The 54,447-nt window shown below is 41.9% G+C and overlaps 4 protein-coding genes across 4 annotated transcripts in view; 2 read left to right on the top strand and 2 right to left on the bottom strand.

The window, feature by feature from the left end:
* Window positions 1–6,291, bottom strand: part of nol4la (nucleolar protein 4-like a) — a 33,075-nt gene extending 26,784 nt beyond the window's left edge. Inside the window, exon 1 of the mRNA XM_085782809.1 lies at window positions 5,900–6,291. Within this exon, the coding sequence (XP_085638935.1) occupies window positions 5,900–6,250 (351 nt within the window). The 5' untranslated portion in view covers window positions 6,251–6,291. The remainder of the gene's footprint in view (window positions 1–5,899) is intronic.
* A 21,254-nt stretch (window positions 6,292–27,545) lies between these two features.
* On the top strand, window positions 27,546–42,368 carry dnmt3ba (DNA (cytosine-5-)-methyltransferase 3 beta, duplicate a). The gene is made up of 25 exons (XM_085782805.1): window positions 27,546–27,679; window positions 27,950–28,095; window positions 28,522–28,687; window positions 28,811–30,570; window positions 30,671–30,770; window positions 31,335–31,394; window positions 31,600–31,655; window positions 32,005–32,151; window positions 32,957–33,022; window positions 33,137–33,286; window positions 33,376–33,483; window positions 33,941–34,070; window positions 35,143–35,259; window positions 35,348–35,392; window positions 35,662–35,741; window positions 35,889–36,001; window positions 36,091–36,274; window positions 37,308–37,392; window positions 37,509–37,654; window positions 38,523–38,613; window positions 38,739–38,887; window positions 39,004–39,089; window positions 39,187–39,256; window positions 40,227–40,345; window positions 42,195–42,368. The coding sequence occupies exons 1-25, from the start codon at window positions 27,556–27,558 to the stop codon at window positions 42,346–42,348; spliced, it is 4,452 nt and encodes a 1,483-aa protein (XP_085638931.1). The 5' UTR covers window positions 27,546–27,555; the 3' UTR covers window positions 42,349–42,368.
* A 4,626-nt stretch (window positions 42,369–46,994) lies between these two features.
* Window positions 46,995–49,331, bottom strand: LOC146985070 (uncharacterized). The gene is made up of 2 exons (XM_085783149.1): window positions 49,105–49,331; window positions 46,995–47,592 (listed from the first exon to the last, which is right to left on the bottom strand). The coding sequence occupies exons 1-2, from the start codon at window positions 49,242–49,244 to the stop codon at window positions 47,289–47,291; spliced, it is 444 nt and encodes a 147-aa protein (XP_085639275.1). The 5' UTR covers window positions 49,245–49,331; the 3' UTR covers window positions 46,995–47,288.
* A 1,241-nt stretch (window positions 49,332–50,572) lies between these two features.
* On the top strand, window positions 50,573–54,157 carry LOC146985069 (WD repeat-containing protein on Y chromosome-like). The gene has a single exon (XM_085783233.1). It carries the CDS (start codon window positions 50,573–50,575, stop codon window positions 54,155–54,157), a length of 3,585 nt encoding a protein of 1,194 aa, XP_085639359.1.
* The last annotated feature ends 290 nt before the right edge of the window (window positions 54,158–54,447 follow it).

Genomic DNA, 54,447 nt, shown 5'->3' with positions numbered 1-54,447 from the left:
CTGGAACGCTACAAAGTCGTAAGTTGTGACTTGAAGCTGTAATTTACGGTTTCAAAAGCCTGCCTGGAACGCAGCATTAGCCAAAACGACCGGATCGCTTACTTCTGCTTTAATGTCTTATTTTATCTCATTTCCAAACAATTAATCAATTAATTGATTAGTCGATCATAAAGATGAGACATTATCATTTCTGATAATGATTTCAAGCATTTTAAGTTTTTATTTTCTGGCATCTATTTTGTCTCTTGATGAAAAACCTGGAGCTTCTTCTTCTTCACTATTTTAATTGGCAGATCAATCGACCGTTATTATCGATAATCAGTCAGTTGCTGCGGCAACCGATCATTTTCATCTTTGGGACACCGGTGTGTGTGTGTGATGAGGAGAGGACGTCCCGAGGAAGGCCTGCTGTGTTTCATAACATCGTTAAAGCTTCTTTCTGTGGCTTCGACCTCCAGATGATCAATAAATCAATCAATAAGCCAATTATTGTTATATGTTTTAATTCTTTTGTTGTTAAATGTCGGAGAAATTAGGAAAAAATCTCATTATAACCTCCCCAGGGCCCAAAGTGGCATCTTTTAATATCCTATTTGATCTAATTTGCAAACAATTAATCAATTAATTGATTAGTCGATCATAAAGATAAATTCTGATAATGATTTCAAACATTTTAAGTTTTTATTTGCCTCCCCAGCTGAGAGCTGCTGCCTCAATCTTATCATTTAAAAAACATTCTGGCATTGTAACTGTTTTTATTGCTTGTTGTCGAGTTGCGTCTGTCAATGTGTCATTTGAATGCACCTATTGCACCTTGTGAATGTCGTCTGTGAAAGGTGCTATATAAATAAACTTCCTTCTTCTTCTTCTTCTTCTTCTATTTTAATTGGCAGATCAATTGACTGATATTATCGATAATCAGTCAGTTGCTGCGGCAACCGATCATTTTCATCTTTGGGACACCGGTGTGTGTGTGTGTGCAGGATTATTAGACGAGCTGATGTCGACTGGATTCATAATTTGTGACAGCGCACGCAAACGTCATGTGAAGTCTCTCTGAACGGTGACGTGTGTGTGTGTGTGTGTGTGTGTGTGTGTGTGTGTGTGTGTGTGTGTGTGTGTGTGTGTGTGTGAGCATGTGTGTGTGTGTGTCCATGTGTGTGTGTGTGTGTGAGCATGTGTCCACCAAAACCCCGAAGAACGGAGATATTTACAGATTTCAGTTGGCATGGCAACTAAAAGCAACAGCTCGCAACAGTATTTCAAAATTTTCAGTACAATGCTGGTGTGAGCCGCCGAGAGGAGACACACACACACACACCACACACACACACTGAGACACACCACACACACACACGGGGCGTTTAAGCGTCTCTCTTGTGAAAGTGGCTGCTCTGCTCTCTGACTCCCTTCATGTCGGGGAAAAAAAAAAAAGAAAGAAAGCGTGTGCTTGTGTAGAAGCTGTAGTGAACGTTTCTGTGGCGCATCTCTGTGTCTGTTTCTGGTCCTATACTCACCCCCCCTCCTCTTCCTCCCCTCTTCCTCCCCCCTCCTCTTCCTCCTCCTCTGTAGCGTCCTCTAATCAGGACATAATGAGAGCTAAACGAGGTTGCATCTCCACACTGAGACCGGGCTGCTGCGTTTCTCTGAGACAACAGAGACGGACATGGAGAAAAAACACAAACACAGAGAGAAAATTCACCCTGTGTCCGGCTTGAAAAGAAAAGAAGCGTCGACTACTGACTGTGCCCTGTCTGTGTGTGTCTGTGTGTGTGTGTGTGTGTGTGTCTGTGTGTGCGTTTCTTTCTGTGTGTTTCTTTCTGTCCCGCCACTGAAGCCGCCACACTCTGACTGAAGCCGCCTTGTATGCTTCACTGACACACAGAAGAGACCTTCTCTGTCTGCACATCAGCCTCCATCCCCGTCCCCGTCCCCGTCCCCATCCCTGTCCCTACAACTACTACCCCCACCCCAACCCCCCTCCTCCTCTCTCCTCCCCCTCCTCCTCCTCCTCCTCCTCCTCCCTCTCCTCCCCCTGCTGCTGCTGCCCCCATACAGAAACTTGGCACACCCTGGGAGCAGCTGCAGCGGGGGCTTCCAACGCTGAAGCTCCAGAGACAGAGACACGCCCCCCGGCCCTGCAGCCGCACGAGGAGGCAGTGAGTGACCATTGTGCATGTATGTGTGTGTGTGTGTGTGTGTGTGTGTGTGTGCATGTGTGTGTGACAGTCACTCTCCTCTCAGCAGCCCAGGACGGTCTAGCTACTATATTTATATCTATAAAGCTGAATCAAACACATGCACATGCAGAGGTTGATTTGTGGCGTCTGGTCTGACTCATCATCACGAGCAGCAGCAGCAGCTTCTGTTGGCTGATGTTTTGTTTGTTGTTTAAATTTCCCAAGTGGAGCTGAGTCAAGGGGAGCCCCCCCCCCCCCCCTCTCTCCCCCCTACCCCCTCTCTCCCATACTACCACTACATTACCTCCCCACCTGCCTTATGGTATTAGCTACACAAACTGTTTCCTCACACAGTTTCAACTTTTTCCCTTTCCTGCAGCCACAGAGAGTTGTTGTTATTGTTGTTGTTGTTGTTTTGGGCCTCGTAGAAGCTCATCAGCTCATCTCCACTACCTCGTATCGATTAAAAAAAACGCTCAGTTGGCAGTTTAATATGTCCACGTATACAGTATCAGTCTGAACTAATACACTAGTCCAGGCAGTCTAGCTCATTTTGGACCCAAACGTAGAACTAATTGTAATAGAATTCTGTTTAACTCAATCGCAAGCCTCCTAAAATGACCATAAAGTTGAATCAACACCTCGCTGAAACAGTTCTGAACATCACGAGCTTCATGAACGAAAGGATTTATTATCAGTGGGGGTGTCCAGAACAACATACTAAAAGTCCTAAGAAATCCTAGTTGGGGAAATATGTTTAATTCTCATCAATCAAGATTGATTTACTGTATAAAATCTATGGTGCCAATAAGGCCAGACAACAATACACCCCAATGGGGCTATTTTTTTTTTCCTTTACTCCTATCACAATGAAACTTGACACAATAAAAGTATCTATGAAAAGCCATACACTAATGGAATATGCCCAAAATACACCCAATTTTTTCTTTTCCTTTACTATTCGGGTGTATTTTGGGCATATTCCATTAGTGTATGCCTCATTTGCATATTCAGATTCATTTTCAAAGAAACTTGTAATACAAAAAATGTTAAATTTCATAGATACTTTCATTATCAAAAATGTCATCAAAAAATAGCCCCATTGGGGTTTATTGTTAAATCAATCTTGGATTGATGAAAATTAAACATATTTCCCCATAGACTTTTAGTATGTTGTTCTGGACACCTCATAGAAATGATGTATGGTGAAAAAAATTCTTGTAAAACACTATTTTGCCTGGACAACCCCCCCCCCCCCCCACTGATAATAAATCCTTTCGTTCATGAAGCTCCTGATGCTCAGAACTGTTTCAGCGAGGTGTTGATTCAACTTTATGGTCATTTTAGGAGGCTTGCGATTGAGTTACACAGACAGGTGCTTCAGTGAGAGGAGGAGAGGAGGAGGAGGCTGAGGAGCTGACACACACACACACACACACACACACGCACACACATACACACAACCCCCACCCCTCCACCTCCCCCTCCCCACTCCCTGTATAATGCAATAGAAGCTCAACAGTCAGCAGCACAAACTCCATCCTCCAAAGTGTCAAATCCAATAAAAACTGAACAGTATAAACCGCCACTGCATCAGTTTTTATAGCTGTTCTTAATAAACTGGATCTGTATCAACAATAAATGACACAACAACAACCTAATCATCATCATCATCATCATCAACGTGTCCCATCAGGCTCCATCTGCACCTGCGGGGAGCGGGACACCTGTCCTCTTGTCCACAGAGACGGGAAACACAATCTGAGTGGAGATTAGGGGACTTTGGTGAAGGCATCTGGTCTGACTGAGTCTTAAAACTGCAGCTTTTCTCACACAGGTAAAACACCTGTGGAGGAGCTGAAATCATAATAATCACAATAATCATAATAATAATAAAGGATTCAGCCTCTAATCGGTGCTAATATCTCCTTTCAGTTTGTTGACAGAAATAAAAACCCTGTCTGTCTGTGTCTCTCTGAGGTCCAGAGAGGCTCCGTCCCAGCAGGGCGGTGGGGTGAGGGGTGAGGGGTGAGGGGAGATTATTCCCTGAAGGCGCTTATTTAAAATGGTGGTTGTCTCCCTCTGTGGCACAGCAGAACCCCCCCACTCCAAAAAAAAAAAAAAAAAAAAGAGAGAGAGAGAGAGAGAAAAAAAGGGCAGGCTGACAGTTCATCGTGTTGGCTATGTGTTTATCCTCCGTTGCAAAAGAGGAAGAGAGAAAGAAAGAAGGGGAATGTGGTTTAACCCATAATGCACCTGCAGCGTCGGTCCTCCTGACACGCGCTCAGTCTGAGCATCATCCTCATCATCATCATCATCATCATCATCATCATCATCATCATCGCCACCGACATGGAGAAGTGAAGTGTGTGAGCGCTACACAACTCACTCTGACTGACTGGGCGTGTGTCGTTATCAGTCCCGGACAGACCCTTTTGTTTCCGCCACAGCCCCGTCACGTGCTCTCCAATTAACTGCACAGCTGGCTCCGCAGCTACGTCTATCAAACATGGTTTTATTTTATTTTATTTTATATTATATTATTTCTTTTTTTTCTCTTTTTTTTTAATGAATTGAATCAGTATAATTGGTTTCTTTCTTTGCTGAGCCGATGGATGGAGCCGTGTGAATCCGTGTATCCAGCTACAGCTACACAATAAAATGCAGCAGCAGCGGAGACAGACCATCCTGGACTTACACAGGTGTTGCCAGAGCAACGAGTGCCTGCGATCCGCATCCTGCCCAGGACAATGAGACTGAAGAAGAAGAAGAAAAAGAAGAGGAAGAGTGGGGCAAACACTCACACTCACGCGGGCTGATACAGTGGTGTGTGTTTATGAAAAGAGGAAAGAGGGGAGGAAGGGGCAGATATTGGACCACAGAGGAGCCCAGTGTCTGCTCCTCTCTCAAAGGGGGGTTGGGTTTGGGGGTGGGGGGGGGGATCAAATGCTACCGATACACGGCCCTTTTTTCTTTTTCTTTTTTTTTGTGCTCGGTTTGCACGGGACAGTGAGGGCGCGTGCATGCCCTTTTGATAAACCGCTGACAAACAATCAAACGTGGATCTGAATCTGACAGCCTCTAAGTTGGCCTTAATAGCCCGCAGAGGGAGGATGGGGAGGGGGCATCACACACACACACACACACACACACACACACACCGGACTACCCTGACATACCCGACCCACGAAACATGCCGTTGCATCCTCCACACGCGCGCGCACACACCACACACACACACACAGACACGGAGAGAGAGAAAGAGAGAGAGAGCATCGCCACACCGGTTCTTCAAACAACACGTTAATGTCAATAATCAATAGTCAATAATAATGTGGTGTTTGTATTATTGCAGCTGACAGGAGGAGATGATGGCCATGCATGATAGCCACCGATATCTTTTTTTTTTTTTTTTACAATTGCGATTGCCAGGAGGCACCGGCGGCGTTGCTATGGCAGCAGCAAGGGATGAGAGTGTATGGGGCTGCTCTGGCTGGGATGTGGACAAAGTGAATCTTTATCGAGGGCGAGCCGGGACGATATAAAACACTATGAGTTGTCATTTTCTATTCATGTGACAGGTGCGTGTATAATACAGAAATAATGACAACTTATAGGCTATTACAGGCGGCAACGGGACATCTCGTCACATGCACACGCACACACATTTACACACGCACATACACAGACAGACACACACAGACACACACACACTTTACCGTTGACTTGACCGGGACATATAGGACGGGTTTCCCCGCCGGGGCTCCTTTCTTGTTGTGCTCTCCCAGGACGTTGGTTCCGACCTGAAATCCCTTCGACTTCACCCAGAATTTGAATTTGGCGTTGATGTGGCTGTTGTCGACGTACACGCCGCCGTCCGACTCGTCGTTCTGCAACAGTGTCTGCATGATTTTGTTGTATTTTCGCCGGGTGACGGTCTTTGTTTTACCGGAGTCTCCGTAAGTCCGGAGACACCAGTCCTGAAATTCACTGAACATCTCCGCCTCCAACACGACCGGACTACGGCTCCTTTTGGGCGCATCCACGGCGCACGCCTTTTTCGTTGCCATATCGCTCCCCCTCTCCTTCTCCTTCTCCCTCTCTCTCTCTCTCTATCTCTCTCCCTCCGTTTAAACAGCCCAGGCTAATAAAGACCACACTTGAACGGGCTGGGTTTCTTCTTCCTCTTCCTCTTCTTCTCCTCCTCCTCCGCTCCTGTCCCGCGTCCTGCTGGAGGGGCTTTAGTGTTGGTTCGGGGTTTCCTTCCTTCCTTCCTCCAGTAAAAGTGGTCCGGACAGCAGCAGCAGCAACAGCAGCAGCAGCAGCAGCACACCTGTTTGCAGAGGAGCTATAGTGCTGTCCCGAACCGCAGCGGTGAAAAATGTCACTTCCTCACATCATCCGCCGAGGAGCAGAGAGAGCAGAGAGAGGAGAGGAGAGGAGGGGGGCTGTCCTATGCTGAGCGGGTCTCTCCCACCTGTGCGTAAAAACCCACTGAAGGGGTATATGCATGGGCTAGGGCTATGAGAGAGAGGAGAGGAGGAAGGGGAAAAAAAGAAAGAAAGAAAAAAGCCAAACCACCACCACCGTCCTCTACAACAAAGAAAAAAGAGACAAAAGCGTGGAAACAAACGTCGCTCTCAGTTCCTATCGACCTACTTTCAAACAGACAACACTATTTTCGGATGCGGGTTTGCACAACAACCCCTTAAAGAAAAAAAAAAAGCGCAAAGATGCACACACAATGAGCTCCTGTAGCCTATGGCCCCCCCTCTGCCCACCACCACAAACACACATCCGATCAACATGCGCCACCTGGGATCTCCTCCTCTCTCGCTCCGTCCTCACACCTGTTTGAATGGGATTTGCTCTAGTGTTGTGTGTTGTTGGCTCCTTCTATCCCGTAGCAATCCGCATTTCATTTCACTGGTTCACTGGCTTCATTTTGCAGCAAAAAAAGCAAAAGTGGACGGACAGAGACGTAGAAGGTGAAAGGGTGGAGGCACGACATGCTGGGAAACACTCAGAAGATCATTTAAATGCAAAATGCAAAAATAATTCTCTATATAAGACAATTTTTTTAAAAATAATACCTGCATATACATCTTTATTTTGTTGTTTTTGTTTTGTTTTGCCCCTTTATAGTGTGATTTAAACTTAAATCTATAATATAAGGAAGTTTAAATTCTCGATAATTTAAATATATGTGAGAGAAATCACAGAACAATGTGACTTCCACATGTAAAATGGGGCACAAAGGAGCCACATTATTGGACTTGATCAACACAAATGGGTCTTTTATTCTGAAGTCAGTGCACAGATGTTTGAGGAAGAAGAAGCAACAAACAACAAACTGCACAAATTTCTGGATCTGTATTTGCCTCCAGTGTGTAGTTTTCTTTTTTGTGTGTGTGTCTGTGTGTGTGTGTCTATGTGTGTGTGTGTGTGTGTGTGTGTGTGTGTGTGTGTGTGTGTGTGTGTGTGTGTGTATGTGTGTGTGTGTGTGTGTGTGACTCCTCCTGGCCTGTGCATTGTACTGTAGGCCCATGCTGGCGGTGGCTGCTGTTGCCATGACAGCAGCGCAGCAGTGTCTCCGGCCGTGCAGAGGGTGAGTGGGATGCCCCGTCCTCATCTTTTCCATCCTGACTCAGACAGCGGTAAATGCTGGACACAAAAGCCCCCCCCACCCCGCCTCTGCCCCCCACCCCTCACCCTCTCCAACTAAATGACAAACAGCCAAACAGTCTGTCAACAGATTGTCAGATAAAGAAAAACTGAATGCACATGTGTTTGTGTGTTTTTTTGTGTGTCTTTGTGTCAGTGTGTGTGTGGTGAATGGCCAAGGCCCTTTTTTTTTCTTTCTCTCTCTCTCTCTCTTTCTCTCTTTACGAGCTATTTCATTTAATTTCATCATTTGCTCTTGTGTTGTGTCTCCGGACCGGCCTGCATGCAGGATGAGCTGCAGGGCTGCCCAGTCTGTCCCTCTGGGGAGGAAACATCTCCATGCGCTCTTATTTTGAAAAGGTTTTTGGTTTATTTACTAGCATGCTTTCAGATGTATGCAACAGCAGCGTTGGGGAGTAAATTCAACACTTTGTATATTAGGTTTGGATGATTTTAAGGTGAGAGAGGAGAGAAACAAGTTAGAAAGTTTTATAGGGCCTTGACTTTGTGCTTTTTTATTCAGATTGTTAAAGGGATAGTTCAACATTTTTGGCAAACTAGCCCATTGCCATAATCCCTATAGTCATAGCAGTAGGTTTGTTACCTTTAATTGTCGGTGCAAGCTATTTTTAGAACGGCGGAGCAGAGCCGCGAGCTGCTCAGAGCTACCGCTACGGAGGCTCATGGGATTTCTTGGTTTCCCCTCATCAAACTCATCAAATACACAATCCAACAACTCCAAAACGCTCTGGTGGACAAGTTGTGACCTGCACATTCACCACGCTATGAGATAATAACAGAACGTTACCAGACAGTGTTGTTTTAGCGGTAAATGTAGAGTCTGCTTGCCGAAAAACTGCCCCCGATGGGAACGCGCATCAGTGGTTTTGCATGAATTTACCTCTAAAACAACTCTGTCTGGTAACGTTCTGTTATTATCTCATAGCGTGGTGAATGTGCAGGTCACAACTTGTCCACCAGATCGTTTTGGAGTTGTTGGATTGTGTATTTGATGAGTTTGATGAGGGGAAACCAAGAAATCCCATGAGCCTCTGTAGCGCAGCTCTGAGCAGCTCGCAGCTCTGCTCCGCCGTTCTAAAAACAGCTTGCATTGACAATTAAAGGTCAAATCTACTGCTAAGACTATAGGGATTATGGCAATGGGCCAATTTGCCAAAATGTTGAACTATCTCTTTAATAATCATCACTTATACCTTCCATTATCAAAACTAAAGAACATTTACATGAACTGCAGTCGATGTTCAGGGGGAGCGAGATGGAGAGAGAGTTTCAACAAAAAAAAAAAACCTGCAGCAGGACCTGGTTTAATAAATCAGCTGCATTAAGCACATTAGAATATGTTGAGTTAAAGAGGTTCAACCACAGGAGACGAGATGAATCCCACTTTGCCAAACTTCTCCGACTAGTTAGATATTAACTAGATGAAGGTGATTTAACATTTTAACACTGTCTTGGCTGTAAAAGAAAAAAGAAAAAACCCATAATCTAATTTCTTTTTATTATTATTAACAATTTTTTATAAGTTCTTTTGAATTCTTCTCTGTTTTTTTTAACACTAACTAAATAATAGATTTTTGTGTTATAATGTTTTTTTTACAACATCATCAAAGGTCAGATTCTGATAATAACTCAGTTTTGACTCATTAGTTTCTACATTATTTATTTATTTTTTATGTCTTTAACACCAGTGAGTGCAGGGAGGACTGAAGCCTCTGTATATGGGACGCCTGCTCACCCCAGTGAACTATTCGACCTATGTTATGACTTTGTATTGTGATTTAATGGTCCTTTATGGGGCTTCAAGTAACTAACACTTATTTACGATATTGATTAACACAACTCCATTAATCATCGGGTCTATAAAGTGTCACAGATCTGCGTCTGTCCAACCACTGATCTGGAAAAACCACCACACATGTTCAGTTTTCTATCAAGGCCAGAAAAAAATGCATCAAATTTTGACATTTTAAAAGTAAGAACAGCAGGAATGTGGCATTTATGCTTTTTAAAAACTAAAAATAAAGTACAGGGACAATTAGTGAATTATCAAACTAGTTGCACAAGAGACTTCACGAGAAAAAAAGGGAAAATTCGAGAAAGGAAAGAAAAGCTCATCCAGTTTTCTATGTACATTTTTGCTCTTATTGACGTATCTCAGGATATTTCCAAGAGGTCGCGACCCCCAGGTTGGACTCCACTGAGCTACAACACTCACACTCTCTGCGGCTGTTTTTCTATTTAATGACACATCTACTACTGTAAACTTCTGCTGCAGGACTTTAACTGAGAAATCTGATGAGTATACATCCTCCAGAGCCGGACCAATAATGCATAAGCGAACGAAGCACCTGCGAGACAGAGTTGTTTTAGAGGTAAATTCATGCAAAACCGCTGATGCGTGTTCCCGTCGGGGGCAGTTTTTCATTAAGCAGTCTCTGTATTTACCTCTGAGACAACTCTGTCTGGTAACGTTCTGTTATTATCTCATAGCGTGGTGAATGTGCAGGTCACAACTTGTCCACCAGAGCGTTTTGGAGTTGTTGGATTATGTATTTGATGAGTTTGATGAGGGAAACCAAGAAATCCCATTAGCCTTCTATAGCGTAGCTCTGAGCAGCTAGCGGCTCTGCTCCGCCGTTCTAAAAACAGCTTGCACCGACAATTAAAGGTAACGAACCTACTGCTATGACTATAGGGATTATGGCAATGGGCCATTTTGCCAAAATGTTGAACTATCCCTTTGTGTAAATCAACCTAGGCTGCACTTTTAGCTGAATTTGGTTCCATTTCTGATTCAAAACCATAGATGGGTAGGATGATGATTTGTGATGACAGATTAGAAAAATTATATAAGTTTGTAGTAGGTGTGTAAATGATCAATAATCAGTATTACTGGCAGTAATAGAGGGCCCAAAAATAAAATCGTGCTCATTGGGCAAATCCTCCACCACTGTACAAGACGACACACTGGAGGCTCACACTGAACCACACCGGCCCCTCTCCTCCTCCCCCTCCTCCTCCTCCTCTGAGCTGAGCAGAGATCATTTCTCAGCGGCACCACCACCACCATCCGAGCGGTTCAGCTGTCGGACCTGTAGGCAGGGTCACGCCTCCTCAATCCTAATGAGGCAAAACTGCTGTAATTATGCTCCCAGTCCCCCACTGAGCAGCACTTCCTTTCTTTCTCCAGTGTGAGGTGGACAACTCCTCTCCTCTGCCCTGGAGCCTGAAGCCTCACACTGAAATACCCCCACGTTCAAAAATAAAAACCTGCCTCAATTATAAACACAGGGCTGATGACAGCACATTCACAATACCTGCGGAGCAACTCTCCTCCCATCGTCATGAACATAGATGTACGTACATATATATATTCAAATCATGGTTCCCTCCACTCCACTCCATATGAACTGTTGTGTAATATCTCTCCAGGCTGTGGAGGGGGGACTTCCTATAAAGTCTGAGTGAGTCTGGTTGTCAAGTGGGAGAATTAATTTCAGGTGCCCCTGGTTCTGGAAGTTAAGGTCCCATTAATATTTCCCACAGACAGTGTGTGTGTGTGTGTGTGTGTGTGTGTGTGTGTTATAGGCTACGTGAGCAGCTGAGGCTCCTCTGACTGCAGCTTTGGATTAAAAACCATCAGGAGAAAAGATGAACATCTGTACTGGAGGATTTCTGGGCTATTGGGGGTGAAAAACAAAACAAAACAAAACAATAGAGCTCTGGCTCCAAGGAAGTGATCAGCATCATGCAACAACATCTCCAAATTGATGAAAAGCACCAATGGCAGCTACCTCAAAATTAAACCCAATAGAAACAATAACATTAGATATTCAGTTTGTTTTATAGGAACAGATAAATTTAGGTTGTTCATCCTGTGAAAATGAAGGATAAGAACTGGTTTAAAGGGATACTTCAACATTTTGGCAAAATGGCCCATTGCCATAATCCCTATAGTTTTAGCAGTAGGTTTGTTACCTTTAATTGACCCTTTGTTGGCCTTCTGATTGGTCTGCTGTTCCACCAATCAGAGCGCTTCTCCCCATGTCACGTGTTGCGCAGCATTCTAAGGTTGGACAACTCTGGCATGAAACCCTATGAAACCAGATAGGTAGACAGCAAGTTTTTCGGCAAAAACTACTTTTTAATTTTTCAATATGGTTAAAATGTGCCTGGGGTTCCTGCAATAGCAACTCACTATATCTGGAACGTATTGGAGTCATTTTTATCCCATTCCCCAAACACAAGACATCAATAAACATACTTAGCCTATGTAGGCTACTCCCACTGTATACATATTACTTTAACCTTCTGTTATGTATTTAGTTGAGCTTAATAATAGGGTTTGGGGGTGGTCCACTAGGGGGAGCTGTAGGCATAGGTCAGGGGTTAACTGCAAAGTTTTGTTAGTTGTTGTTGTTGTGCAGAAGTGAGCCTGTTTTTCCCTGGCTGTATTACTGAAGTGCTATTGAAGCTCATTCATCCTCCAGTCCACTCTCTGGTCGTGTTCATAGACAGAGAAGATCTAATACCTTCAAAGTTATCTAGCAAACGTAACATTACCGCTGCTAATGTCTTTTTAACTTTGTGAAGTTTTACGAGGAGAAACGGGAGATCGGCGGAGATTAGCTTGTAGCTAACGTTAGCTAGCGCCGTTAGCTACTAGCTAGTGAGTGACCAAAACAATGGTTTTTCCCCATTTTCCGGAAAAGTCGGGTAATGCCCGTTCAATCGCTCTTTAGCCACGTCTGTCCTCTATCATGGACACTATTTTTCTGATGTATAAGTTAATTCAAAATTTCCTTACAAGCAATTTAAATCTGCCTAATTTTCAATGGTTTCCAATGGGAGTTAACCCTTCTGTGACCATTGTTTGTCCAACCTAGCAACAGTAACCGTGGGGGGCGGGGCCTTGACAAAGGGTCAATTGTGGGTGCAAGCTGTTTTTAGAACGGCAGAGCAGAGCTGCAAGCTGCTCAGAGCTACGCTACGGAGGCTAATGGGATTTCTTGGTTTCCCTCATCAAATACACAATCCAACAACTCCAAAACGCTCTGGTGGACAAGTTGTGACCTGTAAATTCACCACACTGTGAGATAATAACAGAGCGTTAGCAGACAGAGTTGTTTTAGAGGTAAATACAGAGACTGCTTGCTGAAAAACTGCTCCAGACGAGAACGTGCATCAGTGGTTTTGCATGAATTTCCCTCTAAAACAACTCTGTCTGATAACGTTCTGTTATTATCTCATAGCGTGGTGAATGTGCAGGTCACAACTTGTCCACCAGAGCGTTTTGGAGTTGTTGGATTGTGTATTTGATGAGTTTGATGAGGGAAACCTAGAAATCCCATGAGCCTCCGTAGCGTAGCTTGCACCGACAATTAAAGGTAACAAACTACTGCTATGACTATGGGGATTATGGCAATGGGCCAATTTGCCAAAATGTTGAACTATCCCTTTAACCATCTTTGAATAATATTCGTAGTGTTGGAATAACAGCAGCTGAGGCTTGTGGGTATTGTTCTGTATGGTATTGAGTGTCACCATGACAACATGGCTTTCCAGAGAGGAAGTTGGAAACAATTGAAAGTGTGTTTATGACATAAAGTGAATCTATATGTGGTCATTAACATTGATAAAACGGCTACATGTTATTTAACACTGATGATGTTGCTGTGAAAAAGGGAAAGTTGATGGCAGATTGATGACAGAGACCCTGCTGGGCACCCTGGGACACAGACCTGGACAAACACCCGTCAGGTGAAGTCTCATCAGATACAGAACCGAGCGGTAGAAACGTGTGACTCAGAGTTTGATTCATACACACGATATTTAATCTGTGGACGTCTGAGCCTCTGCTGCTTCAAGTACAGTTAATGTCCCTTTAAATTAACCTGCTCATTCACCAGTGTCATATATCCAACTATTCTCAGTGTGTGCGCTAACTATTAAAAGTAGTGCTGGTTATGCATGATTAACTGTATAGGAGATATATATAGGAGATGTTGTTTTGTTACTGGGAAACAACTCGGAGTCTGTAGTTCAACCACTGAGGATATTTTTACCAACTGCCAAACATTCATATTTTTCCAATAATACTTAAATATTTTTGTTTTTGTGTTATACATCACTATAAATTAACACATATATTACCACTCACATGAAAAAGTGAGCTTAATTTGACTTTCTCTAAACTTTTGAATGCACATGTCCAACTGTTCAGTGTTTCATTATTTATTATTTACCAACCACTGTTGTTAGCTTTGGTTTCAATACATTGTTGGACATGAAGAAACCATACCATTACATACTTTTACTTAAATTATATAATGTCACTGTAGCATGAACTTCTTTCTTTTTTTTTTTTTTTTTTACATTTTCCATCAATTTCACCCAAAAGTTGAATATCCCTAACTTTTTGTGAGTAGTTGTGTTAGTGTAAAATCAGTGTTTTAATGCTGTATGTTGTTATGGGAAAGCCGATGTTTACAACTTTATAATAGTTTAATAATAAGAACATAATACATCATAAATACATGCCTGCAAATCATCTATTATCTCATTAACCACCCAGAGGTTACTGTATATAAGCCCAAACATCTGTATTTTAAACTCTGTGGTTGATGTTACATCAGTTATTTGGTTTTGAATGTTTATTATTATGTTTTATTAAATTCCTAAAGCAGATGTATAAATAAAGTGTAAATCAGTTTAATTTAATGCAGTTTATTGTTGTTTGTGTTGACACTTGAAGTTATATTTGGACTAATTTACAGAAAAAAATCTGCCATACATCCATATTCTATCCACTCCACTCCTCCTTGAAAACACAGACCTATAAACATCTTGTGTAAATAACATCTGGATTAGATATCCCATGAGTCAATGCACTGTAGTTTTCCCTATGTGTTTTATTACGTATCAATCTATGAAGTGGGTGAAGCCATATAGCTAGAGTCAATTAAATGAGTCAGAGTAGAAATATTTGCGTATTAGTAGCCTATAAAATGAAATGAGAGGAGTCGCCTACATCAATATATTTACAGTATGTACTTAACACTCACACTCGTACAGGCTCCTCCGGTCTCCTCGGGCTGTTTTCACTGCCAACACAGTGGATGTTTACAGACCTTGTTGTGGAGATGAATCCTGTCTTAGTTGTTGTGTAAACTAACAAAAATCTACCTGAGCTGGGGGGGCAACAGTCCAAAACAGAGGGGATGGGGGGGCAAACACAGACAGTGACACAGAGCTGTGAGTGTTAGACTGAATAAGCTGCATGAGAGGCAGACACACACTGAGGGGGAGTGATGGTGAATCAGCTTCAGTCACGGTGACAAGTTTATACCCTGCTCGTCTGGTGCTGGCGATCTCACAGGGCGATAGAGGCAGAGGATACACTACAGGCCTACACACACACACACACACACACACACGCACAGAGGCATGATGATGAACTACTACCTCCCGATGGCGGAGCTGAAAACTGCACCTCCCTCCTTTGTGTCACCCATCCTGGGCCAGACCCGTCCTGAACCAGGATACCACCAATCAGCTGCAGGATACGGTTGTGGCGCGTTGTAATATTTACATTTTTAAACCTAAAAATAAGATAATATGTGTTTATAAAGGGGCATTACATCCATTTTACATAAGAACATGTTCTGGTATCAAGTAACCACTGAGACTCAGATTGCTGGCTTATAAATATAAAATACAATTAGATTTTTTTATTATGTCCTTTTTGTTGTTGTTGTTTTTGTTGTTTAGTATAACATCCACTCAACCCCAAGGTCTGTGTTCTCACACTGCCCTTCAGGCTAAATATACACAACTCGACAGCTCTTCTCTGTAGAAAACAGCCAACAGTTTAGTGTGAGTACATGTTTTCTTGAAGGGGACATTGATTTTTTTTTTTAAATATCATTTTGTAATGTTTTCTATTCACATCCATCTGCCAACTCTCATACAGATTAGTGCTGCTGTACTTGAAGTGCTTTAAATGGATCCACTTTTTCAGCTCCATCTCCATCTCCCATTATTATCAATACTCGGGTATTCATTCATACTTTGGGGATTGAACCATCCACCCCAGCCAAAATTTAGGAGATTTAATATTGATTTGATCTTAAAAATTGAATTGTTTTATTTTTTATTTTTTAGTGCCTTACTAAGATTAGTCTACTTAACCAACCACAGTTCCTAAGGTAACGAGTCCATTTGAAAAAGTTGGTGTTTTGCAGAAGTTTCTAATGAGTTTTGCTGAACAAATGTGACATTTAAAACATAAGGTGCACTGATAATGACATGTACTAAAATTAAAACACTTCTAAAGCACGTATTATATTGCGTTATACTGTCTTGGATTATATTTACCTGCAGGTATTTATTTATAATAATTAAATTCCTCACTGTAGTGAATGCATCAGGTTAAGTTTATCTTTGAACATGAAGACAAAACTGATGTATTTGCATTTACTAAATTGCTTTTCTGTGAACATTTATTCACCGAGAGATTGAGAACATAAATAATACATAAGGATTAAAGTTAATTTTTTTAAAGAATCCCATTGAAAACTTACAATGCACGTTCAGTTTCTATCGTCTTATAGCTATTTATCCCATCCCGCATTATGCAAGATGTTTATTTCACTCTATTTAAGACACAATGTTGTGTTGTTTTCTTGTTACACTGATGTCGAAGTTGATGTGTGATGAGACGGGAACATGTATTTTGTATAGGCCCTACTACTACTACTTCTCCATGTCTGTTACATAAACTCAGTCTTTGTCTGCCGCTCATATCAGCCACAACACGGGCCGAGCCAGAAGTTGCATTACCAGTCTGGCGTGGCGAGCGGCTGCAGTGCGACACGGACTCACACTGACAGCCGTATGGGACCATGAGGCAGAGAGAGAGGCAGAGAGGCAGAGAGGCAGAGAGCTGCGTGGGTCAGGGCCCGGGGTGGCTGCAGGCCCTCGGGACAGCCACAGCCAAGAGAGAGGCAGCCGGCAGGAGGAGGAGGAGGAGGAGGAGGAGACGACAGAGACTGGGCACACAGTCGCCATGGAAACACAAGCGGCCCAGGCAAATCATGGCAACTGGTAACTAAGTAACAGGAAACGATGGACCATAGAGGGCGATGAGTCTGGTTAATCATGAAGAGAGAGAGAGAAGGGTGGAGGGGGAGCACTGAGGGACAATGACAGGGAGATAAGGGGCCACATGGATCCGGCTCACGAGCAGAAGACCCCCCCTCCAGAGTCAGAGTGCGTGCGCGTGCTCTCCCTCCCTCCCTCCCCTCCCTTCCCTCCCCTCCCTCCCTCTCTCCCTCCACCATGTGCACTGGATTGACACTGGATTAGTGAGCTGGAGCGGCAGCCTCCTCCCTCCCTCCTCCCTCCTCCCCACACACACACATACACACACCATCATTTTCTTTGTAAATCCATGAGGGGGTGTAATGAGCACACACACTGCGAGAAGAGAGGGGGGAAACGTCGAGCTGGAGTGCAGCCATTAAACCGAGCCCTCCTGTGCCCGCATGCGCGTACATGTGTCGCGTGTGTGTCTCTGTATTGAGATCAAGTAGAATTAGCCAAATAAAACTAAAAAAAAATACATATTACAAGTTACAAATGTTGAGTGAGTTACAATAAATGTGCTCTAGGTGCAGAAAAGGTGTGACTGTAAAATTAGATTATTACTGTATTCATGCATTCATGTAGCCTAAGCAGCATTTTTACTGTTGTAGCCTAGCTGGTTTGACATGACTCAATGACATCATAAAGCACTCATCTCATTCTGTTTGGTTGAAAACTGTGTGAAATCTTTTACAGTAATGTTCTTTTAAGGTTTTATTCTGTATTTACCTGTGTCATTCTGTATCTATCTGTTGTTTGTTTTATGTTATGTTAAATTGTTGTTTCTTTTATGCACACGTCTAAGAAAAATTTCCACTGCTTTTTGCAGGGGACAATAAAGGTTTTTCTGATTCTGATTCACGGTTGAAAATGACACATTCAGCTACACTTTTCCTGATCAATAGTCCAAATTTAAGACAAAGGAAAAATCAGCACATCTTTCACAGTTAAAATGTCTGAATAATTTCCATTACATAAGAATAACTTAATGAATGAATCACTGATTCATTAGTTACAGAAGTGCATGCTTTGATAAACTCTGAAGTGAAAAGAAGAAGTTTTCATTCATTATTTGTGGGTTTTCATCATCATTCATTAGGTTGTTGTGATTCCTGTCCCGTGTGGTTGTAGTTGTGTAGTTCTGTGTTCTACCTGTTGTTGTGGCACGAGGGCAGTGTTGTTGAATTGTGTGTATGTTGTGAGAAAAGTGGTTTGTTTATTGCATACAACTCTAAATAAGTTGAATATCAATATCTGAATACCACACTGCTATTCTTATTTTTTTCTCCCAATAAATCTAATCGTAAATGTGTGTGAAGTTCCCTGCTCTGCCTCGTTTGGGAGGAGCCGAGCCGTTCTGGGAAGTCAGGAAATGAATAATTCATGAGGAGCGCACACAGGTCCAACGCACTCAAAAGGTTTAGCAGAGTCGTCAGCCTGTGTGTCTGTTGTGCGTGAATGTAAAAGTAAGTTTCCCTTTGTTTACTGTAGGTTGTGAATGAGTTACTGTGATGTGTGTTACTATGGTTACCTTGATGCTCTGTGACTGTGTCTTTCATTTTCTCATGTCTCAAGCAAAAATCATGAATGTTATTGTATTATTACCAAAATCTTGTCACTGCAGCATGACACAAACACACAAAAGTGAAATGAAGACTAATCAAATCATGGTCAAAAAAGGATGAATTTGTAGACTTGGATTTTTACTTGATTTTTGTTGTTGTTGTTGTTGTTTTTGAAGTCATGTGGGAGATTATTTTTGGATTATTCTGTTATTTAAGTGATATTATGGGTTATTGAAAATTCTGTTTATTTTTTGTATGTTGTCATTATTTTGAGTCTGATGTAGAGGATTTATATCCTGTATCAGATGTATTTCATTAAATTTCATTAAATAAATGTAATGGTAAACTAACATCACATCTGAATTATGGGATATTTACTTTGCTATAATAAATGGGAAAAAAAAGTTATTTTCAAACACCACTAACAGGTAGCCATCTGCACAACTTCTCAATGCCAAGATGCATTGAATAAACATCAACACTTCTGTTGTACTGTGAGTTTTTGAAGCACATTTGTGTATTTGCAGGTGTTTCCTTAAGTTTTTCTAAAAAACTAACCACAATACATTTCATATTTTCATTTCTATTCGGAGCTCTGTAACAAAAGAATTACTCCTCTGGGATCAATAAAGTAATTATGACTAAATAATGTGGTGCAGCAGTGCTGCTTGTTTCTGCATCCAGATCAGTAAAGTAAAAAGTACAAAACTGATCTCAGATAATAATTCCATGTTACTCATGCACTGTAATGTGTGTGTTATGTAGCCTGTTTGGTGGTTGGTCTCAGGAAGCTACTGTAAACAAAACCCAGGAGGCGGCTTCCTCGTTGGCCCGTTGGGAATTTGTAAATTGCATGCAGTCATGTATTATCAAAAGTGGAACTATTTGTTCTGTAAACTTAAGAGAATTATCACCTGAATCTGCAACTTCCTTCACTTCAAGGCACAGTGAATTCATCTCATTGTTTAAAAAAGAAAGAAAGAAAGATCAAAGATTAACTATGTAGAAGCTAAAGAAGATATTTCCCTCAGGAACTGGTACCAAACAGACCTAAGTACAGAGTGAATATTGGATTTACAGCGCTCAGGTGAAGAGAAGCATTGATCCAAATGAATGATAACGCTGCTGCTCTGTATTGGATGGTCACATAAATATGCAACTGCTTTGCCAAAAGGTTCACCACAATCAAATTAAAAGGTGCGAATGTGTCACTATTGCATTTGACGTTTGACTGCGCTACTACCCCTGTTGTTAACATTTTAAAACAGGTCACAAAAGTTTAGTTTCATTTTAATAAAGGTAAAAAATAATTCCCACGACTGACTGGACACTGTAGATTTAAGTACACCTAACTGTCAGCTGTGGATTTTGTGGATGTCTAGAATGAAAATAAAAACTTATCAGATGGTAAAACACCAGACAGTTTAAAAAAATAAAAACCCATAAATAAAGTAATGATGTGTCAGTGCTGTTGCCTTAAAAAAAACTAACAAACTGTCATTGCATGTTTAAACATGAACGTGCATGCGAGTGAAAACTGTGTGGTGTGTTTTTTTTAAATAATCATGTTCCTATTTTGCAACGACCCTGGAGAAGTAGCATGTCTGTCAGCCCAGGCTCTTGAACACTCCTCTGTGGTCTGAGGTAGTTTGCGAGGGGCCCAAGAGGAAGCCTGTTACCCCTCACACAAAGGCAGATTGTGTGCGTGACCCCGGTGACCTGCACTCCACATTACCAAAGCTTTATCTTTGACACAACATCTGTTTATTGAACCGACAGGCATGAAGTTAAGTGGCTTTGAATTCTGATATAGTCGAGTGATAAACAAGTACACGTCGTCAGAAAGTCAACTGCTAACATTAGCGCACCGAAGCGTGACGAACTACCTCATCTGTCCATTCATAAATAGCTCATTTGCATGTAGCTAATGTTCTTAATCAACACCCCGAACACTAGCGCTGGTCCTGTCAGTGCCACCTGTGTTTGCGGCCCCCATCATGCCAATACTACTCACTCTCTACGACAATAATGAGCAGACACAAACACTCTGCTCACTCCCCTTAAGACCCTGCTGCAAGCTTTTATCCCACCTCCCTGATTGACTGTGACATGCTTATTGTGGCCCCCCACGGCTGCACTGACATCCACTTCGCCATGGCTGTGTGACACATTTGACTGCACCTGTCAGGCTCTGTCCTCTCTAAGCCTTACCCTCTAAAATACTCCCACTGACCTTTGTCTCTGTTTTTCTTCTCCTTCTCCTTCTCCTTCTCCTCAGACTTTCCTTCCTTGTTCTTGATCTACTACCTACTTGTTGCACTGTGCTCTCTCTGCCCACACCACATGACACAGAAGTGGTTTAAGAAAACTTATTTTTAGCCGCTCCTCTCAACATATGTTGGAATAAAATGATTGCTGTTGTGATGGGTGTTGGTGATTTAACTGCTTGTGCTAATTGGGAGTAGGAGTTTCTGAGTGCTAGGTCACTGTTTTCAAAGACGAGAAAGGGAAAAGTCTTCACGATGTTACTGCGAAAACTGCTTAACAACCTACCTTTAGTTTTTAGTTTTTTTTTTCATTTAAAATATTTTAGCATTTCAGACCATACAGGTTTGAGCAAACACACTCAATTGGAGACTGTTTTGTGGATTTTAAGAATGTATGAGACATTTTTGCATTTATCATTATTTGTGTTGTGTTTGGTGAGCTTCCTATGATGTGAGTTCATACACAATTAGCGTGAAGTGCACTGCAAAAACTCAAAATCTTACCAAGAATATTTGTCTTATTTCTAGTCAAAATGTAATTTCTATAGTCAAAACAAATCCCATAATAGGCTACTTAAAATAAGACTCACCACATTAAAAGTAGCTTGTTTTTAGACACTTTTTACTTCTTTCAAGCATATTTTCACTTGAAATAAGTAGAAAAATCTGATAGTGGAGCAAGATTTTCTTTCTTATTACAAGCACAAAAATCTTGCTTTCATTGGCAGATTTTTCTACTTATTTCAAGCGAAAATATTTTTGAAACAAATGAAAATTATCTAAAAACAGGTTCATTTTTAGGTGATGAGTCTTATTTTAAGTGAAAAGAGTTTAGTTTTGACTAGAAATTCGACATTTTGACAAGAAATAAGACAAATATTCTTGGAAAGATTTTGAGTGTTTGCAGTGTGTAGGCTATTGCAGATGTTGCTGATCAGAAGCACACAGTTTTTGACTATGCTGTGCCATGGTGTATTGTTTTTTGTTAATTGTTTTGAGAAATGTGTTTGTTTTCTTTTTGTTTGCAAAGAATTTCGTCTTTTGTTTGGTTTTCAACAATAGAAAATCAAAGAAATAAACCTAGGTTTTCAGTGGAAACTTCATTTGGACACTTGTGTCGTTTTATGTGTGCATGTGTCATTAAAACACCAGTGATCAGCCACTGTGATTCCTTCTTCTTTTTCTTTTTTTTTGGAGAGAGAAAGAGTCACTACAGAGAATGAGACAAGATTCAAAGAGCTGCAGTGATGTGGCCTTGGTATTTCAGACAACAATGAAATGTTAAACACAGTCCATTCAAACAAGCGAGTTTAAAAGCTTGTGCAAAAACCACTGTACGGGGTTTTTTGTAATATTATGTCTTTCGTCCCGATTGACTCTGAGGTAAACAGAAACAGGACTCACATGACTGCTCTCATTGGATGATGTAGAAATGCTCCATGGCCAATGTTGGTCTCACGTTTTTTGTTGTTTCTTTACTAGAAAGAACTGAATTTCTCATATTCATGGTAAAAAATAAAGCTTTATCCTTATAACATCTGGCCAACACACACTCAGTCCATTGTTTCTACACATCACAGAAATCTCTCTCCTTCCTCCTTTCACACTTCTCTTTCTTGTTGTTACACCACCTTTTCATTCTTTCCTCTGTGCCCACATGTCAAAACAGTGACAGTTTCCCTTCCTACACCTTGATATTATAGGATTAACTCAACTGTGCTGCTATTTCCATCCAATTTCCATCAAGTCGGGAGATGCAAACTTGCAAGGCTAAAATCAATTACTGACTCAATCACAAATCCAGATAGGCGGTCACACCAGATCAAATGGCAAAGAAGAAATGAAAGTGCTCCAGTGTTTTGAGTTGGGGGGTCATGTGCTCTCTACTCAGAGTTAATTATTCGCAGAAATGGCTAAACTATGTCTGCAATAGTTGAACCCCAACAACTTGCTCATGGCCTCATGTCAGTGTATTCAGATCAGAGCTGTTATCCATGATGAGATTAACACCTGAAGAAATGTTACAACAGGCTAGAAAATGTATAGCCTACATTGAACCAGTGCTTTCTTATTGGACTTCACTAAAACCTGTCATTCAAGCTTTTCACCAGTGGAATTTATGGTGGGTTTCTTTCTCCTTTTGAAAGTATGGTTGCAGTTAAGACTCCTGAATTCCTTTGTGTGACCTTTTAACCTAAAAAAAAACAAACAAAAAAAACCTCAACATCAACTTTCAATCTCTTCTGAAATAGCCCAACTTTTTTCATCAGAGCCCACATATTATATTCACATTTTCTAACCCTAACGCTAACCCATCCCTAGATATTGATGACACTAAGAAAAGTGAACATCCATCGTCTTTGTTTTATTTCTCTCCAATCTGGTGACTCTGTGCTTTGGGAGGAAGGGCTGGTGGGAGAGGTGGTCAGACAAAAGAAGACTCCTCTGACCCCTGTGACCCCACTGCTGGCCACTACTGGTGTGGCTGAACACTCACAAGACTACAGACCACATGCATCAAAAATGCTTGAACTAATGGTGTTGTCATTCAAAAACAGGCAGGGACAATCTGTGATTTTCAGTAGGCCTATTACAGTAATCACATTGTAGGAGCTGTTAATATAGCTATATCAACAGTCAAAATCAGAGAGTGCCATGAAGATTACTCTTTGTTACAATATATTATACTTCAAGTACATAATGGTCTATATAGCCTATATATTACAAATAAAAGAAAATAAACTTTATTAAGAGGGTTAGGTCTATAAGCTATCTTACTAGTTAATTGTTTTATTAGAAGAGCTTTGGATATAGGCTACCTGGCAACCCAGATTGTTCCCATTAATATGGTTTATGACCTATAACCTAACATTTGTTAATAATGTATTTACCGATTTTAGACCCAAATTTGCAGGGTATTCATCACAATAAAAAGCGGGGGTGCATGTAGCCAACAGTAGGCTATTGTCCTTTCCATAAAATTAATGTGAGATGCAACGCATTGTTATAGCCTATTTGTTGTAACTCGGTCGTTTCGTTTTCTGCTAGACATGGCTTCTTAATTCTGTCAACTGAGGAGGAATTGTTAAGTTTTAAAAGACAGTTGTGTTTGCGCAAACTATTATGTCGAACTTCCGCTTTTATCGGCGGACAAACATTTTGCTTCAGAGTCACTTATTCCCTTCTACTATGTTGAAATGGCTCGCTTCACGGTGCCTGCCGACAACTTCACAAATCGCCACAACATGGCCGATATCAACTGCGCTTGCTATTTATACTTGGTTTCAACAGAGACGTTCTAATATGAGAAGAAGGACTTTGGTTTCAAGGCGATGTTTCCATCAGTGGTTGATCTTATTTCGGTTTAATTGAAACAAATTCGTCTTTGTTGCGAGCCATTTCGTGCTCTAACCCCTCCCACCTGCCGGTTTGCCGAGCCGCCATTACACTGTTACAGCACCGTGTGGGAGAGGGAGTGGAGAAGTAGGCCCGAAACCATGCCCGAAACCAACAGGCAAGAGCCGTTTAGATACGGCCGCCATTACCGACCGAGTGCATAATATGAAAGTTGAGTTTTCCTGTTACAGTGCTTATCAACAAACGAAAATGTTGGCATAAGAAACTTAAGATTGTCCCGGTGTACATGGTAGCTTACCTATAACATGCATGCTCCCCATGTCATCATGGTGGCGTTGGTGTTTTATGTCCAAATTTTAATCACCTCGATACAGGAGGATATTAATTTTAACGGTTACATTTAACGTGTCACCGTGGCAACGTGACGTGTTGAAACGGATTTAGAATGCGTACATGGCAAGCTACAGTAGCTTTGCATTAACGGCCGACAGGTGGCCATCTTCCCTGCCTGCAATGTGGCTCTAAGGTGATTTGGGATAGAAAAAACCCGACAAACCCGGGTTAATTTTCGACTCGTGTACGAACAGGGTTACACATGATGCTATTTCGGCCAACTGAACGTCGACGGCGTTGGTTCCATTTTAGGTTCGTAGTGCCGCAGTCTACCCGCCGCCATATTGGCGACAAAGATCAGGGGCAAGTTGCTGTTGTTTTTATATAATTTATCTAATTTTACTTGTCGATAAAGATCGTAATATCTATACTACACCAATTTAAACAGTGGCACGGGTGCGTTTACTCAATTACACTGTAGGTTGGTTTAGGAATACGGCCAATATGTTGTTGTTGTTGTTGTTGTTGTTGTTGTTGTTGTTGTTTTGACAGCATTGCGTCAACGCCCGAAGTTGTCGCCCAGCTGAAACTGTGAAAGTTTGGCACCTCCCGTGTCTGCGATGCGGCTCTAAAGTGATATGGGCTGGGGGAAAAAATAAAATTAAAAACTCGAACTAGAACTTATTTTCGACTCATGTAAGTCACCCCTCGCGTCCCCCCTCCCCCCCAAGAAACTTAACTCGACTGAACTAGTGTAAGTTAATGCTAATTCGGCCAACATCGGCGGTGTTGATTCCATTTTAGGTTCGCACCGCTGTCGTCTACCCCGCCGCCATATTGGCGATAAACAACAGCAGCAAGTTGTTGTTTTTATATCATTTATGTGATTTTATTCGTCGATAACGATCCTTATATCTATACTAATTTAAACAATGGTACGGGTGCGTTTTCTCAAATACACTGTAGGTTGTTTTAGAAATACGGCCGATGTATATTTATAACGTTATGTCATATGGTCGGGGATTCAGTATCAGTATGAAGCTAACTTTAAGGGTTAAACCGAATAGCTAGCAACTATATTTCTCGTCGATTTATGTTTTTTTTTTGGCAGCTTTAGTGCTTGTACTCTTCGGCAGGACGTACGGGTTTGGTGTATATTTCAGTAGCTAACGCAGTCCCCTCGTTTCGGGACAGGCAAAGCCTCCCCGCGTTTTCGTCCAATGGCTCTCGCTGGTTGCGACGTCACACGAACCGGTCTGCCTTTCTGACGAAGGAGCGAGCGAAGAGAGAAGAGTCAGGACGTTCATTTGTTCAGTGGGGACGGCTGGGCCGAGGTGAGTCACTCGTAATGTACTCGTAATGTATATATACTATTACACAACACCAGCTCGGCTTCCTGCCGAGACTTTTTTTTGTTTTTCATATTATAGCACTTGATATCGATGGTATCTGTTGTTACAGTTGTGATTATCCCGGTTTGTTGGATCCAACCAACCCCTCTGCACCCGTACACAACAAAACACAAAGAGAGAGAGAGAAAGACCGGCTCATACAAACCCTCGGCTAACCCCATAGGGTCTGGCTTCCGATGTGCTATTGTAGAAAGAGATTTGACTCCAGTGTGTGTGTGTGTTTTTGCCGGCTATTGTAATAACGTGCATATGAGCTAGTAGTCGACCGTAATTATAACATTTCCCCCCCGAACGACGTGATTGTATCGCTTTGACATATCTGCTCCTTTTATAAATATTATACATTTTACATAAAAGGAAGAAAGCAAGCCAGCGTCCCACATGTGAAACCACAGCCTACAGCTGCTGCTCGGTGCATGATAAATGAGAAAACACTGGAGTAAACCGAGAAAATTAAATATTAAAAATGCACATGCCGGTCGGTGCGAGTTTGTCAAGGTGTAACTTCGCTCGTGGTGTGTGTAGTATTTGTTTCCCTGTTACTTAATCAACCGGGTCGCGTGTTAAAGCTGGAGTTTCAGTGAAAGTTGTACAGCGGTTCGCGGCAAAAAATGTAGGCAACGCGAGATTTCACTGAGACTCTCTCTCTATACATTGAGGAAGAAGGGGAGGAGAAACAGACAGCAAGCAGCATGGCTGGGCAAGTGTCCTGCAGCAAGTCAGCTTTAGCACAGCTCGTTGTCTTCGTGTATTGATGATCAGAAAACGCTTGGACACAAACAACACAAACAAAGCTAAAGATTATTTTGACAGACGGGGAACACCCAGCTTCTACCCAACACAGTCAGTAAAACAATAGGGGGATTAGGCAGCGTGTCATCCACCACCCCCACCCCTAGAAGAGTCAGCCATGGGCTAAGAGGGTACTACACACGAGCTTTGGCAATGCTGACACCCCTGTTTTTCTCCTGAGCAAAAATGTGAAAAGTTCTTTCAAGGGACTAGTGAAATAACTACAGTGATGGTGGTGGCAATGGGTCACAGAGTATAAGGTGTGGAAAACATGTGCAACCCAAGGTCCAGCAAAGCTCTTTGACAAATAAATCTGACATTACAAAATAAAAACATTAAAGGTTGGGTTGGAGATCTTATTCTGGAGCATTTTTTATACAAATCTGCTAGAAAGTAAAGTAAATAAATCACTTGCCTGGGGAATGAACAAGCACCAAAAAACACCATCCAATCATGTACAATGTCACCCATGGCTTCAAGAGCAGTCTGAGGAAAGGGGCTGGGACTTTTGACTTGTGTATCTTCAAAATGTGGCCATGAGCTCTACAACGCAAAACACTTGAGCAAAGAAGTTCAAAGTAAGTGTATTATGGTGTGGACAGGGTGTGGACAGGATGATCAAAAGCCAATGCTGTTTTGTTCTGTGCCCTGAGTCACAGAACAAAACATCCAGATTTTATATTTGTTGTACATTCAAAGGACTGTGTTTAAAATGTGTTAAATGTATAATAACATGGTAGTGTTGAATAAAGTAACCATAACTTAACCATCATTTATAAAAACTTGATTATTATTGTTTTCTTTCCCAGAGAGCTACAAGATGGCAACTACAGTAGTTGTGACTCCAAACTCCTCCCGGGATAAAACCAGTCGCTTTTCCTTGGTGAGCTGGATTAACAGCACGCTAAAGACAGACTTCAAAGATGTGCGGGAGATGGGTTCAGGTGAGTCACTGTAAAATCTTTAATATGGGGCTACACTTTTATTGTGAAGCAGCAAGGTAAAATGATTGACACAACAGACAGCAAATCCAGGAATGATTTGTACAAGCAAAACCATAGTAATCTGTAAAATGAGGACTTGGCTAGAACGGCCATGGCTGCTCACAGCTCACATTATTCCCACTGCTACTAAAAAGAAAACAATCGCAAAAAGAAAAACAAAACTATTTTCACACATTCTTAATGGTTTTTAATTTATGTATGATCCCACAGGTGCATGCCACTGTCAGTTTATGGACTGGGTCATACCAGGCTCTGTCGACATGACCAAGGTGAAGTTTGATGCACAAGGTGAGGATGACTACAAGCACAACTACAGTCTCCTCCAAGAAGCCTTCAGCAAGAGTGGCATCACAAGGGTATGCTCTCTTTTTTGTTTTACCTCTCTGTTACATTTCTCTAGGAAAAAGAAAGGCGTTTCCAAAGTCTTATTTATGATGAGCAGTAAAAGGGTTGTCAAATGTTTTTTGCATGCACATCTTAGACTAAATTGTACATCACAGTGATATATGATGTAATGCAAATGTAGGCAAATGTAGTGCCAGGAGCAGTGACTTCCTGGTGCATCAACTGATTTACATGGCAACTAAATGATTGCAACGCTCTCTGTTCCTTTGAATCACAGATACCTTCTTCACTATAAGAATGTGTATTCAAGTGAAAGTGTATTTATTTATTTATGTATTATTTTCAAGTGGTGGATTTCTTCTTTGGGATCCAAATGCTGTTTCCCTGTTAATCAGAGCTGTCATATTAACTTCTCTCTTCTTTATCTCTTGATTTAGACCATCCCAGTTGAGGAGCTTATAAAAGGGGATTTTAAAAGCAACTTTGAAATGCTCAAGTGGTTCAAAGTTTTCTGCAATGAAAACACGACAAGCCCAGAATACGACCCTGTGAAAGCTCGGAACGGCCGTGTTATCAGCCAAGGTTTTATTCCTTCATTAGCAGGTAAGTTTTAGTTTCTCATCCTTCTTAATTTGCTGCCAACATATTGCCATGTAGTGTGTGTCAGTCATCACATCTACTGCACTTGTGTACTGATTATCTTTTCTCTTTGTCTCTGTTTGTCAGTGAAATCTAAATTGGATTCAGAAACGGAAGAGAACGGCACTGGAACAAACAACAAATTCCCGTACAGTGATGAGTGGAAGGAAACTTTTAGCTGGGCTGAACGTAGTACCCTTGGAGATACCTTCACCTACTGCCGCACTTGTGCCAGAAACCTGAACACATATCACAAAGGCCTGGTTGAAGTTATGCGACACGGGGTAACGAAGAAACACAAGAAGAATGCTCAAATTGCCAAGAAAGCAAGAAAGCAAAAACAGCGCGCTGAACCGGTGTCCTGTAGTGATGCAGCCGTTCGATTTATCAACAAACACTGTCACAATGGCTCCGCCAAAGTTCAACAGGTGACTAGATTTTTTGCACGTCGCAAGCTGGGGATGCAGTACCCCAAAAATATTACATCTGTATGCCGGCACACTCCTTACTGCGTATACATTTATGGTGGGGTAACCGGAGGGAAGGACGAGACCGTCTCTGTGGTCCTTGTTGGGTTTTTTGATGTTGCAGCCTGCAAGCACCGCATCCAGTTTCTGGATGCTTTTCAGTCAGTGGACGGTGCAGGAGACCAAACTGCCAGAAAAGTGGTGGAGACCCTGAAGAAATTTCGGTTACCAGCAGACAACCTGGTCGCTGCACATTTCAGCGGTCCTGGTGTGGCCTCGGAGGAGATCTGCTCGCAGCTCAGGGAACTCAACCCAAACATAACAGTCTTAGGAGGGCTTTACACCACCGCCGACGCTGCTTGCCATGCAGGGGTTAAGCAACTCTCCAATCAGGCCCAAGAACTGATGGCAGACATCCATGCCCACTACTCCTCCTGCTCCACGAAGAATGACAACCTCAAGGCACTTTTTGGCTCAGATGTCACCACCGCGGACAGTCCGGCATTTTCTATCAACACCAGTTGCCTTAACTTTTGCAAATCAGTGACAAAAGTCTTGGAAATATGGACAGATCTTATATCGTACTTCAGCTCTTGTGAGAAGGATGACGACAAAGCCAAATTAATCTGCTCCCAGCTGCAGGATCCCAAAGTCAGGGCAACGTTTATGTTCCTGGAGCAGGCCTTAAAGCCGCTGCTAAGTCTCCAAAAGCATCTGGAAACACAGGAGGGAGGCTCCCGAGCTGAACTGCTACACATCTTAGAGGAAGCCAGTAACCTGGTTGGCACGTACACCTCATACTTCCTACATCCTCAAGCTGCTGCTCGCTTCCTCAAGGAACGCGACGCCAAAATCCTTAGGAACAAGAAATTCCACCTGTCAAGCCCCGAACTCTATCTGGGCGGGGAAGCAGTGGAAAACCTGATGAAGGAGTCTGAGGCTGCAGAGGCACTGTCACTGTTAAAAGAGGAGGTGCTGCCTTTCTACATCGCACTCACATGTTGCATTTCAGAGGAGCTGCCTCTGAGCGACTGCAGGTTGCTGAGGAGCATAGCTCAGCTGCTGAATCCCCAGAGCAGGCTCAAAGTGACAGGGAAAGCAGTAGGGGAACTCGGAGCCAAGCTGGGAATCTGCAGCTCCCTCGAGGAGGTCAAACAGCTCACACAGGAATTCCTTGAGTATCAGCTGGCTGGGGAGGGAAAAGGTGAAGGTGAAGATGGAGATGGAGATGGAGAGAAGGACCAACCAGCAGAGGCTTCACTGGAAAAACACTGGTCCAGCGTACTGAAGGACACCAAGCTGACAGCCTTCAGGAAGCTTGTTTTGACCCTGCTGGCGCTCCCCTGTCCTTCGCTTGACACTCAGCAAGTTTTTACTCAGGTATGTAAATACAATAGCAGATGAGAGAATTATATCGCAGTGAAGTTTTTGTTTCATGTTTAATTAATTTTTGTGCACTTTCTGTATTTTGTTTGGTCAGGCCTTAGAGAATAAGGGTCCTGCACTTTTGTCTGAGAGTGAAGCCTTAACAGAAAGTGAGGGCGAAGCCACATCTGACAGCAATCACTCTGACACTAAAGGTAAGAAGAAGAGAGATGGTTCACCAAGAAAATAAAACAAGTTAAAGAGGAACTATGCAGGATTTTTAGTTTAATTAAACAGCTTTGGAGTAATTGTGATGGTTTAATAAATGGCATGTAACTTTTTACGAGGGAGAATGGAGGCTCTCTGCCTTCCACCTAGCGTCTCTTGGCTGAAAACCAACCAGAGCCTCCGACCCGGTGTCCCAGCTCTCGTCTCTGCGGCACAAACAATGTAACGCGCTCCGTAACCCGCAATCTCTTGTTTATGACAGATAAGACTACACAAATATACACATGGTAACATGGTATATAATAAATAACATTATCTACCACTCTGTTGATTGATTTTTCTCCCACTTCGTTGTAAACAAATGCACATGGCTGAGAGGAGGGTTAGCAAAACAGAGGAAAAGCGACCAGACTTGCATAGTTCCCCCTAAATGTTTATCTCAAGTAATAATCTGATAAATAAACCACTTTTCATGAAATTATAACCATTTTTCATATGATACATTCTACTGTGTAATAATATACTTTTATGTTGACATCCGTCTTCTGCAGAGCTTAACGGCCTTGATATCGTAGTGAAGCCATGTGAAGTTCGCCTTGTAAAGATCAAAGGTAAGAAAAACTATATTTCTATTCTATAATGTTTTATTTCCAGAATTTATACAATTGAAGTGTACTTTTTCCATTCATTCTGTAAATGAATTTAATAAATCTTGCTGTATTTAAAAAAAAAATGCTGTCAGTTTGATCATTCTTTACACTAAAACTCGCTGCGCTACTCTGCTTCTTTGTTTCCTCTCTCTCTCTCTCCCCAAAGATTTACCGAATGGATATGATGGTACATCTGGAGAGAACGGTGCCCTTTCCAAAGAGGTAAGAGTCTTCCCAAACTTTCCTCTCTGTCTTTGTTTTAGTCTCTCGATCTTCTACATCTTCACTGAAAACAAGCAACTTGGTTAAAAAAGTTAAAGACTTGAGAGCCGGGACCAGCGTAAATCATATTTGGCTTCATAAAAAGTTCTAAGTTGCTGCTTTAGTGAAATGAATCCTCCACTCTTCCACCCTTCCCACCTACTAACATCCCCTTTTCCTCGCTTCTTTACTCTTTGCACCCGTGCTATGATGAGGTGCAGTTTGCCTTTATGGAGGTATGTGAGTGTTTTAGAGTAACATTTGCATGTGCACGGTATTCCAGTGTGTAATGGGAGTGTGTTTCTCTCAGGGGACCAGTAGGGGATGTTATGGCTGGGAGAGCAGCTTGCGCCAGAAGCCACAGGCCCGTACAGTGTTTCAGGCTGGTGGTAACACCTGGTCCAAACCTGTACTTGATAAGGACGGCAAAAATGATCGGGAGTCTCAAGATGAGGTGGTAGGTGTACTCGCGTATACTTACTGCCAAAATACTCTGTCACGAGACAGGCCTCTTTGCCTTCTGAAACAACCTCCTGCACAACGGTGTGACTGTGTGAAGCTGTAACAGGAGTATTCACACTTTTCCTTTCCAGGCAAATCAGAATATTAATCTGAAAATTAATTTAAATAAAGAAAATAATATTTACTGACACCTCTAGTTGCATTTCTTACAGTTAATCTTACATTCACAGTCGAAGCACATCTATTGTGTGAGACGACTGAGTGGCAGCTGTCAAAAATGCTTTGACAAAAACACTTTGTATGAGAGTTGCCTTCAAGTTCAGCGAATAAAAAATGAAAAACTGAACCAGCTATCAGAATCCGGTTTTAACTCTAACACACCTTCACTCCAGATTAATCATTGGCTTTGTTCACCTGGCGCCAAATCAGATTAGAAATAACAAAAAAAAAGTTCTACAAGTCAGAAACAATACACTGGCATCTATGTTTAAATTCAGTCAGTTTAAAAAGACGTTTTCTTGTTTGTTATTGGATTTTTCCAATTTGCCTCTGTGAACAAAGTGAATGTTAATTCCTTCACAGTGATGAGGCCCTGCCTTGCTTTTTGTTTTTAATAAATTCTCACCTCCATGTCATCTGAAATTAATTATCATGCACAGTGATTATTTGGTGATAAGTGATTGGTGGTGCATTTGGAAACCTTTACCCTAAACTTACCATCCAATGAGGTTACGTAACTGTCTGTTCACTGATAAACACACACAAACCTTCATTGTGTTTGAATTGTGGTCGCCTTTCAGCCAGAAGAGTCGCCACCGTCCAGTAAATCCACACCGAGAGGACGACGGAAACAGCGCGCCTACCAGGTGAAGGGAGAAGCTCACGATTCAACGTCGTGTCAAAGGAGTCATCTTCTGTGTCTGTAGGTGAGAATGTAGTTCTGTGTCATGACTGGTTGTCTTGTGTTTGGATGTCTGCAGGACGGGAAAGGTTTTCTGACGGGGGAGCTGATCTGGGGGAAAGTGAAGGGCTTCTCCTGGTGGCCCGGCATGGTGATGCCCTGGAAAACCAAGTCATCTCCTCCCGGCATACGCAAGGTGGAGTGGTTCGGAGATGGGATGTTCTCAGAGGTGAGGATGACTGGAAAACACGTCACATGTTCGGAGTTTTGGTTTGTTTGTTTGTTTGTTTCTTACATCATCATTGTTTTGTGTTGCAGATCTACACAGAAGCCCTCCTCTCGTTCAGTGCCTTTACTAAGTGCTTCTGCAAAAATTCATTTGCCAGCTTGCCCGTCTACAAGGACGCCATCTTCCAAATAATGGAGGTAAGAGACCGTGTCACAAAAATCAAACCATCTCGCAGCACCTCAGGATACATTTACACATCTGCTTATCTGTGCAGTTTCTCTTCCTGTAATTTTCTTCAAAGTCTTTCGATCTCCTTTTACTTCTTTCTATGGGGATTTCATCAATTCAGCAAGAAAATATTATCTTATATAATTTCCCTTTTCCACTGTTCAGTCTGTTCAACTACAATGTATTAATCAGATCTTATGTCACAGTTTTTATATCTTTTGCCAAATGTAATTCCAGCTTCATTAGACAACAAACAAAATAAGGTGTGAAGTCTGTCTGACCGTGTAAAAGCCTTTTAAACATGATGGTATCAGAGGCTTTTGTCGATTAGGGCTGAACATTGAAGGCGTTTCTTGTATCATGGTGTGAAGCAGATTGTTCAGAGTCACTTGAGAGAAATGTTTCACCAACGCTTGTGTTGTGCAGTTGGCCGGCGAGCGATGTGGGAAGTCTTTTGCTGCCGGTGAAGGAAATAAGGAAAAAGAGCTCAAGTTGATGCTGGACTGGGCTTTCGAGGGATTTCTGCCGACAGGACCTGAAGGATTCACACCTCGTGGTAAATACACATTAATGAACCCAAATAAGCATATTGATCCAGTGCATGCTAAGCCCCGCCCCCTTTGGTTACTGTTGCTATGCCTGACAAGCGTTCATCCCAGCCATGCTCCTGGCATAAGAAATATGGAGTTTTCAGCAATATTGACATTGGTTTCAAAGCAAATATCAGCCTATTTCTGGATAAACTGTTCAGAGATATCAGAGAGAAGCAGACAGAGAGATCATTCATAGTTTTCAGTTACATGACCTGCGCAGCTGGAGGTTAAAACATCTGTTCAACGACACGTCTGTACAGAGCAGCAATAAGGACTGGTCATTTCCCTGCTGATCATGAATTAAGATACGTTGTCAAAGTGCAAGTTTTGGGCGATTGTGAACCATATACAGCTCTCGCCGGTGTTTTTATGTCACCGCTGTATCAGTCAGTGAAAACAGTCCCTGTCTGGAGGATCTCTCGCCTAAAAGCCCAGGTAAAAGCTTTAAAAGTACAGCTGTCATTTAGGAGGTAAACGTAGTAGGGTTTTCCACATATTTATAACACTTACTCAAGTCGGGAAAGAAAAAAAACTCTGCTCGTATCCTCTGAACAACATCTCTATCGTTGCCGCCACGACAACATCATCATCCTTCTACAAACAAAATGTTGTTCGTCCTTCTCTCAGCATGTGTCAGTTCACAAAAGCAAACGTAATGATTCACTATTAACTGGTTAGTTAGTTAGTTAGTTAGTTAGTTAGTTAGTTAGTTAGTTAGCTGGCTCCTCTGACCTTCTGCTGCTGCTCATAAAACGTACAGTTCGTAGTGAATCGGTCTACGTTAGGACAATAAACTAATATAAAATAAACCCCATCCACCCCCACATCACATAAGCCCTACAACAACCTAGGGATACGTTATCAAAGCAAAGGTAAATGCCTATTAGCTAAGGCCAGCCACCTACCGAGACATAATTTACTGTGATGATGATAATAACATACTGTATGTATCTGGACAGTTGAGAGCTGCATGTTTGAGGCTGTTGTGTTATTACTTCTAAAAAATGTGGGTTTTTTTTCTTCCCAACCTTTCAGATTCTGCTGCACATCAGGACACATCTGACTCGACCCAGTCCGACTACCAGCCGCCACCTAAAAGAAAATACGTTTTAAAAAATAAGGCACAACAAGCCGCTATCGTCTACAATAGAGGTAAGTGTTATTTTGGAAAGAAGCTCGCAGGGGAGTGAACACTTGTTATTTTCCCGTGTGTGATTTGTTTTAACATTTCCCTTCACAGAAACAATAAGAACAAAGGTCAAGGAGAAAGGCAAAAAGATTGAAGGTATGTTTTGTGCGAGACTACAGGAAAAGTTTGTATTTTCAATCAATCAATATCCTTTATTTAACCAGGTAAAAAACTCATTGAGATTTAAAAACCTCTTTTCCAAGAGTGACCTGGCCAAGACGGCAGCACACAACAGCTCAGTTGCACATCACACAAGACTCAAAGATTTGCACATCACACAAGACTCAAAGATTTGCACATCACACAAGACTCAAAGATTTTAAAGAGAAATGTCTGATTTCTAAGGTAATGGTTTGTTATTTCAGATTTTTGTTTGTCTTGTGGATCAACTGAGATCGAAGTGCCGCATCCACTGTTTGAAGGCGGTCTGTGTCTTAGGTGCAAGGTAATCTAATCTATGATTTATCTTTCTCTACATCAACGTGTGCTTTACTCCATCCCAGCCCAGTTTGTAAATGTCTAACCTCCATCCGAAAACACAGCAGCCATTAACACCACCAACGCTGCGAAACGGCATTGTCACTGTTTGCAGGGGAACTTCACGGAAACGCTGTATCGCTACGACGAAGACGGCTACCAGTCGTACTGCACCGTGTGCTGCGGCGGCCAGGAGGTCATTCTGTGTGGCAACGCCAGCTGCTGCAGGTAATAAACACTGACGGCCTCTCACAGAGCGTCATTCTTTATCGATGACAACACATATTCATGTGATGGTCCTCCTCCGTCTCTCCCAGATGTTTCTGTAAGGACTGCCTGGAGATCCTGGTCGGCCCGGGAACCTTTGACAAGATGAAAGACATTGATCCCTGGAACTGCTACATGTGTCGCCCGGCACAGTGCGCAGGAAACCTCAAACTGAGACCGGACTGGAGCATCAAGGTTCAAGACTTGTTCGTCAACAACAGCGCCATGGAGTTTGTACGTATGATTCTCCTCCTCCTCCACATTTCTAGTTCACATGTTGGACAGCTCAGGTTAGATTTATATCAACTGTACTCATCTTTAAGAAACGAATCCCTGCAGTTTCTGTTGCAGCTCCAAAACCGTGGGATGAACTGCCGCTGCACATTAGACAGGACTCCTCACTGTCTAATTTTAAAACTCTTCTTAAAACCCACCGCTTTACTTTGGCTTTTCACACTACGCAGGTTGTTGATTTTATGTGCACAGATAATTTATCTGGGGTGAACAGATAATTAATTTATTATGTTTTGTTTTGTCTTTTATCTTTAGTATTTGGTCTTTTTGTTATGGTTTTTATTTTACCTCAGATTTTTCCCTGTTAAAAAGGGGTTTCTATGGAGCTTTTCCTCAGTCGATGTGAGGGTCTAAGGGCAGAGGATGTTGTTATGATGCCATATAAATCTCTTTGAGACAAACTGTTGTTTTAAAAACGGGCTATACAAATAAAATTGCCTTGCCTTTACTGTACAGCAAAATTGTGCTTTATAAATAAAATGGATTGGAGTAACTGAAAAAGCTGCAGCAGGGGTAAACTCAGTTGTTTGTTTATTAGATACACCTTTCTTCTTCTTCTTGATTGTCAGAGAAATGTTGATTCAACTCCGCTGTCATTTTGAGGCTGAACTTTGTTAAAAAATGCAATAAGTTGGAAACTCAGTCACAGCTAAATGAGGAAGCCACAGTGATGGAGCTGAGTAAGGACAGTTCATGTCACTAACAAAATTTTAGTATTATCTAATATTAATATCAGATAAAAATCCCAATTACAGTTAAAATGAGTTGTTTACATCAAATTGAAATAAAGTTAAGCCGCCAGTGTTTTCAGGAGGTCTGTGCGTCAAGCCGCAAGAGACGAAGCAACATTTTTTTCTTACTTGTATTAAAAGTTTAAAGGGTTAACTGAAACTTCTTCAACTTTTTTTATTGATTCATTTACTGATTATTTTCTGTATTAATTAATTGCTTGTTCTCTACATTTTCATAACAGGAGCCTCACAGAATTTATCCCTCCATCCCGGCTGACCAGCGCCGGCCAATGAAAGTGCTCTCCCTCTTTGATGGAATTGCAACAGGTTAGTTCGTCGCGTTCAAGACAGACTCCTTCAGTCGTTGTGCTGCTTTGTCTGGACAAAACGTGCACAGAATTCCTTCGATCAATAACCTATAACTCCTGTGACGTCATCAACAGGATACCTGGTGCTCAGAGACCTGGGCTTCAAGATGCAGCGCTACGTCGCGTCGGAGATTTGTGAGGATTCGATCGCCGTGGGGATGATCAAGCACGAGGGGAAGATCGAGTACGTCAACGACGTTCGCACCATCACGAGGAAACACGTGAGTACAAGCTGATGTTGATCCGTGCATATTAAACACACACACAACACTTGAAAGTAATCTGCACTCATTTTGTTAAAGGGATACTTCACCCAAAATCAATAATTCACCAGTTTTCTACTCACCATCATGCCAAGGAAGGATTTGGAGAACTTTCAGAGTCATCAAAACGCTTTAGGAGTTCCAGGGGGGGTCCGGCTGGTGACGGGTTTTCATATAATGGCGGCGGATAGAGTTCACTTTCGAATCGTCCAAAACACACACTATGAAACATCCAGATACCTCCATACTGCTCGTCTGTACTGACCCAAGTGTCCTGAAGCCGCCACATGAAAAAGTTGTTCGGAAAAAATGGATTTGATCTCTGTTTTTATCCTTGTTGTAGCAGTAGCTCCCAGTGGCTGCGCGAGATGTTCTTCCGTGTTTACATCAAACATCCAATAGTTTACAACGACGAACCAACATCTCGCAGCAATTCTCGCGCATGTGCACACACATCAACAGAGCCACTGGGAGCTACTGCTACAACAAGGATAAAAACAGAGATCACATACATTTTTTCCGAACAACTTTTCCATGTGGCGGCTTCAGGACACTTGGGTCAGTACAGACGAGCAGTATGGAGGTATCTGGATGTTTCATAGTGTGTGTTTTGGACGATTCAAAAGTGAGCTCTATCCGCCGCCATTATATGAAAACCGGTCGCCAGCCGGACCCCCCCTGGAACTCCTAAAGCGTTTTGATGACTCTGAAAGTTCTCCAAACCCTTCCTTGGCATGACGGTGAGTAGATGATTGACAAACAAACCTAAAGGGATAATTCACCAAAGAGACTATAAATGAGCTGTGTGTCTGTGTCTGTGTTGCAGCTGGCTGAGTGGGGTCCATTCGATCTTCTGATTGGAGGCAGCCCATGTAACGACCTGTCCATGGTCAACCCTCTTCGAAAAGGATTATTTGGTATGCAGCTTCCACGCTACATAAAATCAGAGGTCACCGCAGGTCACAGCGTCTCTGCTCCACACAATTAATTCATCTTCTTTAATAATCGTCGCTGCCTGTGTTTATCTGTGTTTGTGCTGCAGAGGGAACCGGGAGGCTTTTCTTCGAGTTCTACCGCATCCTGACCATGTTGAAGCCGAAGGAGGGCGACGACCGTCCGTTCTTCTGGCTCTTTGAGAACGTGGTCTTCATGAGCGCCAACGACAAATCAGACATCTGCCGGTTCCTTGAGGTGATTGATTGATTATTGATGAGTGTTATCGTGTCGGGCCCGGTTGGAGGGATCAGGCTGCGTTAGGTTTTACTGCCCGTTATTTAAACCCTTTGTTTTGTTTTTTTTCCCCCCAGTGTAATCCGATTCTTATTGATGCGGTGAAAGTCAGTCCTGCTCACAGAGCGCGCTACTTCTGGGGAAACGTTCCCGGCATGAACAGGTACACACTAACACACTGTTGTTCTTCTCTATTACTGCAGATTCTCACTTTGAAACACACAGTATACGCTCAGCTTCTTGTCTACATTTCTCTTCAGGCCTCTCTCGACGTCACTGGATGACAAAGTGGCTCTGCAGGATTGTTTGGAGGTCGGACGCATGGCGAAGGTAGAAGCTTTTATTTTGATCCAGCCATTCATTTTTTATGCTTTTATTTGGGTTTAAGTTGTGTTAAAGGGATAGTTCAACATTTTGGGAAATTGGCCCATTGCCATAATCGCTATAGTCATAGCAGTAGGTTCATTACCTTTATTTGTCGGTGCAAGCTATTTTTAGAACGGCAGAGCAGAGCCGCGAGCTGCTCAGAGCTACGCTACGGAGGCTCGTGGGATTTCTTGGTTTCCCTCATCCAACTCATCAAATACACAATCCAACAACTCCAAAACGCTCTGGTGGACAAGTTGTGACCTGCACATTCACCACGCTATGAGATAATAACAGAACGTTACCAGACAGAGTTGTTTTGCGGGTAAATACAGAGACTGCTTGATGAAAAACTGCCCCTGAAGGCAACGCACATCAGCGGTTTTGCATGAATTTACCTCTAAAACAACTCTGTCTGGTAACGTTCTGTTATTATCTCATAGCGTAGTGAATGTGCAGGTCACAACTTGTCCACTAGAGCGTTTTGGAGTTGTTGGATTGTGTATTTGATGAGTTTGATGAGGGAAATCCCACGAGCCTCCGTAGCGTAGCTCTGAGCAGCTCACGGCTCTGCTCCGCCGTTCTAAAAATAGCTTGCACTGACAATTAAAGGTAACAAACCTACTGCTATGACTACAGAGATTATGGCAATGGGCCAATTTGCCAAAATGCTGAACTATTCCTTTAATGTAAAAAATATTTTCTTAAAAATTAGAAAATGATCACTGGAAAGTGCTGTAAAACTGTATAATTACAAATAACCCAGAGGCTTTTACACCCCTGTGGCTTTCCATCATACTTTTTGCCAGTATGATCATTAAACATGTATTAAATAACGTTTTACATGGAATAAAAAAAAGGCCCCAAGAAGTCGTTAAAGCAACTGTGTGAAAACTGAAGCTCACTGAGTCTGATTTGTCGTCTCTTCCTGCAGTTCGACAAAGTCCGCACCATCACAACAAAGACCAACTCCATCCGACAGGGGAAGAGCGGCCCACTACCCGTCTCCATGAATGGCAAAGAGGACTACCTGTGGTGCACCGAGATGGAACAGTAATTATTCCAGAAATTAACATTTTCTTGCAAACATAACTGTTTGTATAATCTCGTGTTTAGTATTCATTAAGTCAAGCTTTGTGTCTGCAAACCGCTGCGCTCCACAGTCCCCACCCACAGCCAGCGGAAATTACTACAAAGACGCCGAAATGAAAGCTGGCGGTGTGAAACTGTTTGGCCTAATTAGTCACATATTTAAAAGCTGAGCAGAGTCTTGTAAATGTTCTGGTCGCACTCGCTCCGCCAGCAGCACCTGCTCCGACAGCAGCTGTTCTGAGCAGAGGACTAATGGAAAGTTCAGATGGTGACTCCTCTGTTTCTCTACAAACAATATTTTCTTTGCAAACATTATCGAATGAATGGAACAGACTCTAAAACACAGACAGAGCAGCTCTGGTCGGTCGGTGTTTAATATGCAGACCAGGTCCGTCTGTCTGAACGCTGCTGCTGCTGCTGCTGCTGCTGCTGCTGGTATCTACTTATGGAAAAAATGCAAAACAGAGAAAAGAGAAATAGTCTGGGGCAGACGGCGCTGACATTTTCTCTGAACAGAAAATTGCTGCTGATTTCCACATGTATGGATGTTTTCCATTTCAGTTACAGCTCGACTCGGTTTTGGTCATTTTCAATTACAGTTGAGTACTTCATAGTTCCTCCTCAACGTGGGCGGGGTCACTCCGTCTACCTCTCTTTTTTTTTTTTTTGGATCCTCGCTTCAGCCTCCAAAAACTCTCTCGTCTGCACCTCGTCGACAGATCACAGTTTTCTACACAGCAGCCGTTTAAACCCACTGAAACAATAACAACAGATCAGTGTGTTTTTAAAAATAGTGGGTTTGATTCTTGTGTCGTGCGTCAAATGTCCTGGAAAAGCTTGAGTTGTCCCTCGAAAATGATTTATCCCATCATGACACCAGCTAGCTACCAGAGATCTGTTTGACTTTTTCAGACCCCGCTAAGGATCCTAACGAGAAAACTAGCGACATTGAGTCGATGAGTGTTTCCAGCATTGGACCAGATGGATAAGGACAGAGAGCTGTTTAAAACGCGTGGTTTAAAAACAAAAACAACATTTTTTTGCGTTGTTCTATGACAAAATTGTCTTCATTTTTAAGCATGTAAGATATTATTTCATAGATAAGTTGGAGTCATAATAAATCAGATTTCTGTGAGAGAGAAATAAACAGAAACAAAGTGGTTTAATGTACAAAATAAGATACAGCTGTTGAAAAGACTTTTCCAAAGCATGAATGGGGTGGGGATGGGGTGTTAGTGTGTGGCGTGATAAACTTGTCCGTCAGACTGTAGCAGCTGAAAATATCCTGGAACAAAATATAAAATACAAAATGAAACACCCGGTTAATTTTCAAAATAAAATACACAATCAGATCAAATTTCCCGCACTACAACAACTTGAAAGCGTTGTAATGGGCTCAGGCTGATTGTAAAAATCACAAAATAGGCAGATCAACATATTCAGCACCAGCATCAGCAGTTGTTTCTCTGGATTAAATGAACCTTTTTGTTTTTTTCACCACAAGAGTTCTGTGTTTTCGTACTCCAGTTTGATCCACTTTGTATGGATTTATTTTAGGAGCAAAATGCGAATGAAAGGGTTGAAGTCTGTACTCGCACGTGTCCTCCTTTTTATTTTTTCTACTCGCACAATCTATTTTTGGGCGCATATTTGAGTTAAATGCAGCGGAAAAGGGTCGTTAGTTCATGTCTCTTGTTCTCTTCTCTTCTCTAAAACAATATACCGAGAAACATTTTGGAGTAACGTTTCAACACACTCTTACCTTATCACTCGTATCTTAAGTATTTCTTTTGTGGTTGAACTCTTCCAGGGTCTTCGGCTTCCCCAAACACTACACGGACGTGAACAACATGGGCCGGATGCAGCGGCAGCGAGTCCTGGGTCGATCCTGGAGCGTCCCCGTCATCCGGCACCTCTTCGCTCCGCTGAAGGATTACTTTGAATGTGAATGTGAACAACTGTGAGGTGAAGCGTCACGTCACGTCACGTCACGTCACGTCACGTCACGTCACGTCACGTCGGCGGTAATCCAGTCCTCACTCCTCCTGCCTCCTCGTATCACCGGCTGGTTCAGACGTCATGTAGGATTTTTACTGTTTTTTTGACTTGTAGAAACGTTTCGTCTTTTAATCCCCCCTCCGATACCGATACCACAACCACCACCACCACCAGCAGGCACAGACACTTTTCAGTTTTTTTTGTTGTTTTTTTTACAGGTTTCCTTTGATAAACGACGGTGCTGTGATCAAACAGTAGCGGGCCTGTAGCGTGAAGCAGCTCAGACAGTTCGCCAGCTCACTCCTCCAGTATCAAGAGGCTGGTTCACTTCAAATCATGATGATGACGATTCGCTGACAGTGAAGCGACACGTAACAAAACAGACACATTTTTATCGATCAGGATTTTATAGATAACCAGGATAATTACGTTAGAGACTGAACAAACATCTTTTAAATCACTTCTCAACCATGAGATTAAAACATCTGCAGCGTTTTTACCTGCATGCATTGTTTTTAATTAGTTCATGAAGTCAACAATCTGCTATAATCAATATTTTGAGATTAACAATGGATCAAACTAAGACATAGGATGTGAAAGTCATCAATCATCATCAGCTCAGTGGAGCATTTTAGCATCTTTTATCTCTTTGTGACGCAACTGTTTTCTGTACTGTATTTATTTTATTGATTAACGGTTTAATATTAAATCCATATTATGTACTGTATTGATAACCAGCCTCGTGATAGCGGGTTATTCAGGATCGCCACGTTAGACTCAGGTCGTCCAGCTGCTGCAGCTGCTTCACGTCACAGGCTCCAGGTCTCTACCTCAAACACTGACTTACTGGTTAAGAATCTGCAGTTACACTTTTTTAATCTTTTATTAATTTATGATAAATAAATAAAAAACAACTTAAATTTTTTTTAAACCAGATTTTTTATATTTCTTGATTGTGTAATCTCACCACAGAAGTCTGATCTAATAATCATGTTTGTTTTTTAGCTGTGAATAGTTTTGTGGTTGTTTTTTTTACTTGGACAGTGAATCAACTCAACAGGTTTTTAAAATATTTTTTTTTAAAACCAAATTACACTAATGTTACCGTGGTGCTCCAGTGACTTTGTCTGAATCACGTCACTGGTTTTGCAAACATTTTATCTGTTTCTATTTATACAATATCAGGACACATGTTCCTGCCACAGGACACAACAATGGTTTTGCACATTCAGTCCCTTTAATAACAATAATAACGTGTGTTTTCTAGGAAATAACAAGCAGCCATATTTCACAGTGTGCTCAAGGCTCCAGCTCGAACAATTCAAGGTTCAGCTCTTTGTTGAAGTTCAACAGTTAAAAAAGCGTTTATTATTGTGTCTTTAACACGAGACAAGAACTCGTCTTCCTCAGGGTCAAACAACAACACAAACACACCGACTCTGTAACAATAAAAGCTTCAAAACGTTTGTACTCTTTACACTTTTAACAAAGCACTGAGCCTTGAGCTGAAATCAATCTGCGGCTACTTCAATAATCAATGATCAATTGTTTGCTAAACAGACCAAAAATCCGATGATTCCAGTTTCTCGTTGTGAGAATTTGCTGCTTTTCTGTTTTTTAACCCACTGACTGTAATTTGAATATTTAGGATTTGATTTCAATTGAACGTGTTCAGGTTCATGTGATGAGCATATTTCAGTATTTTATGACATTTCATGAACCAAATGAATTTATTTGATTATTTGAAATTAATATTAGAAGAATAGATGATTAAAAATTGTTAACCTTGATTCAATTTTTTAAGCCTTAACCTTATTGGATGTTAGACTGTTGATTAAAATTAAAATATGTTTAGATTATGATCCTCAATGCTTCCAGACATTGTAATGAAAATATGGAAATATTTAATTCTGCCCTGATATTTTATAAGCACCAGAAAATTAATGAGAAATGAGAATAATAATAGTGATTTTTAGCCCCGCTGTGCCACCAGTAGGAAAGAAAGTGTTACAAACATTAAAGGGATAGTTCACCCAAAATTCAAATTTCACTCATTATCTACTCACCCTCATGTCGACTAAGGGCTGGGAGAATTTTCAGAGTCCTCCGTGGCTTCTCGGAGTTACAGGGGGGGGGGGGTCCGCGTAGCAGTATTTGTCCATATAATGGTTGTGAATGGTGCTCACTTTTCTTCGTCCAAAAAGACACACCAAAAAACATCCAAATACCTCCATAGTGCTCGTCTGTAATGTCCCTCTTGTATTGAAGCCCCGACAAGAGAAATTGTTCCAAAAAAAATTAAATCAGTCTATATTTTTTAAGCTTGTTTGTAGCAGAAGCTCCCAGTGTCTCAGTTCACTGCTCTTCCTGTGTCAGTGCAAATCACCGGCGGAACAATTTCTCATGTCAGGGCTTCAATACAAGAGGGACATTACAGACGAGCACTATGGAGGTACAGTATTTGGATGGTTTTTGGTGTGTCTTTTTGGACGAAGAAAAGTGAGCAACATTCACAACCATTATATGGACAAACACTGCTGCGCGGACCTCCCCTGTAACTCCGAGAAGGCACGGAGGACTCTGAAACTTCTCCCAGCCCTTAGTCGACATGAGTAGATAATGAGTGAAATTTGAATTTTGGGTGAACTACCCTTTAAGCAGCAGTAATGTTTATTGTTAATTGTTTATTGTATGTATATATAACTATAGGTGCACACACGCACATCTCAAACTCAAGGTTTTTTGCATGTGTTTTATTTTTCTTTATACTTTTTTATATTAGTTTGTTTAATCATCAGTACTGTTCAGGTGAAGTCAGATTTCTATTTTTCAAACAGGCGATGTCTGGCTTTACCTTAAAGCTTCGAGATAGCGGTGCTGCCTTTAGGTGTGAGTTTATTTTCCTGTAGTCGACCGTTGGTTCCTGTTCACAGTGTGTAGTGTCTGTGTGTCCGTGTGTGAAGGATCAGACTGTTCAGACGTGGTTGACGTCTTTTTACCTCAACGACTGTTTTTAGGGCTCGGTTTCCTCATGGTGCTACGCTAACGGTGCTAACTTTGCATGTACGTGTCTTTGGTTTGGTTTTTTATGTTTTTTTTGGTTTTTTTTAACCTGTACTCTTGAAAGGCGCCAGATGTTATGTCATGTTGGATGTGTTTTTCAGTTAAATGAAAAAGTGACCGAGGGAAATATTAGTTTCAAGTGAGAACAAGTAGCAGGTCAGGAAACAATGAATAGACACACACACACACACACACTATCAGCAGGTGTGTGTGTGTGTGTTTAATCATTGGATTTCTATTATGTTCTGAATAATTTTGTAAAAAAAAATTTAAAAAAAGATTCAAAAACTGAAAAAACATCTACATGACTGAACAGACTTTGTTTCTAATGTAGTCGACAGTTTAACGTTGTTCTGGAGCTGCAACATTTTTTGTTGGAATAAACTCTACACTGTGTTTCTTCTGTCACTCCTGGTGTTTTTTAATCAAGTTACACTGAACATGTTATAAAACTGACACGACAACTTTCACCACCAGAGGGAAACATTGATCACAACTGTGCTGCAGTAAATCTATTGATACCTGCAGAGAGAATCGGCTGCATCCCGTCTCAGTTACATGAACGGTTGTTAGTGTGAAGGCAACAGTGAATTAATTAACCAGGATGAGTTTGTCCACATTTATAAAAAACATTGAAAAAATTCATTTTATATTGTAAAAGGCCATTATGTCTGCTGAATACTTAGTGTTTGGTTCTTTTTATAGACAAAGGCAATTTCTTTACTAGTCAGCAAGGTTAAAGAAACCTTTATTGTCTATAAAAAGAACCAAAAACTTAACAAACAAAAAAATCAATCCAATACATTGATCAAATTGTTTTGGTGTCCAGTTTGTTCCTGTAAAGCAGTGGTTCTCAAAGTGGGGGGGTCCTTGAGAGGGTTCAAGGGGGTCTCCAACTTTTTCTTGAAATTTTACCACTTTTTTCTATCATTTTAAACTTTTTGGGTTGGTTTTTTTTGTTGTTGTTGAGAAATTTTCCACTTTCTCTAGAATTAAAAAAAAAACCTCCTTTTTATTGAGAAATGTTTTCACTTATTTCAAGAATTGTTTTTGAGAAATTTCACCACTATTTTCTAGAAAACTTTACTTTTTTTCTTTAAGAAATTAACACTTTTTTTTAGAATTGTTTAAAACTTTTTTGAGAATTTTTTCCACTTTTTTCTAAAAAGTTGTTAACTTTTTTTTCGCAGAAAATTCTCTACAATATTTACAAAAATTCACACCATTGAACATACAGTATATTGACTAAAAAAGTAATGTTTTTCATTCTCAGAATAAATATTTGTGTATTTCTGGTGTTTGCTTCAAAATTTTGTCCAATGTGGGTCCATGGTCTAATTTGTTTAGGGATCCTTGATGTAAAAAAGTTTGAGAACCACTGCTGTAAAGAACCTGTTGATAACCGATTCCAGACCACAACATCTCTTGAACGCAGCTCACGTCTTTCCTCTCTAAAGCCTCTGATGTGATCATGAGACAAAATGGTGAAACTGAACCAAACACAGGAAGTTCTCCTCCGCTCTTCAGATAAAAAGCTTTTTACCACCTCATAGAAGTAAATTTAACACCTTTGTCACAGTCATATATCTGTTAGAGATGGAGGGAGAATGAGACTACGGATAGAAATGACCTCTTGAGCTTTATCTGACATATTTACAACACGCTATTTTTGTGTGTTCATGAATATGCAGAGTCCCGTTACAAATAAATGAGATGAGATGGGTTAAATATTAATGACCAGACAACAGGTCAAGACGTGCTCTAGTTGGACTTTTTTCTTCTCTTTTATTAAAAATGATGATTTATATATATATATACACATGTTGCCATAAAGAGGTGAAGGTCACTTGGACTCCCAGGGTTTCAGCAGCCTCTGCATCTGAGAGGGGGTCGGGCTCTGGTTGCTCGGTTTAATGTCCAGTTTTAAGGCTCCGGGCACTTCCTTTCCCTCCTGGATGAGCTGCATCACCTCTGCAAAGGAAAGCTGCGTTACCTCGGTCTCTGTTTCTGAGGGTATTTCATCAGCAGCAGCAGCAGCAGCCAGATGTTCACTGACGTCTGAGTCTGGACCGGATGAAGGCGTCGTCACCCGAGGAGACGCTGAGCTCCGCCGTTTGTAGCTCAAACCGTCGATGGGCTCAACAAACCTGGAGAGGACCGGAGAAGGTGAAAACATTCATTATTTAAGAATAAAAGTAAAGTGTGTATAAAACTTTCTGTGTTGACCACATGTCTTTGTATGCAAAATGTAAAATAAATGGCTGTTGATTAAATATAGTGGGGTAAAAATTAGGAATATTAAACATTTGTGCCCAAGTAAAATCTTGATACACATCCTGTATTAGTTTTGAGTTTGTTCCTGGTTGAGGCAGATGTTCAGCATTGATCAAATCAGTTTAATCAAATGCATAAAACCTTACATTTGGCATTAGGCGTCAAAATAAAGTGCAACAACTGAGAAATAAACAACCTTTCATTCCTGCTGCATCACATTCAATATAGGCTATGCATTTTTATCACTTTTCTACCATACAATCAGTTAGAAAATATCACACAATTATGACTTAATTCATTGCAGTGAGGACTCATTTTGAAATATAAGTGATAATGTAAATGTTATTGTTACTGGAACTTTTTCAAATTTGCGAAAACTCTAACAATAGTCACAGATATTCAGAGAGAATGAAACATGTGTCAGGTGGTAAACAGCAGGTTTTTCAGTCAAGTAGGCCTAGTCCATGGGCCAGACTAGACTTTGGTACCACTCAAGGCAATGTGGCAAAATCTAGCAACATTTTTTGAAAAGGTACATGTCCATAGATGATATTTTAGTATGATAATAACACATCCTAACTGGTAGCTTTATGACAGTTATCAGCACATAAAGTTATCCACCCCCTGCAATAAATAGGCCTCTAAACGCAGGGGGCATATCCTGTTTTGTGCTCATTTTCAGACCTTTAGCCTACTCATATGTTATGAGGGCATGTTTGGTAGCATTTTAAAGTGTACAATCCTAGCTTTCATTTAGACCTAGTTTTGGGCATATCTAAAAATATATATACAGTGTATATATATAAAGGTCACATGATCAAAGGTCTATCTGTCTAAACAACTATTTTTCACCACAGTGAAGTTAGTTTTAAGTTGGATATTTGACAGACATTCGCTCTTTCTCAATACATTAAAAATTCATAGAAAATATAAAATGTGTCCAAATGCAATAAAAACAGGTGTGTGTCATAGAGGAGGCTTAGCCCTACCATCCTGTGTTGATTTTGAGCCAACAGGTCACATGACACACACCTGTTTTTATTGCATTTGAACACATCTTATAGCCTATTTTATATGAATTTTTAATGTGTTGAGAAAGAGCGAATGTCTGTCAAATATCCAACTTAAAATTAACTTCACTGCGGTCTATTACCCCACTATTTTCGCCTAAACTACAGCACTGTGAAATGTAGGAACAGCACCGACACAAATAACAAAAACTGAAACACTATAAAGTATTGATCTAGTTGATGAGAAATCAGTTGGGTGTTTTATATTATGTTCTTTCCTTTTTTTGTTGCTATTAAGAGTTTTACAATGAGACACATATACAGGATATATAAGTTATAGCAGCAGCAGCTCAGGTGAGAGTGAGACAGACTCACCTGTTGTAGAAGAACAGCTTCATCTCCAGCTCTCTCTCTCTGTCCGGCCGCTGCTGTAAAACCTTCAGTCCGTCCTGGAACCTCCGGTCGGCGGCGAAGTCGTAGGAGTCGAACCGGGAGAAAACGGCCGCCTCCTCCATGAAGCCTCCCAGTCTCAGTTTTCACTTCTCAGACTCACTCACTAGAGCGCCACTGGTAAAACGTAAACACACGTCCGACATGCCTGTTTCAGGTTTGTTTCCGTATTTGGCGACAACGACTGTTAAAGAAGGTCCAGGCCGGACTGAGCGCGCGGGGCGGCGGCTGCAGCGCCGCCTCAGGTCGCATGTGGTACTGCAGCCTGGCACTGTGAGTTGAGATAAAACGGTGACAGATAAAATATTCTCCTTTTTTTCCCCCCTTTAAAATTATTTTTTAGTCATACAAATCTAGCAAGCAGAATCATTTTCAATACAAATTTTCAATACAAAACCACAATATTTCTCAGATCAGATAGTGTTCACCAGAAATGTCAACAAATATGCAACCAGACAATCAAGATATACTGACACCTAAACCAAAAACAAACTTTTTAAAACATACTGTAATAAACAGATGGAACACATTACCTAATAACATCAAAAATATTAATTCAAAACACATTTTTAAAAAGGTATAAACTGTTTAAATACATTGTAAATTCAATGAATAAAAAATCTGTAACGCATCATAATTTATTGTAGGAATTATTTGTGGGTTGAACTGTTGTGGTAATATAATGTGATGTATTTATTCTTTGTACCTAAATTATGTAGTTTAGACTAGACCGTTTGCTGTTTGTGTATATGATTAGGTGTTACAGTGATCTGTAACAGCGATGAGTGTGAGTACCCGGTATGTACTAGGCTATGTTCTTTTTTTTATTGCATTGGGGACCCCAGGAAGAATAGCTAATGTCATGACATCAGCTAATGGGGATCCTAGAAATAAACAAATAAATTATAGGACTTTAAAACTGAGTAAAACATGTCAGTGTTTGAATAGGCTATATTATAACACAGTAACAAATGGAACAGGAAAGCCATGAAAAAAATAAATTAAAAATTAAATGAATAAATGACATCTTTAAAGATCCATATGCCATCAAGCCATCACATATGCTACAGAATTGCCCTTATGACAGTTTTCTACGGTGGCTCTGAGGGGTCAACACACTAGAGAATCATCAGATGTGTGACATCACACCATTCTTTTCTGTGATGTGTCATCGTTTCCTTTGACAGTTGTGACATCACCACGTGTGGCTTTGATGTTTGAAAGGAAGTGATGTCACAGAGACTCGTGGAGACATTCTGCCAGTTCAATCGCCAGAGTTTGTTGTTGTGTTGATATTTGGACAACATTTTGACAAAAGTTGGACAACTTTTTGACAAAATCTGGACAACATTTTCACGTGTTCGCAGAATTTTGACAACGGATACGTGTTATAATGGAGGAAAGCACAAACATGGCGGAAAACGTCACCGAAGAGGTTCCCATGGAGAAAAGAACCGAGAGTGAAAGACAAGATAAAATGTTTTCTGCCGCAGATATCACAGAGATTGTCCGGGTATTCAAAAAGTATGACTCGGACGGCTCTGGAGGTCTGGATGTGGACGAATTTGCTGGAGCAATGCAAGAAATCTACGGTTCTGTGAAAACCGAAGATCTCGAAGTCCTCCACATGCAGATTGACGCCAACTGTGACCTGAACGTGGACATCGGCGAGCTGCTGGGTTTCCTGATTGACCGACAGACGGCGTCAGAGCACTGTGGAAACGAACCCTTCCCTTTGGCTTTCCAAGTGATACCTGTGGGTCACTACAAAACGACTGCTGCTCTGGCTTTCCACCCCAAAGAGGCAGTCAAGATCCCCAAAAAGAAGAAAGTCAGGATGTACACGGAGGGTCACTACTTCTCAATCAGCTCAGATGGCGTCTTCAACATCTGGAACGACAGCTTCGACAAGCCGCATAGAATTCCATTGTACAAGAAACCAAACGCTCTTCCTTATGGGCACAAGAAGACGATCCATGTTACTGACATGGTGTACATCTACGAGCTCAGCGAGGTGGCCGTCTCCACTACCGGCAGGGAACTGGTTTTCTATCATTTCAAGGACATCCCTACAGAAATGGGCATCTCTCACGCCTTAGTCTTGGAGAACAGTATCATAAATGTAATGAACTACTGGTCCAATGGCACAAAAGCGATGCTGTCCCTTGGGGATACGAAAGGCAATTTCTTCGTGTTTTACTCCCAGAACGTTTCCAAGACGAGGATCTTCTGCTCGACAGCATTTGAGGACTTATCTCTGCACCCGTATCCAGTTGTTTATCTTTCTACCTTGTTGAGGACCCACGTAGAAGGCAACATATGTGTCCGACTCCCTGTCCTGAGAGATGTATGCCGTCAGATCCAGTACATCCCGTCCATCGACTCGTACGCTATCTGTGGCTGTAGAAGCAAGACTATGGCGCTGGTCCCGCTCCCCAAGTTGACGAGTGATCTCCACAAGACGAAGAAAATCCTCAAAGGCCTGAAATCCTTTCACAGCAAAGGAGACCAAGACTATTTCTCGTGCGTCGCCTACTGCCCTTCGGCCGACCGTCTGCTCACCGGTGGTACGGACGGCATCCTGCGGGTGTGGTTCAGGCACAACACCACATGCTGTGAACTTGCAGTGAAGAGGCACGTCAAACCCATCACCCATATGACGTTCAATCATATCGACAAAATACTTCTCAGTATATCCGAGGACATGAATGTTTGTGTGTGGTCTGAAGGCGACTGGCAATGTAGGCAAACGTTCCAGATTCATGGGATGGGACATGGACGTATCACCAGTATGTATTATAACATATACAACAACGAGTTAGTCTTGGCTAATGCAAACATTGGAAGAGTTCTTGGAAGAGGAACCAACCTTTGTGAAAATATGCTGACCTCCCACGACATGCCCCTGTGCGGCGTACTCTATCACAACATCTTCAAGCAGGTCGTCTCTGTCTGCCAGAACGGAGATGTGACAGTGTGGGATGTCTTAACGGGAAATCCCACCTCGCACTTTAAGGCTACTGAGGATCAGCAAGTTGGACACACCGCCATCACGTTCGACGAAGCACAGCGCATACTAATCACAATTTCCCAAGATGGGAAAGTGAGATTGTGGAACTTCAACAGCGGAAAAGAGCTTTCTGTGCTTTCGGCGACCGTGGCAAAGCAGGTGACAGGCATCGTCTGCATCGAGGACAGGGTCTTTGTGTCAACAAAGACGTCAAAGATGATTTTCAACCTCGACACTGACGGAGACGAGCACAGATTCTTACAGCACGAATATCTGGATGACATTGCCTCAATGGATGTGCATGGAGAGACATTGATTACTGCATCCAGCAATGGCAATGTCATTATCTGGAATACGGAAAATGAAGAGGCTATATACTACATAAACACCAAAGAGAAGCCTCAAACAATGATGGCATTCAGAAATGGCCAAGTTAAGGTTGGGGATTTGCCTGTTAAGACCAAAAGCTCACTGAAAAACCTGAATAAAAACAGTCTTTTTGTAAAATGTCTGAAGACCAGGGAGGTCGACTTCAACACGGCCACAATACTGATTTTTGCAGAGGACTACGTCAGCGCCTGGTCTGCTAAGCTGAAGGGAGGTCTGCTTGCAAAGTTCAGGGCAGTTCAGGATGAAGATGCAGTCATTACCACCATGACAACCGATGCCGAAGAGACAATACTAGTGGTGGGAGACACTACGGGAAAGGTGTATCTGTGGGACATTCAGGAATTTGGATTCAAAACGAAGGAAGACGAAGGTCCATTTGAGAATATAGATGGTTGGCAAGTATCTTTGTGTCAACCCCCACTGTTGGGCTGTTGGAAAGCTTGTCCCTCAGAGGTGGTGAGTGTTGCTTGTGACCCCCTTTGTAATGAAATCATAACTGCAGGTTTGGACAACAATGTCCAGCTGTGGACAAACAAAGGCTGCAACAAAGGCCTCTTTGGGAGAGACCTTTGGGGCACCGAAGCACCTCCCCACGAGGAAGAGGAGGAAGATCAAGTGGTGGCTCAAGAGGAACCAGGCAAACCCGAAGAACAGGAATCAATGCTTCATTTACTGTTCTCTCCCGGTCGGCCAGAGTCACCGCCCAGCCCAACAATATATTTCTCAGTCAAGAGATCTGAAGACGAACCCTACGATGACGACGATAAACCACTAAAAATGCGTGACATCCGCGTCTTAGAGAGGAAGGTAAATAAATGTCTGGTTAATTTGGACAACTATTCCAAAAGGGACGGTGAGGAACAACTTTCAACACCCGTAGCTCCCGCTCCACGTCGCCAGGCCTTCAAGAAGCCACAGTTGCCTGAGATCAAAGGTCCCGCAAAAGAGCGCTCCGTTTACCCAGAAATGACCTGGCACAAGGACAAATATGGCCTTCCTGCGCTCAGACGCACTTTTCCACCTCGTCCAAGAACACCACGATTCCCTCATATAGTAGGTCCCAACGATCCGCTCCAGCCGCTGCCTCCTTCGCCCCGACACACCGCAGAAACAAAGAACTCGCTGCACATGCAGGAACCAGCTGGTACAAAGGTCGAGCCCACCACCACCAACGGCGGCCCGACTCAGACTGACCCACATCAACCTCAGACCCAACGCCCAGCGGTTGAGCCAGCGAAGAGCTCACTGAAAACAACACAGACAGCAGCTCTGACCAAGAAGAGCCAGGCATCTGAACGCACGAGACGTCTGTTACGTTTACCAGCGCCGTCTGGAAAGTCTCAGCCTGCAGAAAGCCACCTCACCGCAGGTTGCACTGAGGCAGCGAAGAGCTCGACGACCACGCAGACATCGGCTCCTACGGTCAACCAGGCATCTGAACGCACAAGACGTCTCCTACGTTTACCAGCCACATCTGGAACGTCTCTTGAGCCACATCCACCTCAGTCCTCGCTTATCTCACGCCCCGCTAACGGCACAGTGAAGAAGCGAGTAAGATTCAACCAGGGAGGCGATTAATTCCTCCAACCAAACGGGAAATCAATACCCCAGTTATCTCTGCGTGTGTTGGTTCTCCCACCAATTATTATTATTATTAAAAAAAAACAAAAAAGAAAACATGCATTGTGACCAAGTATTCATTAATTCAACAAGGACTTTTGAACTAGCTGTTAACTTATGATGTTTCATCTAATCAGTGTCACTTCTTTCTTTTTTTAGCGGTTCACTGTACAACCAATATCAATGTAGATATTAATATCAATCAACATGGAAAAATGTATTGCATGTCTGAACAAAACAGAGAATAT

This window comes from Trachurus japonicus, chromosome 7 (genome assembly GCF_045865225.1).
Source record: "Trachurus japonicus isolate A0001 chromosome 7, Traja_1.0".
Lineage (NCBI taxonomy): Eukaryota > Metazoa > Chordata > Actinopteri > Carangiformes > Carangidae > Trachurus > Trachurus japonicus.
Note: the sequence above shows the minus strand (reverse complement) of the source record. Positions and strands in the feature narration are given on the sequence as shown.

What these genes read in the sequence shown, in the direction of transcription:
- dnmt3ba (XM_085782805.1), top strand. Translation starts at nt 27,556, where the DNA reads ATGGCAACTACAGTAGTTGTGACTCCAAACTCCTCCCGGGATAAAACC. An exon ending in TGTGCGGGAGATGGGTTCAG is followed by an intron (nt 27,680 to 27,949) that starts GTGAGTCACTGT and finishes ATGATCCCACAG; the next exon opens with GTGCATGCCACTGTCAGTTT. An exon ending in CCATCTTCCAAATAATGGAG is followed by an intron (nt 33,484 to 33,940) that starts GTAAGAGACCGT and finishes TGTGTTGTGCAG; the next exon opens with TTGGCCGGCGAGCGATGTGG.
- LOC146985070 (XM_085783149.1), bottom strand. Translation starts at nt 49,244, where the DNA reads ATGGAGGAGGCGGCCGTTTTCTCCCGGTTCGACTCCTACGACTTCGCC. An exon ending in AAGCTGTTCTTCTACAACAG is followed by an intron (nt 47,593 to 49,104) that starts GTGAGTCTGTCT and finishes GGTCCTCTCCAG; the next exon opens with GTTTGTTGAGCCCATCGACG.
- LOC146985069 (XM_085783233.1), top strand. Translation starts at nt 50,573, where the DNA reads ATGGAGGAAAGCACAAACATGGCGGAAAACGTCACCGAAGAGGTTCCC.